At 42.0% G+C, this 72,089-nt stretch overlaps 1 long non-coding RNA gene across 1 annotated transcript; it reads right to left on the minus strand.

Annotated features, from left to right (window-relative positions):
- Nucleotides 1-19,671: 19,671 nt before the first annotated feature.
- Nucleotides 19,672-37,750, minus strand: LOC105007804. The gene is made up of 3 exons (XR_827582.4): nucleotides 37,638-37,750; nucleotides 30,932-31,010; nucleotides 19,672-19,845 (listed from the first exon to the last, which is right to left on the minus strand). It is a non-coding gene; the product is annotated as an uncharacterized LOC105007804 (long non-coding RNA).
- Between the last annotated feature and the right edge of the window lie 34,339 nt (nucleotides 37,751-72,089).

The following is a 72,089-nucleotide window of genomic DNA, read 5'->3' on the forward strand; positions in this document are numbered from 1 at the left end:
TCTTGTTCACGAGTGAGGGAAGGATGGAACGGGAGATTGACAGACGGATCAGTGCAGCTTTTGCAGTAATGCGGTCGGTGATTCTTTCTGTCGAAGAAAGAGCTGAGCCGCAAGGGGAAGCTCTTGATTTACCGGTCAATCTACGTTCCTACTCTCACCTATGGTCATGAGCTTCGGGTCATGACTGAAAGGACAAGATCCCGGATACAGGTGGCCGAAATGAGCTTTCTCCGCAGGGTGGCTGGGCGATCCCTTAGAGATAGGGTGAGAAGTTCGGTCACCCGGGAGGAGCTCAGAGTAGAGCCGCTGCTCCTCCACATCGAGAGGGGTCAGCTGAGGTGGCTTGGGCATCTGTTTCGGATGCCTCCGGAACGCCTTCCTGGGAAGGTGTTCCGGTCCCGTCCCACCGGGAGGAGTCCCCGGGGAAGACCTAGGACACGCTGGAGGGACTATGTCTCCCAGTTGGCCTGGGAACGCCACGGTGTCCCCCCGGAAGAGCTGGAGGAAGTGTCTAGGGAGAGGGAAGTCTGGGCATCTCTGCTTAGACTGCTGCCCCCGCGACCCAGCCCTGGATAAGCAGAAGAAAATGATGATGATGATGATGTCTTCACCGTTACAATTAAATAAAGAAGATAAAATCAGTAAATGTATGCACAATATAAGATAAGTTATCATATTGTGTAAATTGCAATAAAGGGTAAATGAAGCAAAATACAGAGAAGACCTGGATCCAGAGTGTGGATCCAATAGTGAAAGACTTGTAACACATTGAACTTCTGAGAGGAGACCTAAATACTGTAGCTCATTAATTCTCCCCATCCAATCTGACAGAGCTTGAGAGGATCTAGTAGCATGGGAAAAACTGCACAAATATAAATTAAGTGCATAAGAAAACATAATATGTAGAAAGTGACAGAGTTGGAATGTTTTCCAAAGGCACTCTACCCACATTCTTTGATAGGAAATTAGCTTACAAGGCAAGATAAGAATGTCATAATAATGCAAAATTAATGAGTACATTTTGTTTGTTATCCCCAAAATAGAAAAGGGAAAGTACATTATATAACTATACAGTATTCAGTATTGGCTGCATTTACAGTAATCCACAGATTTATTTCAGCTACCATCAAGGTGTTCTGGTTTAATGTCCTTTGACAACATTAGGGTTAATTTAACAAACTAAGCCTCTCCTCTCATTGTTGTCAAGTATCAATTAAATTATTATACATTGTCCTCCATAAGTATTGGTAGAAGTGAATATTTGTTTCTTCTCTTGGCTCTGTACCAATACCTACAGAGGGCCATTTCCTTTACAAGCCATTAACAATTGCCTGTCCCAGTGTAATATGGGTCTGATCTAAAGGTTTCTCAGTCTGATGAAGACTACGAGGACACAAAATGTATCTATAGACAAAGGCTAAAATTACATATCTACACTATCTGTCATAAGTTCCCGAACATGGCCATACAGTTTTTCATGATAAATCAGGGTTTTTACATGTAATGTCCAGTTGGCATATACACTGAGGGGTTGTTTGACAGACAGGTTAAGCCTAGTCCAGGACTAAAAAATTAAGCTCAATGAAGAATTCTAGTTTTTGTCTGAAAGAACCTAAAAATTACAATTCTATGTCTATTTACACATTCAATGATTCTTCATTATTTATTATGCATGTACACCTGTGTACTTCATTTCTATTCTAGTAGGCTGTCATTAGAATGTTTATGGTTAACAGATGTTTCTGTAAGGAGCGAATGAGGAGACAAAAGTGTTGTTTCTAATTGCCTAACTTGCGTGGTCCTTGAGATCCCCTGTGTCATAGGAAGAGCCCCAGGAATTTGATAAGGGGTCTATTCTACAGGACTTATTTTGTTTTTCCTTAGGTCAGTTAACCAACGCCCACTACTTGCGTTTTAGTTTATAACCAGAGTGAGGGTTCTCATGCATTTACCTTTCTTGCTGACTGCATCTTTGCTCCAATTCCACCATGTCCTAGACTAGGCATAGAGTAAATAAAAAATGCCCTATGCAGCATTTTCCATGCAAAATATCCAATAATAACCCTTAACCATTCCATCAGTTAACGTTAAAAACCAGTCTCTGTCAGCATGTCAGGACTGACACTATCCCCAGTGCCATGGTTGCAAGCAAAACATAGAAGGCCAGGACATTCGTAGGTGTGTACTTCCTTGAAGGTTTGTGATGTGAAGGCCAATGACAACCTTTGTTTGGGTTCATGTAGCCTACACTGAACGCTCCAGCAATGAAAATATATGGAAGCAACGCAAGCATAAGACAGACCACAGAGTAAATAAGACAAATTTACAAGGATAAATTTTACATTTGATGGCAAGAACTGAAGTTTCTGGCCACATGCAGCTCCATAGTGCTCAACCTTACAGCTGCAATGTTGATAATGATTGATGACATGAGCTGGAGCTGTTGGTCAACATGACCTCTGGCTGTAGCTTCAAGGATTCCATCCACATCCTCATCAAACTGGATCCACTCTCTCTCCTTGCTGACCGTTTATTTCAGGATTGTAGAAACCTTTTGGAAAACACAGAGGCTCATTTTGAAAAATGTTGTGGCTGATCTGTATAGGATAAATACCAACCTGGCAAAAATGAACAGCAGTGGCTGTTTTTCTGAGACATACCTCATCTCATTATTTTCATGGTAATGTAATTTACAAAGGTTTTGCTCCCTCTTATACCGCAGTTGCCAAAAAACAACAACATATAAGGTATTTACATGTTTATTAATGTACTTGTGTTTTCTCATGTTTTGATTGCTACAGGTGTGACCCTGTCATTCAATAGTTCTATTTATGGTTGTTAATGCAATCACTATGAAGGTGCCTGTAAATGTTAAACTAATCAAACAAATTATTGGGTTTTTATCTGTAGAAATGAATGGATGGTCTCACACATTTTCAAAGGATACACTGTATTTTTTTTTTTTTAACTTAAAACACTTTTACTCTCCGATTTAGGGTCAGTAGTAAAGTATGATAAGTCCTACTGGAGTAAATTCTCAGGTTAGCTGCTGACAAGGTGTGGAGAACTCTAGTCAGAACATGCCGACAAAGGCTTCCAAGCATGGTTTTAAGTTCTATACCTGGTTCTTTGTCATTCAGCTTTAAAATATCTCCAACTGATCCTCATGAAAATTGTCTGCTGGTACTTGGCTTGGGACATGCTTCAGCTGCCCTTGTCCATCCCAGTGATTTCTGTTGCCAGTTGCACCCAGTTACACTTGAGAAATGGATGGTTCCTGTAAAAGGCAGATGTCTGACAAAAATGTCCTTCCCTGACCCTCTGCAGTTGCTTAGGGTCAAGTGTTACAGGATTGTACCTTATAATTATCAGTGCACCCATTCAGTACTGAATTTGCTGCTGGCGATTCCAAAGTGACGCAGTGTGAGAAAGCAGCCTTTTCAATCTATGTCTTCCAGGACTTTTAGTCTGCTTGTTTTTTTCCATTACAGTTCTCCGTTATCATCCAAGGAACAATGTTCCATGTGGGTGCATCTACCACCAAGATGGGCCTGACCCAATGGTTCTAGCTATGTGACCAGCACTTTATCAGCAATGTTATCAGCAGAATCTATACGGCTGGATTGCTTGGCCAACCTCCTTGGTGTATGACAGCAAATAGTGTCTACACTCCAGCAGGGGCTTACTGAGGTTCTGTTGCTTCCTAGCCTAGCTCTTAGTTTGCTGTTGGCTAGGAGAGAGTAGCCTGCTCACACTGGGAACTCCTAGTCTGTGGCAAGATGATTTCCCTTGTGTAGGTTGTCAGAGTTCAGTGTTCTGCCGTGCCGGTATTTGTACCCATAATGCGTCATACCAAAATGACAGACTGAAAGGGAACATTATATCTATAACCTCTGTTCTCTGAAAGAGGTTATGTGGTACAACACCATTTAGAAATCAAGTAGACGTTCAGATCAAGCATGACATACAAATACATTCAGATTTTGATGACTGGATGACAGGGAAGGGATGAAGGCACCAACAAGCAATGATTAGGTGGCCATGATGATATGAGGGGCAGATTGGACAACATCCCATCGGAATTATAATTTTCTATTCAGGGCAATGTCTCAGTTATTAGATCAGAATAAAGAGGGTCCCTTAAAAGCCCTTTGACACCACTTCCAGCCGTATTTGGTCTCCCATTCCATCCTATCCTGCGTCTCTTCACTGGCATGCCAGGAATGGGATGCTGGGTGTTATAGACCCTGTCTAAACTCTCTACACAATCCCAATTAAGAGTGGACCAGAATCAGAGAGCAAGAGTCCTAATGATATTACCTGAAAGGCGTGGCTTCCAGTCAACCTTTTGGACAACACTACAACAATGGTTTTATGTAGTTATGGCCAAAAGAGGCTTCATTAGCATTATTTTTGCAGCAGGATATTATGCTGGCAGCACTCAGATTTTCTTTATCACAATGAAAGCCATCATAGAAATGTAGAAGGCAAAATAGTTAACAATCTAGTTAGCAAAAAAAAACAGACAAGAACAATATTGTAACAGACAATAAAGATAAAATGTACAAAATAAATTCTTAACTATATTGTCTTATATTGTTCAATGATGACTTTTAGTCGGAAAAAGAAAATCTGAGTTAGCACTGCTAGCATAATATCCTGCTGCTAGAAGAATGGTAATGAAGCCTTGTATGGCCATCACTAGTTTTATGTGGACACCCCTTCTAATTATTGAGTTCAGGTGTTTCAGCCACACAAATTGCTCACAGGTGCGTGCAATCTAGCACATAGCCATGAAATCTCCATAGACAAACATTGTAAGTGTAATGGGTCATACTGAAGAGCTCAGTGACTTCAAATGTGGCACTGTCATTGGATGCCACATTTGCCAGTTCATGAATTTTCTGACCTACTAGATCTACGCAGGTCTACTGTAAGTGCTATAGCTGTGAAGTGGAAGCGTGGAACCAGCCCAGCCACAAAGTGGCAGACCACACAAACTTACAGAATGGGTCCGCGAAGTGCGTAGCGTGCGTAGCGTGCGTAGCGTGCGTAGCGTGCGTAGCGTGCGTAGCGTGCGTAGCGTGCGTAGCGTGCGTAGCGTGCGTAGCGTGCGTAGCGTGCGTAGCGTGCGTAGCGTGCGTAGCGTGCGTAGCGTGCGTAGCGTGCGTAGCGTGCGTAGCGTGCGTAGCGTGTAAAAATTGTCTATCATCTGTTGCATCACTCACCATGGGGTTCCAAACTGCCTCTGGAAACAATATCTGCACAAGAACTGTGCATCGGAAGCTTCATGAAATGGGTTTCCATGGCCAAGCAGTTGTACGCATGCCTCACATAAACATGTGCAATGCCAAGCACCGGCTGGAGTGGTGTAAAGCACGCCGCCTCTGGACACTGCCTGATGGACGAATCAGGGTGTGACAGATGCCAGGAGAACACTACCTTCCAGAATGCATAGTGCCTACGATAAAAGATTGCTGGTGGAGAGATAATGGTCTGGGGCTATGTTTCATGGTTTAGGCTAGGCCCCTTAGTTCCAGTGATGGGTCATTTTAATGCTACAGGATACTAAGACATTTTAGACAATTGGGCTTTGTGGCAACAGTTTGAGGATCACACTTTTGCACTTTTGGAGCACTTTTGCAAAGAAGAGTGGATATTGCCATGTCAAGATGTGACATGCTAATAGACTCCTACCCAAAAAGACTGAGTGCTGTAATAAAATCAAAAGGTGCTTCAACAAAGTATTAGTTTAAGGGTGTGCACAATTACGCAACCAGGTTATTGTGAGTTTTTTACTTATGTATTTTTCCACCTCAAAGATTTTAGTTTGTTTTTCAATTGAATTGTTTAAGTCATAGGTCACATTAAAGATTGAAACATTTCTGACATGATGTATCTTTGTCTCATTCTTTTACATCACAAGAAGACTTTTTATATCCACTCTAGGCGTGATGGGTGGATATCCACATACATTAAATAGCTATGCCATAACAAGAACACAGTTACATTATCATTGGCCTCCACCTGTGAGCGATTCAAGTTGCAATTACATTTTGTGGATAATAACCCCACTGCTGAAGTTTCCTTGTTCAGGTTGTGAAGTAAAATGAAGACCAGGCAGCATTCTACCAACATTAGATTAGGGGTAATACAAATGCATAGATTGGGAAAAAGGGTACAAAATTAATATCCGTGTTTGGATATCCCTGTAGAGCTCTTCATTTGATATTGAAATGAATCTCTGAGCCAAACTGTATTAGTGAACTCTTATCCAACAGTCTTGAGATTTTTCAATCTTTCTAAAATCAATACCCGATCTGCATCAGTTTTGAGGTTGGCCATATCCAATCCAAAATTTGTCAGAGATAAGGGATGGTTGGATCAATATTGTATCCGACCCAAGTTTATCCGAATCACAGCAAATCCCTTCATTAGTCTGATGCAAGCCTGCCAATTTGTTGTCTTGCTTGACAGTGAATGTTAATGGTTTATATGTAATTTGTGTCATAGTTAGGACTGTCTAATACAAGGTTTATTCTGTATAATTAACTATTGTAATAAAAAAATCCCTCATTGCAAATGTTGATCTAAGAACTTGGGGTCTGTGTGGTAGGAACGCCCCATGCATTTCTCTTAAAAATGTAATCTCTGTCTTCCAATAAATGGTATGCTTTCATTTTAACAGGTTTTCTTTTGAGCACGCATTACCTAGCCTCTGTAAAAATGTCTGTGGAATGTCTGACAGAATGAATGGCCGTACAGAGCAGTGGAGCTTCTGAAAGTAGTTTTTGTCACTTTACAAACAAGTCAGCTGGGTTTAATATCCATATCTGTGTTTTATTTCCAAATTAAATATTTCCAAATCCTTTACAAAAGGCATATGTAAACTTATTGACCCCTTGCCTGGTATTGAAACATTTCTGATTGTATAAACAGTGAAATAAAATTAAATAAATAGGCTACCTGAAAACTCCACCTGAAAACTGCAAATAGCTGTCAGGAGATCTTTGTCATGGAACAACAAGTTGAGCTCAAGCAAGACAAGAGAAGAGAGATGAATGCTGATATAAGATGTCCTGAACCATCTGCAAAGCATGGCAAATGTGAACATTATGATGTGTATTATTACATCTCATCTCATCTTCATCCGCTTATCTGGTATCGGGTCGCAGGGGCAGCAGCTCCAGCAGGGAAACCCAAACTTCCCTTTCCTGAGCCACATTTGCCAGCTCTGACTAGGGGATCCCGAGGCGTTCCCAGGCCAGTGTCGAAATATAATCTCTCCACCTAGTCCTGGGCCTACCCCGAGGTCTCCTCCCAGCTGGACGTGTCTGGAACACTTCCCAAGGGAGACGTCCTGGGGGCATCCTTACCAGATGCCCGAACCACCTCAACTGGCTCCTTTCGATGCAAAGGAGCAGCGGCTCTACTCAGAGTTCCTCACGGATGGTTGAGCTTCTCACCCTATCCTTAAGGAAGAAGCCAGCCACCCTTCTGAGAAAACCCATTTCAGCCGCTTGTACTCACGATCTTGTTCTTTCGGTCATGACCCAGCCTTCATGACCATAGGTGAGGGTAGGAACAAAATTTGACCGGTATATCGAGAGCTTAATATTACCATCAGGGTATTTTCTTCCTGTAATATTATTTGGAACAGTGTCGGTACTTCACATATGATCACAGTGTTCCAAGATCAGTGGCTACCATACATGAACTGACTACCATACATGATCTGACTACCATACATGAACTGACTACCATACATGATCTGACTACCATACATGATCTGACTACCATACATGATCTGACTACCATACATGATCTAACTACCATACATGATCTGACTACCATACATGATCTTACTACCATACATGATCTAACTACCATACATGATCTAACTACCATACATGATCTGACTACCATACATGATCTGACTACCATACATGATCTGACTACCATACATGAACTGACTACCATACAGGATCTGACTACTGTACATGAACTGACTACCATACATGAACTGACTACCATACATGATCTAACTACCATACATGATCTAACTACCATACATGATCTAACTGCCATACATGATCTGACTACCATACATGATCTGACTACCATACATGAACTGACTACCATACATGATCTGACTACCGTACATGAACTGACTACCATACATGAACTGACTACCATACATGATCTAACTATCATACATGATCTGACTACCATACATGATCTGACTACCATACATGAACTGACTACCATACATGATCTGACTACTGTACATGAACTGACTACCATACATGAACTGACTACCATACATGAACTGACTACCATACATGATCTGACTACTGTACATGAACTGACTACCGTACATGAACTGACTACCATACATGATCTGACTACCATACATGATCTGACTACCATACATGAACTGACTACCATACATGAACTGACTGCCATACATCAATAGCACAGTCAGCATAAAGCACAATGACTAGACCAAGAACATGTGCTACTTACCATGTCCGGGAGGTTGTCAAGTGTCAATGAGAGAAATGCACTGGTTTTCCAACTGCACACATTGTTACATTCTCACTGGAGACTGGTGCACCAACCCGCATGCCGATTATTTTAGTGGTTTTCCTGGAGCTTGGGCCCTTACGTCTCCTGGATATAAAAGCAATGGACGATGCACCGCTTTTATAGTATTGTGTTTGTCTGTCTGTATTTTGTGTCTTTTTTTGTGTGAATGAGTGTGAAATTATGCATTTGGAGAGAAAAAAAAATAAGGGAAAAAAGAAGTGGTGCAGAAATGATGCTATTAATGACAGTATTCACCATTGCCTTGGTTGACCTTAATGACTGATCTGCCCCAAACAATGAATTAATTCATAAATAAAGTTGGAGTAAAGCCAATCACTATCTGAGAAGCACTTACACATTCCATCAGCAGGGGGCAGCAGAGCCTTGACTGTGCTTTGACACCTAGCCTTCTTAATGGCATGAAGTCTAGCTCTTATGGTTATCCAGAGTCATATTGGATCAATCCACTAATTACACAAATACGGAACAGGTTTGATGATAGGTTTGAATCTCACTGATGCTGTCATAATAAACAAAGTAAAAATGGGGTTTGCAAATGGAATCAAATGCATTCTGTTGTTGATTGGAGTTACAAAAAGCTCACTCAAAGCCAGCTTGTGGTGTAGTTGAGAGTAATCATAAAAAAATTCAGTGAATGTTCTGGGAAGCCTTGCAAAAATCTCCAAATAACCAACCTTTTTTGTTCTAAAATAATTATGACATCCCAGGTAAACTTCCACATTTAACATTGTCAAAACATTGTTTCATCAAGTTCCTCCAAAAAATATTAAATCAGGAACATACTTTCCAACAACTTCCAAGATGCACTCATTTATTCAAGTTACACACCATAGAGCTAGAACTAGTAAGCTGTTCAAAATAGTCATCTGGTTAATGGTTTTGTAACAGTAGTAAGAACCTTTTGTACAGTAGTAAAAACAGTTGTTTTCACCTTGATAAACTATAGCAGGGATATTCAAATCTGGCCCTTGAAGCCAGTTCCACTCCATTTTTCGTTGCAACCCCCTAATCAGAGACTTATTCAGACTTAAGACCCCAGGTGGGTCCAATTTATGATGAGGTAGAACTGAAAACAATCAGGCTCCGGCCTTGGTAGGGTAAGATTTGAATACCCCTGCACTATAGGGTTGAGGCATTGGAAAAAGTCCCCAGGACTATTGAAAGTGTAACTATAAAGTCCTTAAGAGCTGTGTTTGTGGTGGAATGGTTCTGGAGTCGCTCAGTGCCCTGCAGTATCCCCCGATCTGGGCACTGGGAGTGAGGAAGGGGATTATACTGTCCACACGGCATTCATTCCTCACAACTGGCATCAGGAAATGGATGGTTTATTTCCAAAATCCTTCGCTTTCTTTTCAGTTATGATAGATCTGAGACTCACAAAGTGAGACTGTATTGTTCAGTAAACGATGGGCCTAAGAACTGCTTGCAACGTCTGACTTGCTTGCTGTCGATGCAAATCCCCAAATCCTCACTGAAATAGCCGTCTTGGACTTTATCTTTTCTCATTCTCATCTCTAAAAGATGTGAGATAAATGCATCCAACCTCACCAACAGGGCATGTGTCCGACCATGGTAAACCTGTAGGGGTCACCAAAATACAAAGCATAATCTGCTTTTAATGGAGAGAGATTTTTTTTCTCACGCACACAATAGGGACATTTTCTCACGACCAGGAATAGACTGCTGCACAGACGTTTTTAATTAGATAGACCACGACGACAGGGTTCTTGGCAAAACCCAACTTTGTCTGCATGTCGTCAGTTTGAATTGTATTATTGTCCAGAAATGTGTTTCTGACCGGCTTGTTCACTCAAAATTGGTGCCATATGAGACTCTGAACAGATACCTGTGGGACCATACTGTGTAATCCTGCCTCATGTCTCACTGGGCTAATCCTGCATATTTGGTACCCGCATTTGGGGATTAACGACCTATCTCATTTGTCGGTGAAATTTGTTTTGTAGGCCGTAGTATAGTTTTGGCATTGTTTGTGTAATGGATCAAACAAAGATGAGACTTTGCTGTTCATGTAATGGATCGAACAAAGACTGTACTTTTCCCGTGGTTCTTTAGACAACAACTGAATCAGTTAGCATACAACAATATTGTGTCTGAACGTGGCTTTCGGAGGAGTACTTTAAGACCACAGCATTGACAGCTTAGACAGTGTAGCCTAGGACACATTTCTAGAACTCGATTTTGAAGACACCATAGAAATGTATAACAAACCATTATCTGGGCTAGGGGTTCCAGACCTTTTCAACCAGGGCCTCCTTTATCACATCAGAAAAATGTTAATTCAATGATTAACTCGATTTCAAGAAGCTGTGTTTACACAGCAGAAATAATTTAGGAAAACATCAGCATTTGTCATTTTGTTAGTTCAAGTATAATTTAAACAGATTCCCTCATACGGTCTAAAACAAACTGCGGTGAAGTTTGCTTTATATTCAAGATTCGGACTGAACGTCAATACCTCATCAACGAAAGCTACCAGAAAGACAGCAATTACATATTCTGAATCTGCTGGCGACAGTGAACAAGCAACACTCATTGTTTTTCCATTTCGGTTTCAATATTAATCTTTCAGAGTCGAAAAGAACATGAAAAACTGCTTTCCTATGATGCAAGGGTTAAGGCACAGTCTTAAAAGTGCACCATTATGTGGTCATGTTGATGAAAAACATCAGTTGCTTATGTAAATGTCAATAGCTCGTCTCAAAATTAACAACCAATATAGCTCCAGGGACAACTCTTTTACCATCAACCTCCTTTTGTTTTCCAGCAATTGAGTTGGGTCCAAGCAATTGAACAGAATTCATGAAAAATTGCTTTATAAACTAGTAAAAATTGAAAAATAGCCAATCTAAAGGATGTTGATGGTAGAGCCGGTCTCCCTGAAGCTTAATCAGTTGGTTATTTCAACAGACATTTTATTTGGTCAGAGCTCTTGAGATTTGATTGAATTAAAATGTTTTAATTAATAATAAATAATTTCCTTAATTATAAGACTGAATGATGTTCATGGTAGGGCACTTGTCCCTGATGGTCTATTATAAAAGTTACCTTGGGTCTCAAATAATCACCTTTATTTTAATAACAGCCAATCAAAGTATTTTTACCTTTACTTTTGTCTTATAATGCATAACAATAACCATGTAAATGTTAGGGCAAATAATTCTGAGCTCTTTATAGTTGTTTTGATTAGTTATTTTTTTATTGGTTGCAATGCAATTGGCGTTTGTCAGTAAAACTACATTCAATAGGCACTTTCAACACGCTCCCTTAACGGAGAACACACGGATAATCGGCCATAGATATGACTGTAATGTCGTCTTTTAAAAATTTTACGCAACAGAGAAAACAGGGTGTGTTGCTTGTTCGCTATCGACCAGCAGATTCAGGTGATGAGGTATTGACGATCAAATTCCGAATCTTGAATATAAAGCTAACTTCACCACAGTCTAAAACAATGTAGAATATCTCAATAGGCATTAATAGCAGAAACCTTTTCCCCTGCCCTAAATATTGATTATATGTGAATATCCTAAAAGGAACACCTCCATGGCCTTATAGAAATATGATGACGGATGCATACAGTTTTTATTATGAAAGTAAACTCAATCTTGCAACCCCATTTCCAAAATAGTTGACGCAGCGCAAAAACCTGAATGCAATGATGTGCAAATCATTGAAACCTTATATTCAATACAAAACAGCACAAAGACAACATATCAAATGTTGCAACTGAGAAATCTTATTCATTCTTGAAAAATTTAAGCCCACATTCAGTTTGATGCAAGCAACACATTTTGAACAAAGCTGGGACAGGAGACACAAAGGACTGAAAAAGTTCTGAAATGATTTTAAAAAAACATCTCACAACTAATTAGGTTAATTGGCATCAGGCCAGTAAAATGATTGGGTATAAAAAAAGCATCCCAGAGAGGATGAGTCTTTCAGAAGTAAAGATGAGGAGTGGTTCACCACTCTGTCAAAGACTACGCAGGCAAATAGTGCAGCATTTCAAGAGTAATGTTTCTCAATGTTAAATGGCATAGAGTTTGCAGGTTCTTATCATTTGCGGTACATAATATCATTAAACGATTAAGAGAATCAAAGACCCTCAGACAGCACTGCATTAAAAACAGATACGATTCTATAGACTCAGTACGTCGCTACATACACAAATGCAAGCAAAAACTCTAGCTTGCAAAGAAGAAACCATGTACTAACAAGGTCCAGAAACACTGTCACCTTCTCTAGGTTCAAGCTCATTTAAGGACTGAGGTGAAGTGCAAAACTGTCCTTTGATCTGATTAATTAATTAAAATGATAAATTATTTTTGTGATTCATTTTTGTGATTGAAACAGACACCTAAAATCAAAGTAAACAATTAAAATCACAGGCTGTTCCAAATTGCATGAATTTCATCCCAACAACTCATAATGTGACTCAATAGTGTGTATGACCCCCACGTGCCTGTATGTACTCCTGTCAATGCCTGGGCATGCCCTTGATGAAATGGAGGATGGAGTCCTGGGGGATCTCCTCCCTGACCTGGGTCAGGGCATCAGTGAGCTCCTGCACAGTCTGTGGGACTACTTGGCAGTGTCGGATGCACCGATACATAATGTAAATAACCATATGTATACAAAAATATAGTGATTGTCTTTTAATTTGAAACCTTTGTATTGAAACCGACTTCCGGTCAAAAGCTGCGCGCTTTCGTTTTGGAAGCGCGTGCGTCTGGCGAGCGCAGTTCATAGCAGGTAGCTTATTCCAAAAGAAACGGCATTAACTTCGGCACAGAGTGTTGACGAATTCATACTTGCAGTAAACGACAAATTCATACTTGCAGCCCTTCTGAAGAGGCAAAAGGTTTGTTTATTCAGTTGAGAATGAGCATTTTGTCTGTTAATGTTCGTTTTGCACAAATGTAAGACAGCATGTGATTGTGAACATTGTTAACTGATAGGTTACATGTTTTGTATACATTACAGCTCTTACGTTGGTGACATGGTGATCTGATTATGGTTCATAAAGAATTAAACATAAAACCATCAGTAAAAGTCTCATCCTTGTTCTGGGGGCATGCTAAAGTAAGAGCTTCACCTCAGTGTGCTAACGTTACATCGAGCTGACCGTGAATGTTAAGGACAACGGCAACAGCACAGGCAGCGAGCTACAACAACACGACAAATGGACGGCATCGAAGAGCAAACACGTAAGCTACAAACGAAATCAATGAAATTAGAGCTTTAAAGGAGTTAAAGGACGATATTGAATGCAAAGAAAAACAATTAGCTGAATTGCATAAAATGGAAGCTGCGACCGAGTTATCATTACCCAGGTGTTCAGAGCGGCCTAGTGTGTTAACGGAGAAAATGCTAGCCTACCAAAAAGACGAACTGATCAAAAAAGACAAAAAACTGCTGAGTCTTTATGAACAATTGAAAGGGCTAATCAGAACATCCAGAGAAAGTCTAAAGACTGACTTATCAGAGCACAAGTTGTGTGAAATGGCCGACGATATTGAAAAGGGTTTGAACAACATGATGAAGGTGTACAGTGAAATAAGGGAGCGTACTATGCCATCCCCTGACACAAGACGCAAAATGGACACTTGTGAAGCAGTAACTAAGGACATTATGAAAATCCTTAACGACCGTATAACAGCAATCAATGGTGATTTTGAAGCAGATCGAGAAAAGCAACGCCTTCATCAGCTACTGTCACACCAGTATGCCCACTCCATCTATGGTACCGCCTCTCAGTCTAGCGTTGGTAAGCGGTCTGACACGTCAAGCATCGTAGCCAAAAAGATTGATGTAGCTGCGGAGTTGGCTGCAAAGGAAGCAGAATATAAAATTGTGCAGGAGGAAATTAAACAAAGGGAAAAAATGAAAGATATAGAATCTGAACTTGAGCGTTTAAATGCAGAAAGGGAAATGCAAGCTGCTCACGCAAAACTTGAGATCTACGACAGAGAAATTAACATGGATATGGACCATCAGCAAATAAATCCGAACAATATGACTTTCTCTTTTGACCGCCAATCTGTTCATGAAGCACTAGCTCCCTGTAGTGGGTTACCTCCAATAATGCCACAAAACAATGTGTCTATCCATATGTCAAATCACACTGTGAACAATCCAAACCCTCAAATTGTCACTCCAGCACCTCCCACAGACATTTCCCAATTGGCCCAAGCAATTCAAAACAGTATAGCCATAAACAGAATCCCAGTACCAATGCCCATGGTGTTCAGCGGAGATCCAATTAACTATATTGAATGGAAAGCTTCATTCTCTTCACTTGTAGACTGCAAAGAGATCTCATCTGCTGATAAGCTTCACTTGCTCAAAAGGTATGTCACAGGCCTAGCACAAAAATGTCTTGAGGGCACGAAGTGACGAAGATGCATGGCAAAAGCTTGAGCAACGTTATGGACCGCCTTTTGTTGTGCAAAGAGCTTTCAGAGACAAACTGGCAAAATGGCCTAAAATAAGCTCAAAGGATGCAGAAGGATTAAGGACCTTTTCAGACTTTCTAAATGCATGTCTCCAAGCCACACCATATGTAAAAAGCCTAGAGATACTAAGTGACTGTGAGGAAAATCAAAAATTGCTGCAGAAAGTTCCCGATTGGCTGGCAGCCTGTTGGAATCGCCACGTCATAGTTACACTTATGGACGGCAAGGATTTTCCCTTGTTTAAGGACTTTTCACAATTTGTGGCAGTCGAGGCAGAGATCGCATGCAACCCGGTCACTTCTTCATATGCTCTTCACTTATGCAGCTCATCCTACGAGAAAAGGACCACAAAGGACTTTAAACCAAACAGATCCGAAGTCTTCAGACCACAGTAGAAAACAACAAGGCAAGGACGAGTAACACAAAATTAAAGGTACCCTGCATGTTTTGCAAAGATGAAAAACACCAGTTGTCAGTGTCCTAACTTATCAGATCTGCACTTAGAAGAGAAGCGCACATATGTTAAGGACAATAAACAGTGCTATGGATGCCTAAAGGTGGGCCATAACGCCAAATATTGTTGTCATCGCCACACTTGTGACATTTGCAAAGGAAGGCATCCCACTTGTCTGCACAATGACAATCACAAGACATATGAAAGGTCACAAAGCTCTGATAACACAGCTCTCAACGTTACTAAGGTGGGTCAGTCTAGTAGCACATCTTTGATTGTTCCTGTATGGGTGTCCACAGTTCAGAGCCCATCTAAAGAGAAATTAGTGTACGCACTATTAGACACCCAAAGTGACAGCACATTTGTCTGTGAAGAAGTAAGCAACCAGCTACAAGCGGACACTCACCCTTTAAAGTTAAAACTAACTACCATGCTGGGTGTTCACTCCATTGTTAAGAGTAACAGAGTATCTGGATTACGTGTGAGAGGATATGACTCAGACATTCGCATCGACTTACCCCCTTCATATACCAAGGACTTTATTCCAGTTAACTATGACAACATACCCACTAGTGACACAGCGAAACAATGGCCCCACCTGACAGAAATTGCTGATAATATACCACCTCTTCTGAGTTGTGATGTTACTCCCTATCGGATTTAACTGTCCCAGAACTTTAGCTCCAAGACAAGTTCTACTAGGAGAAGGTGAGGAACCATATGCCATCCGCACAGACCTAGGGTGGAGTATCGTTGGAGGCTCCACACTAGCGCTCAATGAAACTCAGTCTAGTTTGTGTCATAGAGTCACAATAAAGGAATTACCCCCTGTAACTCCCATGGACGTGATTAATGTACTAGTCAGATTTTAAGGACACAAAGGCAAGCGACAAAATAGTATCACAGGAGGATCTCATCTTTTTGGAGAAGCTTAAGGAGGGAATAAGGAAAAACGAACAAGGACACTGTGAGATGCCTCTGCCATTCAGACAAAGGCCACACTTACCCAATAACAGAAAGCTTGCTGAAATCAGACTCGAACACTTAAAGCAAAAGTTCAACAAAGATGAAAAGTACAAAGTAGACTATATAACTTACATGAAAGACATTATTGAGAGGGGTAACGTCGAAGAAATACACAGTGAAGGAAAATAAGGTGAACAATGGTACATTCCCCATCACAGGATTTATCACAAACTTTGTTGGGGCGAGAAATTAGTTTAAAGCTGCTCTATGTGAATTGGACACCCAAAAACTGAGTACTTATCTGTCCCAAAAACAATGTGACTTTGTGTTGAATGCACCTCACTCCAGTCACGCAGGTGGAGTGTGGGAACGCCAGATAAGGACGGTCAGAAGTGTATTGAATACTTCTCTGTCACTTGCGCATGATAAACTTAATTATGCTTCATTAAGGACTTTATTCTACGAAGCTATGGCCATAGTCAATAGTCGCCCATTGACTGTAGACAACCTTAACAACCCTGACAGCTTGGAACCAATTACCCCTAATCACTTGCTCCACATGAAATCCAGCACTACACTGCCCCCACCTGGTGCCTTCCCAAAGGAGGACCTCTATGGAGAAAAGAGATGGCGTCGTGTGCAGTTTTTGACTGAGCAGTTCTGGTGTAGGTGGAGGCGTGAGTATCTGCACAACATTATGGCCAGGCTCTGCACAACAACGCTGGCACTCACCAAAAAGGAATCTAAAAGTAGGTGATGTTGTGTTGGACATGGATGAACTGTCACCCAGAGGTGAATGGAAACTTGCCAAAGTCCTGGAGACTGTTAGCGGAAAGGACGGACTTGTGAGAAGAGTGAAAATCTCCTTTGGAGATAAGAGACTGAATAACAAAGGTCAACGCAGTAATAAGCTCTCTAGTGTAGAGCGTCCTGTGCAAAAGTTAATTCTAATATTAGAATGTTCATAAGCTAATTACGAGGAATGGTTCATTCATGTTGAAAATTCTTCGTTGTTGTTATACTGATATAACAAACACTCATAATTTGGTGGGAGTGTAAATAACCATATGTATATTTTGTTACAAAAATATAGTGATAATTTGAAACCTTTGTATTGAAACGGACTTCCGGTCTAAAGCTACGCGCTTTTGCTTTTGTTTGGGAAGTGTGCACGTCTGGCGACAAATTCATACTTGCAGCCCTTCCGAAGAGGCAAAAGGTTTGCTTATTCAGTTGAGAATTAGCATTTTGTCTGTTAATGTTAGTTTTGCACAAATGTAAGACAGCATGTGATTGTGAACAATTTTACCTGATCAGGTACATGTTTTGTATACATTTCAGCTCTTACATTGGTGACATGGTGAACGGATTATGGTAAATAAAGAATTAAACATCATAAAACCAGTAAAAGTCTCATCCTTGTTCGGGGGCCATGCTAAACATAACTTCCCGGAGGTTCTCAGTTGGATTCAGGTCTGGGGAACATGAGGGCCCGTCAATGGCATCACTGCCTTTGTCATCCAGGAACTGGCTACACACTCTGGCCACATGGGGCCGGGCATTGGAGGAACCCAGGGCCCACTGCACCAGCGTAAGTTCTGATGATGAGTCTGAGGATTTCATCCCGGTACCTAACAGCAGTCAGGATACCATTGGCTAGCACGTGAAGGTCTGTGCAACCCTCCAGGGATATGCCTCCCCAGACCATCACGGACTTACCACTAAACCACTCATGCTGGATGATATTGCAGCCAGCATTACATTCACCAAGGCGTCTCCAGACTCTTTCACCTCTGTCACATGTGCTCAGTGTGAACCTGCTCTAATCTATGAAGAAAACGGGGCACCAATGGCAGACCTGCCAATTCTGGTGTTCTCTGGCGATTGACAATCAAGTTGCATGGTGCTGTGAGCACAGGTCCCACTAGAGGACGTCTGGCCCTCATGCCACTCTCATGGAGATCTGTTTCTGACAGTTTGGTCAGAAACATGTGCACCAGTACCCAGCTGGAGGTCATTATGTAGAGCTCTGGCAGTGCTCTTCCTGTTCCTCCTTGCACAAAAAAGCAGATACCGGTTCTGTTGCTGGGTTGATGTCCAGCTCGCCTTGTGTAACGCTCAGTTTCCTGGTATCTCCTGCATGTTCTTGAGAATGTATTGGGAGACACAGCAAACCTTCTTGCTACAGCACGTTTTGATGTGCCATTCTTTAGATGCTGGACTGCAGTAGTGACAAGGACACTAGCAAAATGCAAAACTAGAGAAGAATCAGTCAGGAAGGAGTGAGCAATTGTCTGTGGGCACCACCTGCAAAACCATTCCCCTTTTGGGGGTTGTCTTGCCGTTGCCTCTCCAGTGCACCTGTAGTCACTTTAATTTGCACCAAAACAGGGGACATTGATTCACAATCACCTATGATTGATATCCCTGAAGTTTAATTGTCTTGGTGTTATAATGTGATGATTACGTGTTGCCTTAATTAGTTTGAGCAATGTATTTTAGCACCTTTCCTGCCAAATAATTCAGCAACCCATTGACACCACTAGAGGGGTATCTTCTCTGCTGATGCTCCGCCAGGCCTGACCTGCAGCCAGTTTGAGCTATTTTTGCCCTATATCACATAAACTGCAAATAAATAAAAGTTCCATAAGAATGAAATCTGGAAATTCAATAGACTAGTAAGTCACTTATCGACCCTTTTGCACCTTAAAACTCCCTGCTGTATGAAAATGTATGTTCCAATGAGTTGTACTTTGACTGACATGATGTTCCATACATTACAGATTTCAGTTCTAAATGTCAAAGCAATAACACCCCTTATTTTACAGATACACAATAAATAAAACATTCTATGAATGTTCTTTGTTGGCTTTGAGCATTCCAGATGAAAGAATGAAACAGATGAAACAGTTAACGAACCATTCAGGTAAATGGAATATTCTTGAAGTGATAACAATGATCTGGTGTGGTGGTTTGCGCAATTACCTTAAACACTGTTTACCTGGGTTTGAATCTCTCAACCCTACCAAGCTCAAAAATTGGGTGCTTTTGTAAAATGTAAATACAGTGCCTTTGGAAAGTATTCAGACCCCTTAACTATCTCCATATTTTGTGTTATAGACTTTATTTATTTGATATACAAGTTTTTGCCATCCATCATATACAATAACCCATAATGAAAAAGTGTTTGGGAAAATGTTTGCCAATTTAATGAAAATAAAAAACAGAAATGTCTTGTATACATAAATATTCACGCTATCACGCTTCAAACTGAGCTGATGTGCATCCTGGGTCCTTTGATCATCATTGAGACGTCTCAAGCACTTGATTAGAGTCCATCTGTGGCAAAATACATTGATTGGACATGATTTACAAAGGCAAACAAAGTCTCACACTTCACAGTGCATGTCAGAACAATAACCCAGCCATGAAGACCAAGAATCTCCATAGACCTCAGAGAATTTGTAATGCTCTTGCCAGGACCCAGATTTAAACGTTATATATACAGAGTCAGACTGACAACTACAGGGGATAGACAAAATAACGGAAAACCCTGACCTGACCCTTATTAGTAGGACCACCCTTTGCATTCAGAACAGCTCCAGTCCACCTTGGATTGCTGTCATAAAGTCCTGAACTGTGTCTAGTGGGATATTGCACCATTAATCATGAAGAAAATCCTCCAACGGAGGTGGAAATCTACTTTGCGCTCATAACATAACCTAAAGTTTCAGTGATATTCAGATGTCAAATGCAAGTCGTTTGACATCCTCCGGATGTTCATAAAACCCCTCTTGAATAAGTTTAGTAGTTTGTATCGGGGCATTATGAAAAACCAATTATATCCTTAGCTTCTTCAACGCAATGTATGTTTTGAAAGAGAGATTTTCATCTAATCAAATCCCAAAGTATTTGTAGGAGGGAACACATCAAGAGTAATAATGTTGAAATCATCAACATTTTGATGTTGAGACTTACAGAGCAGTACATTTGGTTTTACTTGCAATTTGCACCAACTGAAGCTTTATAAGAGATTTTGGTAGATTTTGGATTCAGAGTGAAGTAGTGATGTTCAGGTCAAATGTGTTTTCACCTGCACCTGCCTGCAATTCCTAATAACCCATCTGCAACCACTCCAACTATCTGGATACATATGGATATTTAAATTCTGCAACCCACACCCAAATACAGAAAAAAATGTAACAGAAAAGTTCACTCATGAATTGCTACTTTCCAGACAAACAAAACTATTCTCTCCTGATAAGTAGACTAGGTCAAGAAATGTGCAAAACTTTATTTGTCTCATCTTAATCTCTTGTAAACATGTCTGAAATAAACAAACTATGTTTTGGTTATAAAGAAAAAGAGGTAGCTATGCTGTGATTATTCAGTGACACAAAGAGAACCACCATATGGGTGGCAGTGAAGGCCAGCGGCCTCGACGGACGAGACCTTGGCGGCAGGGGCTGGCTCTGGGGATGTCACCTCTCTGTGGGGGAAGGAGCCGGAATTTGTGAGGGAGGTGGAGTGCTATCAGTTAGATCTGGTGGGGCTTACATCCACTCACAGTCTCGGTTCTGGAACCATACTCCTGGATAGGGGATGGACTTTATTCTTCTCTGGAGTTGCCCAGGGTGTGAGGCACCGGACGGGGGTTGGAATACTCACAAGCCCCCGGCTGAGTGCCGCTATGTTGAAGTTTACCCCAGTGGATGATGAGAGGGTCGCCTCCCTACGCCTACGGGTTGTGGGGGGGGGGGAATCTCTGACTGTTGTTTGTGCATATGCCCCGAACAGCAGTTCGGAGTATTTGGCCTTCTTGGAGACCCTGAATGGAGACCTGTATGGGGCTTTTCAGGAGAGACGTTTGTAAGAAGAAAAACATGTTCTAGGACATTTTGTCTTTTTTGCAGAAATGCGTTCTTGAAGATGTGAACTTTAATGTGACATAATAACAAACTAGTATGCGAAGTGTAATTGCGAATACATTGTTTAACTAAAACTCCTTGTTTAACCTGTGGGAAAATGCAGGACTTTTCCTTCCATTGGCTGAGATAATGAAGGGGCTGGACATGCTGACATGCAGAGTTCTGATTGGTCCCTCATGTAAACAGCTTTTGTCATAACACGAATGCTTGGTCAATAAATCATTGCGTTCCCGGGATTTTGCCCTGAATTGTGGTGTAATCAACAAAGTTGTGAGATACTACATTCTGGAAAACAATGATGTCATAAATCAGAAGATGAATCCGACAATGATGAGGAAATCCCAGACTTGGATACTGTTCAAAACTTTCAGGCAAAATTTTGACATTTCATTGCAGTGCCAATGGTGAGAAGAAAACGCTAGCTCCTCTTGTATAAAACAACTTTCCACAGATTACATTTACAAGAAAAGGACAGTCATGGAATTTATAATAGATAGCGACAATGAAAGATGCATAGATTGTTGGAGTATTGAATGCCTTGAGTGTGAATGGTAGCGAAAAACGCATTGTAAACAACGTCAACAGACTAAACGCAAACGACCAAGAAAGCATGTAATCAGAGGATATATAATTGTTTCAGTCTACCACGAAACATTCCTATGTGTATACGGGTAAATATAACGTTTGCTAAATAGCTACAGATAATTCCCTTTCAAAAAGTTGTCCAAGTCTTTTCTATTGCTTGTTATCTAGCTATAGCTACTGACGTTACTGTTTACTTTAGCTAACTGGGTAACAACACTGACTTACCAGCAAGTTAACATTTCCTGGTTTCTAGCTTGTGTATGATTATTGTGGATATACTGAATGTATAACCTGTTAAACTGTTGTGGGCATTAAGGCCAAAAGTAGAAAAACAGGAAATCTTATTTAGATGGTTGCTAGGAAGAGGAAGTAGATTTAGCTTGGGTGTCTCAGACACACAGGGAACAGGACACAGATTGACAACGCACACACACACAAGCTGAAGACGTAAAGCCCAAATATGACGCTTGTGCTGCATGTACACATATAAGGTATAGAACATAAATTGGACCAATGGCACACTGCTTGGCTACCTTAAAGGTCCCCTGACATGAAATTTTCATTTTGTGAGGTTTTTTAACATTAATATGAGCCTATAAATGGTCCCAAATTTTCTAAAAATTCCATTCGGTGTAAATTGAGCATTTTCTATCTTTCTCTGACTTGGAGAAAACGGAGAATCAAACAGGCTGATCTGGACCCGTCTCTTTGTGACGTCGCAAGGAGAAATTGTTAACTCCCATGGTAACTCCCCTTTTTCTGCTTTGCCCGCCCAGAGAAAGAATTTAAATAGAGCCAGGTGTGAGGCACACATGTGTGTGAGCGCGACTTCAATTTGTCCACGCGACGAGGAGGGCATCATGGCTTTTGAGCGAAGGAAACACAATAATTGCTCAGTAATAGGATGTAGAGATGAGCAACAAAGCCTTTTTTTACTTCCTTCGTACATGCCACAGAAGAACCAGTGGAATGATTTCATTTTCTCCGGAAAAGCGCCGACACAGCTTCCCAAAGTTTTGCATGTCTGTGGCAAACATTTCACCGACGACTATGTACATAATGTTACACAACAAAATGATTTACTCCTGCGCGCACATAAATATATAGGCTTTATATATCTTGTGTAACGTGACTTCATGATATGAAGGGAGAATTTTTACATTTAAAAAAACCCTCTTCTCTAAACTAGAATATTTACTGATATAGATGCTAACACAGCTTTAAAATCATCACAAATCAGAGAAACATGAAAAGGCAAAAGCAGATTAGCTTTAGCTTTAACTTACATGATAATCAGACATCCTAACAAAGTATCATATAGACATAATATTTTTAACTAACCATTCGGAAAACATCCTTCTGGAGGCGCTGAGTTGCAACTTCTTCATCCGTTGCTTCTCCATCTGGATCGGATTCTGGGTCAAACTGAAATGCTTCAATGTGTCTTCGTGCCATTGCAATATGATCCAGACATACCGGTAAACATGCACGTTACCTTTGCCGCAAGATAGTAAAGGCCACGCCCACCCACCACCTTGCCCCGTCTTTTTCATCCTCATTAAAATTTAAAGTCACAGACACCAATACGGGCCGTTTGAAGGAAGCTCATTCTGTGACTGTATTGTAGTGGCTATAATTCTGCAGCAAGGCTGAATTTTTGAAAAAAGATTTCAGATACAGTACTAGGGACCACTATGGCCTATATTAAAGCCTACAAAAAGTAGCATGTCATGGGACCTTTAACGCCCCCCATTATTAGGCGTGTTTGAAGTATAAATAATGCTGTTATGACGATACATGTTCAGACATTTGTCTCCAAAAGCTTTTGTAATAAACGGAATATGCGGTACGGTAATTGACCTGACTCCTGGTGTGTTATTCTCCTTTCCAACAAACCAACTCGGAAGTGTTAGACTTCAACATTATGCTTAGGTATTAAGTTTGCATAGTCTTCACAAAAGTGAACAAGTCACTTAGCGTGATAATAAGCTATCTGATTGACCTGTCATTCATCCAGGTGTCTGTGATTATGCCTAATCTATAGCCCTATAATGGCTCAGTGGCTGTCCTCCTGCACTATCCGAACTTACATTGCTGCTACTGTTTTTAATGAATCCTGCTGCTAAGCTACTTTACCTTTCACTGTACTGTTTATATGTGTTGTATCAAGTCAATATGAAAAACTATAATTACATTTTATTTTATTTGGTTAGATATAGTGTTTATTAGAGACCAATCAGACCAGTTTAGCACAAGGCCAAAGTGTCCACATTTAAATACTTAAATAGCTGGGTGGGGTTAAGGCGTTAAGGGTTTGAACTAAGCTGAATGGTCGTAAACAAAGACCAGCTCTCAGGAAAGTGTGAATCTTTCAAGCCTATTTTCTCCGAGGTATAGCAGATTATCACATTTTAAAGCAGCATGTCTGTCCCACAACTTTATCAATTATTGATTTATATACAATTTTAAATCTCTGAACCTGGACCTTTATAAAATGCAATAAAAAGCAAAACTCAAATTTTAAGCCCAGTTTCCTGAATTCTGTCACCATTTACGCGAGTCCAGGATTTTTGCAAGGCAAAACATTTTGAGATAGGACGATAGTCCTTGAGGTCACTGGCATCACTACATTTGGTACTTTTGGAATAACTCCAGTCACTAACCAGCATACCTGGGTAAAGTCTTTTAATATAGGATACCATTTATAGTAAATGGAGTCAGTAAAATACCTTGGTATATAACATCTGTTTGGTCCTGCACAAATGCTTGATCATCATCAATTCCTTTTTCATTTAAATTTGCCTAGTTAAGGTAATTTTATCATATAGAGAGTCTTCTGCAATTAAGTGGTGTTTGAAGGCAATGATTATTATTTTTTATCAGTAATGAGCCCAAAACAGTCTGTTTTGGCAAGGAGAATTTGGCCAGATTACAATCAGATAATGTGTTTATTTAGTATACAAATTTCCCCTTTGAACCACTAAATACATAGGTTTCTCAGTTGTTAAAAAGTCTGCCAGTGAGAACTTAAAACTGTGTTTTAAGCATTAGGCCACGCCAGATTTATTTCACAAGTAGCATCAGATACATTATGAGTGAACCAGGGGTGGGATCTGTTCATCTTCTTAACTCTTATATATGGAGCTTGCCTATCTGCAATGGAAGTAAAAACGTAGTGAAATGCTCTAGCCCTAGCTTGGCTTCTGGGATAGCAGAAATTTAGTCAAGCTTACTTAGGTAGAGATCTTGAAAGAAAGCTTGTGATGTGAGGTTTGGTCCTTTGAATTCTGACACTCTGACATATTAGATTCACCTTTATTGCCATTGAACAGCATGAGTTCAGTACAACGAAATACATTTAGTATTTAACCAGAAGTGCAAATAGAAGAGGGCAGAAAATATACAAGTATTAATTATGATAGGGCAAAGATGACTAATATCAAGTTGTAATACACCACTTGTCAAATATTTGTCTGGGACCTTTGTCAGTAGAAAGTGGATCAATGTTGACTTTGTAGGTTGCTTTAGGTTTGGCCATGTTGGCTTAGTGATTTGCTGGGGTTGATTTATCTCAACACTGAACTATTTCATACTATCTGAATCCTGTTTTTAACAGTTGTCTTTGTTTTTCCTTTTTTCAATCTCCAAGGATAATAACTTCCGGTGTTATAAAAGAGACTAGCAAGTTGGTTATCTGGTTTAATAAACCTTTCTTAGCAGATGGTGGCGGATATACACACACAGTTCTAACAAAACTGTTGTTTCCAAATTTTAGGTTGAGGGCTAATATTTCATATTGCTTAAGAATGGATGTAGACAGTAGCATAGATACTGAGGGGATTTTCTGTAAAAATTGCAACATCTCCTTTACCCACCCCATCTGCTCTAAAAACAGGCTGTTAATCTATCCGAGGTTTTCTTTCGTTCTTGTGTTCTTGTGAACCCGTTTGACGTCATCTTTCATGGTCCAAGTACTGTTCCAATCCAAAGAACACAAGACACCAAGAACACCTAAAAAACCCCCATGTGTTCTTGATTTGCCCGTTTTATCAAGGATGCTTGGGTTGGTGACTTGGCCAGCGAGAATGCATCTGATATCCCAGAAGTCATTTCAAGATGCCAGGAGCGCCACACAAACTTTGCAATTTGAAGTTTTTACTTTTCTTATTTCAGGTTAAACGGTACCTATAAATCAGCATCAGAAAAATAAATGTAACGAGAAATGGGTATTGTAGTCGCTGAATATTTGCTTATTTTATTAAAAAAAACTGCCAATTTGTACATTTACTCGATTCGCTAGCTAGCGTCATTCAGTTCAGTGCTGTGGAGACGCTAGTTAACGTTTGATAAGTTAAGTAATTACCAGCAGAGAGGGACAGCTTTTTTTAGCTTTGATTTTTCGAATTTAAAAAATATCATATCGATCATATGAAACTGGCTAGTCTCCATACAACCTTATACCAGTCATATTCACAGTAATATATTTTTTCAGGGATTCCTGAGGAGATTACAGCCCTCAGTGGAGGACCACTGACCCTTTTCACTGGGAAGAGGAATTCTTCCAAAACTGGATGGGAGTGAGTAGATTATGAATATTAGAATTTTGGCAAATATTACAGGTTCACTTAAATACAAATATTTAAGTGATAACCAGGTTATTAACCAGGTTATTGTGAGTTTTTGTTTTTTTCCCTCAAAGATTTCAATTTGTTTTTCAATTGAATTGTTCACGTTATAGGTCACATTAAAGGTGAAACATTTCTGACATGATTTATCTTTGTCTCATTCTTATACATCACAAGAACCTGGCATTTTAACATAGGTGTGTAGACTTTTTATATCCATGGTGTGTGTGTTTATGTGTATGTGTATATATGTATGTATATACAGTGGGGAGAACAAGTATTTGATAGACTGCCGATTCTGCAGGTTTTCCTACTTACAAAGCATGTAGAGGTCTGTAATTTTTATCATAGGTACACTTCAACTGTGAGAGACGGAATCTAAAAATCCAGAAAATCCCATTATATGCTTTTTTTTATAAATAATTTGCATTTTATTGCATGACATAAGTATTTGATCACCTACCAACCAGTAAGAATTCCGGCTCTCACAGACCTGTTCGTTTTTCTTTAAGAAGCCCTCATGTTCTCCACTCATTACCTGTATTAACTGCACCTGTTTGAACTCTTTACCTGTATAAAAGACGCCTGTCCACACACTCAATCAAACAGACTCCAACCTTACCACATTGGCCAAGTCCAGACTGCTGTGTAAGGACATCAGGAATAAAATTGTAGACCTGCACAAGGCTGGGATGGGCTAGAGGACAATAGGCAAGCAGCTTGGTGAGAAGGCAACAACTGTTGGCGCAATTATTAGAAAATGGAAGACGTTCAAGATGACGGCCAATGTCCCTCGGTCTGGGGCTCCATGCAAGATCTCACCTCGTGATCAGCCCAGAACTACATGGCAGGACCTGGTCAATGACCTGAAGAGAGCTAGGACCACAGTCTCAAAGAAAACCATTAGTAACACACTACGCCATCATGGATTAAAATCCTGCAAGGCACGCAAGGTCCCCCTGTTCAAGCCAGCGCATGTCCAGGCCCGTCTGAAGTTTGCCAATGACCATCTGGATGATCCAGAGGAGGAATGGAAGAAGGTCATGTGGTCTAATGAGACAAAAATAGAGCTTTTTGGTTTAAACTCCACTCCACGCCGTGTTTGGAGAAAGAAGAATGATGAGTACAACCCCAAGAACACCATCCCAACCGTGAAGCATGGAGGTGGAAACATCATTCTTTGGGGATGCTTTTCTGCAATGGGGACAGGACGACTGCACCGTTTTGAGGGGAGGATGGATGGGGCCATGTATCGTGAGTTCTTGGCCAACAACCTCCTTCCCTCAGTAAGAGCATTGAAGATGGGTTGTGGCTTGGTCTTCCAGCATAAGCATCTCAAGGTCCTGGAGTGGCCTAGTCAGTCTCCAGACCTGAACCCAATAGAACATCTTTGGAGGGAGCTGAAAGTCAGAATTGCCCAGTGAAAGCCCTGAAACCTGAAGGATCTGGAGAAGGTCTGTATGGAGGAGTGGGCCAAAATCCCTGCTGCAGTGTGTGCAAACTTGGTCAAGAACTACAGGAAATATATGATCTCTGTAATCGCAAAACAAAGGTTTATGTACCAAATATTAAGTTCTGCTTTTCTGATGTATCAAATACTTATGTAGAATTTATTATTTTAAAATCATGATTTTCTGGATTTTGGTTTTAGATTCTGTCACTCACAGTTGAAGTGTACCTATACAGACTTCTACATGCTTTGTAAGTGGGAAAACCTGCAAAATCGGCAGAGTATCAAATACTTGTTCTCCCCACTGTATATAGAGGTACAGACAAGGCAAATCACATGGGAGCAACATAACGCTTTAAATTATATTAAATGTATTAAATTCCATTTTTCTATGCATCCTATGAAATGGGTGAAAAGAGAAACACTTGTTTTTAATTTGTCTTTAACTTTATGAAGTAGTAGTAGCCTACATTAAACACGCACACAGAAAACAGAAAAAGTGTATCAAATGTTGCGCTGATAATGCCAGTGTTTTCATGTCGCTGCTTAAATGCGCCCAGCTGAGGCCAGGGTTTTGTGCAATAGCCAAGCACACATGCATTTCAATATAGATAGGTGCGTTCTCTGTCCTAGTGATCTTGCAAGACCGTTCTCTCAAAGAAACTTGCGAAGGACTTTCTTCTCAAGAACACAATTACGTTCTTAGTGTCCATTGAATTGATAAACAGACATAGTATCCATCCAGAGCAACATCTGGACCCTTTTTTGATTCAAATAGCATGAAAATCTCAGGATTTTACTGAGATACCCAGACCTTAATGAAGTCCAACATAGACAATAGACTCCATATATATTAAACAAAACATTTAATGTGACCAAATGAGTAACACAGCCGTCTTCAGTTTGGGAATCTGTTTCTTAATGGTTGGGAAAATTCCTAAGAAATGGTCTAGCAGATCTGGAGAAGTTAATGAACAATTATGAAGCATCAGGAGTGCAGTTCCAGGAGTGTGTGTGTGTTGTTGTTGATTTGGTTGCTACATTCCTAATCAAGGATGGTTCCATATCTCTCAATACTGTATATGTTTTAGAATACACACTACTCTACATCTACTCTTCATCTGTGACAAATTCAGTGATTTTTACATTTATTTCATGCTTTTCCAAATTAACAGACAAAAAAAATCTTGAAATGAATATTATGTAGGAAATATGCTATATAGTTTACATTTGGTGAATTTTATTATTATGACTGTAGGTAGCTGCTTGACAGTGCCATACAATTATTACCAAATTGTTTTTTTACAGTTCCATTATGATGTTTTCATTTGGTGTTTCATGGTTCTTTTTAATGTCTCAAGGTTAGAAGATCTGCAATAGTATATGAAACAACTGTATAGCACCTTTGTGGACTACAGTATACACTCACCTAAAGGATTATTAGGAACACCTGTTCAATTTCTCATTAATGCAATTATCTAATCAACCAATCACATGGCAGTTGATTCAATGCATTTAGAGGTGTGGTCCTGGTCAAGACAATCTCCTGAACTCCAAACTGAATGTCAGAATGGGAAAGAAAGGTGATTTAAGCAATTTTAAGCGTGGCATGGTTGTTGGTGCCAGACGGGCCGGTCTGAGTATTTCACAATCTGCTCAGTAACTGGGATTTTCACGCACAACCATTTCTAGGGTTTACAAAGAATGGTGTGGAAAAGGAAAAACATCGAGTATGCAGCAGTCGTGTGGGCGAAAATGCCTTGTTGATGCTAGAGGTCAGAGGAGAATGGGCCGACTGATTCAAGCTGATAGAAGAGCAACTTTGACTGAAATAACCACTCGTTACAACTGAGGTATGCAGCAAAGCATTTGTGAAGCCACAACACGCACAACCTTGAGGCAGATGGGCTACAACAGCAGAAGACCCCACCGAGTACCACTCATCTCCACTCCAAATGGGAAAAAGAGGCTACAATTTGCACGAGCTCACCAAAATTGGACAGTTGAAGACTGGAAGAATGTTGCCTGGTCTGATGAGTCTACCATCTGAATGTTGAGACATTCAGATGGTAGAGTCAGAATTTGGCGTGAACAGAATGAGAACATGGATCCATCATGCCTTGTTACCACTGTGCAGGCTGGTGCTGGTGGTGTAATGGTGTGGGGGATGTTTTCTTGGCACACTTTAGGCCCCTTAGTGCCAATTGGGCATCGTTTAAATGCCACGGCCTACCTGAGCATTGTTTCTGACCATGTCCAACACTTTATGACCACCATGTACCCATCCTCTGATTGCTACTTCCAGCAGGATAATACACCATGTCACAAAGCTCGAATCATTTCAAATTGGTTTCTTGAACATGACAATGAGTTCACTGTACTGAAATGGCCCCCACAGTCACCAGATCTCAACCCAATAGAGCATCTTTGAGATGTGGTGGAACGGGAGCTTCGTGCCCTGGATGTATCCCACAAATCTCCTTCAACTGCAAGATGCTATCCTATCAATATGGGCCAACATGTCTAATGAATGCTTTCAGCACCTTGTTGAATCAATGCCACGTAGAATTAAGGCAGTTCTGAAGGCGAAAGGGGGTCAAACACAGTATTAGTATGGTGTTCCTAATAATCCTTTAGGTGAGTGTACTGCTAATCAGTAAGGGAAGACATTTTTGAAATAATTAGCCAACATTGTATACCACAATATCTCTTAACTCAAATAGCATTTGCTTGTCAAAATGCAAAAAAGGCAAATTTGCTGGACCCAAAGGCAGAAAAACTGGAGCTTAAGAAAACAAGTGAATCAGCTGATAATTGTATGAAAGGTAAAACTGCACCTGCCATCCATCCTCCAGTATATCAATTTCAGCAATCTCCATTCTCCTACAAAGGCATTCACCAGCCAGCCAGTCCCACCTAAAAAAAAAAAAAAAAGAGTTATCTTGCTTGGCAGAGCTGTGTGTATCTGTCTGCCTGTCTGTCAATGTGAGAGGGATAGAAAAACCAGAAAAGGAACCAGGCCAGCCTAGTTCAGCCAGCCCACAATTAGAAGTGAAGAATGTTGTTGTATTCACTGGATCCAAACCTGGGTCTCCCACGTTAGAGGTTATGTCTTTAACCACTACACCATGGAGCTATATAATGGGCAACTGTCAATATATTGTCTTGACATTTGATCATTTTGTCACACATTAACATCACACCAAGTTTGAATATTTTGCTAGACACAATTAAGCATTGTGTTAAAGTGATTAACGTTTCTTATTAAGTTTACGTCCACCACAAATAGCATCTATGCTCTGTATGGCTTTTGCCACTGTCCGTTTTAACAGCTTATCAGCCAGTAATAAAGCTTACTAGAATGTACTAACTTACTACTTGGAATAGTCATAAGAACTGAGCAAGTGCTAGCGAGACTAAAGATGAACTATACACTGCCAAAGCTATTTCATTTCATTTCACATTACTAAACACTATGCTATTTAACAAGGGTGGTTAGGTCGGTCACTCACTCAGTAAGAGACATTCGCTCTTCCTGGCTAACTCTGCTTACGCGGTCTGGCAAAAATACTTTAAATCCTAAAAAAACATATACATATTACCAAACAGATGATTTACAGAAAATGAAGAAATATAATCTTAATGGGAATTCAGTAGCCACAGAGTGTTGTGTTTAAAGGGTATTCTTCAGTCTGACTAAATTAACTTTAATATATTTTCTGAAGCACTCATTATGGATTTGAAATGCTGAGGCTGAACTGTAAACAGTGACATGAAGCAGCAGGAACCAAGTACATGTTATTGAATTAAACAGACATAGGACAAGAAGGAGCATAGCATGCCTCCCTATCTTCCCATAATTGTATCAGGTTTTCAGTGTCAGCCATTGCTGCAGAGAAAAGCAAAGTTATCACTATTCCACTCAGCTTAACTTCATTATCAAAACACAATGTAGACTGACATTTAAGTGTTTTAATTAGCATGTTAACTAAAATTACCCTTGGCTTTGACCCAAGACAAAACAAGAATATAGTATATCCTGGCTACCTTATTTGAGGAGCAATTTCTTCAGCAACTCACATTCATTATCCTGCCTCTACGTAGCTCTCATTTCAACTGCACCTGACCAGTGCCTTTCATCAACCTGAACATAAAGGAACTGATAATTGATGTTGAGTAAACCATTGAATGTGAAGTAATGCCTTAATCGATACATTAAAAGTCACTATTTATCATGTGCTGCATACCCAAAGATTCAAACCATCATGTCAGACTGACCGCGGATTTGTAATAACTTATAACTTACTTGACAACACATTTAACCTCTAACATTCACACATTTACAAATAGGGCTTCAAATACTATTAATTGCTTCTGCATTTGCTAGCTACATAAATTACATTTCTTGCAGGCAACATTGTAACTTGCTAACTATCTTGCAGGCAACATTGTAACTTGCTAACTCTAGTTCTTTAGCTAGCAATAATTTTTTATTTAGTCCAGTTTTGATATTTTCTTATTTGCCCTCCCTTCCCAGCCCCATCAATGCCTACCTGTTCGCTACTTTGCTCGTGTTACTAGTAGACTAGGATCCGCTGGCCACTTCTGCTGGTGTTTGACGTGGGCCAGGTGCTGCACAGTACTAGCAGCATCACTAGTACAGCTGTAGAGTTGGCATTACTACAGAATAAAGTCATTTTCAAAATGTGGCTGCATCCGACTTTATGGCCTTATATGCCTGCAAATTCCCTGTGCCACCTCATCCATTGTTTCTTTGTGCAGCTTATTGCTCACATAAACCTTTCTTGTTGCTGTCAGCGTGGGTGGTATGTTATGGAAATGTCTTGAACTGATGCATTCTTATTGATTAAGGTTGAGTCCCCATGTTTAGATAAGAAAAGGAATGTCGACTGTGTTGAGAGAAAGGAAGTATGATGTGCTGAGGTAAACGTAAACCTATAGCAGGATGGGGGTAGATACATAACAATGGGTTTTAGGACAGGATAGAGGAAGATACACAACAGAAGGTAGGATGGATAAGGAACATGTGTTGTTTATGTGGTATGACCATGCAGATTCTTATCTCCACCCATTATTTGTATTTGATACACTGATGATTTTGCAGGTTTTCCCACTTACAAAGCATGTAGAAGTGTGTAATTTTTATCATAGGTACTCTTCAACTGTGAGTGACGGAATCTAAAACAAAAATCCAGAAAATCACATTGTATTATTTTAAAATAATAAATTTGCATTTTATTGCATGACATTAGTATTTGATACATCAGAAAAGCAGAACGTAATATTTGATACAGAAACCTTTGTTTGCAATTACAGAGATCATATGTTTCCTGTAGTTCTTGACCAGGTTTGCACACACTGCAGCAGGGATTTTGGCCCACTCCTCCATACAGACCTTCTCCAGATCCTTCAGGTTTCAGGGCTTTCACTGGGCAATACGGACTTTCAGCTCCCTCCAAAGATGTTCTATTGGGTTCAGGTCTGGAGACTGACTAGGCCACTCCAGGACCTTGAGATGCTTCTTACGGAGCCACTCCTTAGTTGCCCTGGCTGTGTGTTTCGGGTCATTGTCATGCTGGAAGACCCAGCCACGACCCATCTTCAATGCTCTTACTGAGGGAAGGAGGTTGTTGGCCAAGATCTCGCGATGCATGGCCCCATCCATCCTCCCCTCAATACGGTGCAGTCGTCTTGTCCCCATTGCAGAAAAGCATCCCCAAAGAATGATGTTTCCACCTCCATGCTTCACGGTTGGGATGGTGTTCTTGGGGTTGTACTCATCCTTCTTCTTCCTCCAAACACGGCGTGGAGTGGAGTTTAGACCAAAAAGCTCTATTTTTGTCTCATCAGACCACATGACATTCTCCCGTTCCTCCTCTGGATCATCCAGATGGTCATTGGCAAACTTCAGATGGGCCTGGACATGCACTGGCTTGAGCACATGGGACCTTGCGTGCACTGTAGGATTTTAGTCCATGACGGAGTAGTGTGTTACTAATGTTTTCTTTGAGACTGCGGTCCCAGCTCTCTTCAGGTTATTGACCAGGTCCTGCCGTGTAGTTCCGGGCTGATCCGTCACCTTCCTCATGATCACTGATGCCCCACGAGGTGAGATCTTGCATGGAGCCCCAGGCCGAGGGAGATTGACCGTCATCTTGAACTTCTTCCATTTTCTAATAATTGCACCAACAGTTGTTGCCTTCTCACCAAGCTGCTTGCCTATTGTCCTGTAGCCCATCCCAGCCTTGTGCAGGTCTACAATTTTATCCCTGATGTCCTTACACAGCTCTCTGGTCTTGGCCATTGTGGAGAGGTTGGAGTCTGTTTGATTGAGTGTGTGGACAGGTGTCTTTTATAAAGGTAACGAGTTCAAACAGGTGCAGTTAATACAGGTAATGAGTGGAGAACAGGAGAAATTCTTAAATAAAAACTAACAGGTCTGTGAGAGCCGGAATTCCTACTGGTTGGTAGGTGATCAAATACTTATGTCATGCAATAAAATGCAAATTAATTATTTAAAAATCATACAATGTAAAGAAAAAGTTGGTTACTGACCAAAAATGTTTAGGAACAACTGGGCAAGGGTTCTTCTATGTTGGGGCTCTGTGCACACATTTGCATGCCTTCAAGACATAGAGCAGACGCAGTAGCTTTTCAACACTGTCCCCTAGGAAAGCGACGTTTAGGTATGAATGTAACAACTGTTCCACATGGGAGAGAACAAAGTACAAAACTGATTGTACCCTCCACCGGCTATGTTCAATATAAAATGGTTGTGAATCAGGAAAATATAGGTCATGCTAGTATTGGTGAATGTTAATGAGCACAAAACACACATGGAGTTGTGCCTTGTTCATTCAGTAAACTGATGTTGTATCCAAATTTTGCTGTGTCGGTAGTCTCTGATACTCAGAATTATGTTTGAGGAATTTAGGAAAGTAATTTTTTACTTCTGGGGTTAGGGTTAGTGATATTACAATTGTGATTGTTGTAGTAAAAACAAGGAAGCACAAACGACTGCTGCTTGTATTAACTACTTTGTTTTATTATTTAAATTTTACATGCACAGAATTAAGCAATTTTCATTGCATGATAGAATTAAGCAATTAACATCCTGTCAAGCTCTGTGGCATGTATAAAAATGCAGAGCAGGCCCAGTTGACCTCAATTTTGGATCAACATGGCAAGAGCAAAGGATCAAAGTGATTTTGAGAGAGGCTTAATTATTGGGTCTCTTACTGGATGACAATGCTACCATCCACAGGGCATGAAGGGTCACTAAATGGATTAATGAGTAAGAAAATATTAATCATATGCTACGGCCTTCACAGACACCAGGTTTCAACTCAATTGAACACATTGAAGATTTTGAACCAGTGTTAGACAGTAATCTAAACCACCATCATCAAAACAACAAACTAGGAAATATATTTTGGGAGAATGTTGTTCCATTCCCTTACAGGAGCAAATAGAATCTATGCCAAGGTGCACTGAAGCTGTTCTGGTGGCTCGTGGCAGGCCAACACCTTACTGAGACACTAAGTAGATATTTAGAAACTTCTAGATGCTTTGTAAGTGAGAAAACCTGCAAAATCAGCAGTGTATCAAATACTTGTTCTCCCCACTGTATGTAAACCTCAAATTCTACTGATATCAGTACAAATAATTTTGTGAATTCATGTGACCCTGTTTGAATACAGTGTTGGAACCATACAAGTGTTACTTACTCCACTGTTGGTTTATTAGATCCCCGGCTCGAATCAAGCTGTGGCCAAGTGGGCATTCCTTTTATTTATATTTAGCTGCTAATTAAATCTTTGATCTGTCAATTAATCTATTGCTCACAGTTTATTAAGGCTTATATTTGACAGTGTATAATTATATGGAGTTATTTGCTACCCTCAAACATCAATTTCCTTTGTTATGTTACATATAGAGCAACGTTAATTTAATGCAGACTATTTATTTAATTTACAGTTGTTTTTGAAAACATACAGCGTATGTCTGTGAAGCAATATTGTCTCATGAATACCCTGTCAATTGTGTTGGTACATGTTTTATTGAACAATATTGAATAGAAACACACACTAGCACACAACTACACACACACCCTACATATCATTTGAAAGATTAACGTTATCCCAAAAATTTTACAGTGACCCTTTCGAAGTAAAGCAAGTGCTAGACCACATAATATGTGTAAAAGCATTTATTTTTTGGTGTTTCTCATTTGATAGTTTGTAGTGTTTCCCCTTTATGCTTGGTTGCAGTGTAGACCATACAATATTGAGTGTAGATTGCATAGTTGGTCATTTGCATGCCTCATTAACACATGGGAGGGTAGCCACATTTGGAAATCTCTGTTGTGCCCACATTGACCGGGGAATATAAAAGGAAGGCAGTTGTGGAAGGTGGAACATGGGTCCTATGAATTGTTGTACTGTTCTAGTCTAGGACCCTTTGGTAATACAATTAATTTTCCTTTCACTTGTCATGGTATTGGAGTTGTGTGCCTGGAATAAAGTAATTTGTGTGGTGAAGTCCAGGTTCATTTAAGGGAGTTTCTTTGATACATGTACATGTGATGTTGTGTGGTGAAGTCAAGGTTCATCTTAGGGAGTTATTTTGACACAGGTACATCTGATGTTGTTTGGTGAAGTCCAGGTTTATCTAAGGGAGTTATTTTGACATGTGTACATCTGATGTTGTGCAGCTCAAAAATAGCCAATGCAGCTGCATGGCCAGATGTATGAGCTTGGCAATTTAACACAAGATCCCAAACCTCTAATATGATCTGGTCATACAACACAAGCTAGATTCTTTAAAAAAAATATTTTCAGAATGTAAATACCAACAGCGTTAGAAATTATAATGGTGTCCAAGGCAGTATCCTGAATAATATGTTTATTGGTAATACATAGATTCTGTGTTGTTGTTTTTTCTTGTATCTTGTTAGCTACACTCACCAATCACTATTGCTGCACCTCTGTTAATGTCCACACTTGTAGTGGTCTTCTGCCCTTTCAATGTTCATCCATAAAAATTACATATGGTCTGAAATTGACAGTAACATGGACAAACTAAGCTAACTATTAGTCATATTTCTAAGTAAAACAAAACAATATATTTGTTACTGCACTTCTAGCTCGCTAATGGCAATGACTAGCGTTTTTCTAAGGTTAGAAATGACGTAGAAAAGTTTACATCAGGGAATTGTAGTCTTACATCAGGTATGCCATGTTGCTAATTACCATGTACACGTTTGTAGGAGTAATTATGTTGACATTTATCACCTTGTTCTGACGGGAATTTAACGGTTATCAAAACAACGAGGTGTTGTAAGTCTAAACGAAACACAGACCTTATTTGAAGCGTTTCTAAAATCCCTTTTGGGGAAAATGTTAAACGAACCGGAAACTAGCCAGTATAGCATTTTGCCGCTAGGTTTTATGGGATTATGATGCGTCGACTATTTCGGTCTACCTCGGAAGTTAGAACTTGGAACTGGGAATGACGTCTCACCTGAATTAACCCAAGTTGATCGCGTTCCAAATGTCCAATTTGGAAAACAAGACGGACGTCCCCAGGAATGCCTTTGTTGCGCTTGCCCAAGCGTGCCGCACAAGCCCTGAAAAGTGAAGCCAAAACGTCTCGATCGCCCCCTGGTGAGTGGTCCCAGTATAGGTCATAAACCCCGCCCTCCCCATGTTATTCAATGGGACGCGAGATCAACTAAACAATTAAATTACCCTTCAAATATATTTTTTCCGAAGCTGGTTTCTGTCATTTACTGTAGTTTGTATCACGCTAATGTAAATTCAAGAGTTTGTTTTTAAAATAAGTTTGTTTTTAGTTAGTTATTTAATGCTCTAAAAACGGTGGTGTGATGTCGTGATTCACAGCTGTGATTGACAGCTGTGATTGACAGCTATCTGAGCCGAGGAGCCACTGAATCTTCGGAGGACTGAGGAGATTGGAACTTTACATTTAATCTCTAAATTTCTATAATTGATATAATTTCACACGGACATAATGGGTTGTTCTGCAGTACATTGTGCTAACCGATCTGGCATTTCCAATCGATCTTTGAATTTTTTTCGGTAAGTTACATTTATAAGCTATTTAATTAGTAAATAAATGTAATGGGCTAACGTTAGCTAAAAGACAACAAGCCTCGTTAATAGCCATGTTAATAGCTAGCAGGTGATCGTTAGCTAGAAGTTACCAATTATTTTTGTATTAGGCCTATTCTAAATTAAGGTTAAACATGATGTAAGTTAGGCTATAACATATCGTCTAGGTTTAACAAGCAAAGGTTGTACTGTACTTGGACTTGCGATTGATTACGGTATGCGCATTCTGCGAGGGAGAGTGAGGGCAGGGCACAGGGGTGGCGCCGTTGATTTCGCGGCTTTACGGCTTTACTTCCTTCTCGCTACTGCGCATAACTACTGCGCAGAACTGGTCCCAAGATCGCTATCTGCGCAGACGCAAGTCCAAGATGTCCGCGCCGTATCAGGACACTGGTGGCTTCATTTTTCACCAATGGAAAAGAGCGAAAGGGCGTCGTCCATTATATATACAGTCTATGCGCTTGCCCTTTCTGTTGATAAAAACCAAGCGTGCCGCACAAGCCCTGAAAAGTGAAGCCAAAACGTCTCGATCGCCCCCTGGTGAGTGGTCCCAGTATAGGTCATAAACCCCGCCCTCCCCATGTTATTCAATGGGACGCGAGACCAACTAAACAATTAAATTACCCTTCAAATATATTTTTTCCGAAGCTGGTTTCTGTCATTTACTGTAGTTTGTATCACGCTAATGTAAATTCAAGAGTTTGTTTTTAAAATAAGTTTGTTTTTAGTTAGTTATTTAATGCTCTAAAAACGGTGGTGTGACGTCGTGATTCACAGCTGTGATTGACAGCTATCTGAGCCGAGGAGCCACTGAATCTTCGGAGGACTGAGGAGATTGGAACTTTACATTTAATCTCAAAATGTCTATAATTGATATAATTTCACACGGACATAATGGGTTGTTCTGCAGTACATTGTGCTAACCGATCTGGCATTTCCAATCGATCTTTGAATTTTTTTCGGTAAGTTAAATGTATAAGCTATTTAATTAGTAAATAAATGTAATGGGCTAGCTAACGTTAGCTAAAAGACAACAAGCCTCGTTAATAGCCATGTTAATAGCTAGCAGGTGATCGTTAGCTAGAAGTTACCAATTATTTTTGTATTAGGCCTATTCTAAATTAAGGTTAAACATGATGTAAGTTAGGCTATAACATATCGTCTAGGTTTAACAAGCAAAGGTTGTACTGTACTTGAACTTGCGATTGATTATGGTATGCGCATTCTGCGAGGGAGAGTGAGGGCGGGGCACAGGGGTGGGGCCGTTGATTTCGCGGCTTTACGGCTTTACTTCCTTCTCGCTACTGCGCATAACTACTGCGCAGAACTGGTCCCAAGATCGCTATCTGCGCAGACGCAAGTCCAAGATGTCAGCGCCGTATCAGGACACTGGTGGCTTCATTTTTCACCAATGGAAAAGAGCGAAAGGGCGTCGTCCATTATTTATACAGTCTATGATAAAAACGCATTTAGTTAGTATTTCACGCATATAACACCGTAGCAACAAGTCCACAGACAGCAGTTGGACAGTACTAAAAGTTTACAACAATTTTTATGAGAAACAAATAAACAGAATTGCTCAAATAAACTGTAAAACTACAGCTTTCACTTACTGTTGATACAATGTGCTGCTATCTTGGATTACAAACCCGGGGTTAGTGGGGTTGCTTCGACTTTCCGAGTTGGAATTCTGACTTGAGGGGGGGTTCCATTTGAAACTTCCGACTTGGAACTTGGATATTCCGACCTCAGAGTACAAATGGAAGGCGAAATTACACACTGATGTATTCAAGTGATTGTTTCAAGTGGTAGGCCTAAGTTTAATATCTCACACTTAATTAATTGCCTAGACCATAAATGCAACGTATCCAAATTGTTACATCTCATATACAGAGTTGGAATCATTATTTGAGAAGCTACATGTAGTTATATCATTTGCTGGTACTGAAACCCGGGAATTATGTCTGATGATGACGAAATGGCAAATCAATGCAAAAGAATGGAAAGAAATAGATTAAACTTGGGACTATTCTGGGATCTTCAATTAGACTTTTGAACCAGATAGACGCAGAGGTAATTAAGGAAAATACAGACATCGACCGTCTAAGGGAGCTGCTATCGATGTTATCAGCCAAGGAGGATACTCTACTTGAACTTGACCAGGGAATAGAAGCAGACACCCCGTTGGATGCAATGGCACTGGAGATTTAAGGCACAGAGGAATACAAGGACTGTGTCATCATGCTGAAAAGCTGTGCACAGAGTATCGTTAGAGCAAGCGAGAGCGTGTGTAGCCCAGCTCAGATGAGCAATGCTGACCATATACTCGGACAGATTTCAATATAGACAACCAGCGAAGTTACCTAAGTTGATTATTGAGAAATATAATGGAGATGTTAGTTTATGGCAAGGATTCTGGAGCCAATATGAGACTGCTATTCATAACCACAATACACTATGCAAAGGAGAAAGGTTTACCAATTTGAATACTTACCTCACTGGACAAGCTGCCAAAGCAGCAGATGAAAATTACGATGACGCCATTGCTCTGCTTCAGAACAGATTTGGGAGGAAGGATCTTGTAATTAGTGCTCAAAACTGCTGAATCTCACTCCTGTGAAAAAGCTTCTGACATAATTGCATTGAGGCAGTTATATGATGAATGTGAAATTCAGATCAGAAGTTTGGAGTTGTTAGGAGTGGTGTCAGAAACATATGGAAGTTTACTATGCCTAATATTACTACACATGATTCCAGAGGACATAGCTCTTGAATACAGTCATCAGAAGGGAGGAGATGATTATTGGAAGGACTCTGAAGTTGTCAGCTTCCTAAAGAAAGAGGTTAATTGCAGAGAGAGAGTGCTGCAGCTAACACGATCAGGTAGTCATCAGAAAGAAAGCACGTTTCCACAAAAATCAAGTAACAAATCATGGTCTTCCAGTGAAATGAAAGGCAAGTCAATTAATGTAATCTGCTGCAGCAATGCACGCTGCCAGCCAGAAAATACAGAACTGTCTATTCTGTGACTGTGAGGAACACAAATCGGCAGGTTGCCCAGACTATAAGGTGGATGCACTCAAGGACAAACTGAAACAGTTAGGGAAGTGCTTTGTGTGTTTAGGACCCATATAGCCAAATACTGTAAAGTCAAGGGTGTGTAATGTACTACCTGTGGATGAAGACATCACGTGGCTGTGTGTGATAAAGTTGAGTTGCCACCCTCCACCACCTCTGATAGTATTGAAGCTGTGGTTTCCTCAGTTATTCCCCATTTGGTGAAGATGTAGCTGAATGGTGAAAACACAGTGTTACTACAAACTGCAAAATCATGCGTGGAAGTCCCATCACGTAGGAAAGTGGTACTTGTTAGATGGTGGAAGTCAGAGAAGCTTTGAGCATGAAAACTTTGTGAAGTGTCTAAAGCTAATAGTAATTAGACAAGAGACAGTGAACCTCCCCACGTTTGGCTCTTCTGCTCCCGTGACAGCACAATGCAACACTGTGAAATTAATCATGGAGAATATTTGGAACAACAAACAGAGAATCGAAATTGAAGCAATAGAAAAAAGTGTGCAAGCTGTGATGAAGGTTCCTGGTGAACGTATTCAACAAGAGTTGAAGAAAAGGGGACTACAATTTGCAGTCTTCCCAGGAGACCATGGTGAACCAGAACTTTCTGTCCTTATAGGATCCTACTACTACTGGCAGATAGTATCAGGGAGAGTAGAGAGGCTGACAGACACTCGTTGCCATGGAAAGCAAATTTGGAAGGTCAGTGCAGTGACCAGCATCTATGTCAGTTGTAGCCAAAACAACAAGCATGCACATCCAACAAGATGCCCTAGTCTCCAAGCAGCTGCATGCATTTTGAGAGTTGGAGTCTTTGGTCATCACTAGTGATAAAAGGGAGGAACCAGATGATGCAGAAGCTCTACAAAATCGCACAGCGAGCAGCCTGGCGGGGGGGCGGATTTTGGGAGAGACTCCTCAGGTCAGTCAAGATGTGCCAAAGAAAGGTACTCGGAAGAGTATTGCTCAACTTTGAACAAATGTGTACTGTGCTTACAGAGGTGGAGGCCACGGTAAACTCTTGACTACTTACCTTTGTGCACAATGAAGTGGATGAACCACAACTATTAATGCCAGCCCATTTCCTGGTTGGTAAACAACTGACCGCAATACCACTTCATGTTCCTCGCAAAGTCAGCTAGGTAGAAATGTCACAACGATGGAAATACAGACAAAGCCTGTTAAATGGTGTCTGGAATATCTTGCATTAGACTACTGCTTGACTTGTTGTCTGCGCATCGCTGTGATACACCTAAGGTCGCCCTACTAAAGGTGGGGGACGTTGTACTTATTGGAGAAGACAATGCACCAAGACAGACTTGGAAATTAGGAAAGATATAGGAACTGTTCCCAGGCCAAGATGGTCATGTGAGGTCATGCACTACCACTACCTCAGGTAGGGCAACTGAACCCTGTTCAAAAGTCTGAATACTATTATAGAAATGTACACACAGATTGAAAGTGAGAATAAAAGATTGGAAGTGAGATGAAGAAGTTTGTGGGATATGGGAAGTACAGTCTGATAACGGATTTAGACAGGGTAGTGTAAAAGCTTTAGGGAGAATTGTGTTAAGTTTATTGATCTCTGTGTTCTAGCTTTTTGCGCTCAGTATGTTGCAGACCTGGACTGCCCCTCTGACTAGGCCCCCACCTTACCACGGTGTTCTGCCACAAGCAGCCTCGGCTTTCACCAGCAGCCCTGCCAGCCCTCAGCCTCGGTGGCACTTCGCCGACAGCGGACCTGGTCCCCACCTCAACAGTCAACTTTGGTGGCACTTCGCAGATTTCTGGGAGTCCTTGGAGTTTTGCATCGTCCCACCCCACCCAGCAACACAGCATCAATGGAGAACAGTTCCTTATAATTGATGTAGCCAACCCCGCTTGTGACCAAGATAACCCATGGGGTTTACTGTATTGGAAACCTGATCTTTGCTAGGTAGACACACCCTTCAATGTATATATCAGCTTGTAACCAAAATTTCAGTGAGATGAGATGAGATTGAGATTGTGTAAGGAAGACCTTATATAACTGGGATAATACTTGAGTTTTAAAACAGACGCCTGATACTCATTAATGGAGTTGAAATTCTAAAATGGTAAATTGACTAATGAAAAAATTGGGTATTGATGTAAGTGTTTAAGGCCTACATTGAGTGTCCTTTGGACTACTTATTGTACCTTGATTTTAGTGACGACAAACATCGGTTTTCTGTCTACATTGACATTCTTAGGAATTCTCTTCCACCCTAATGTTGTGTTGCTGTGTAGGTAATGATAAGCACATTTTTACAAACAGCAAAAATAATAGATGGTTTGGACACTAAATCTAAATCTTCAGTTAACAAACAATGTCGGCTAAATTGAAAGGAAAGTCTGAGGACCATATGTGGGAATTTAAATCTCAAACTTTAAACAAACAATTGGCCTATTTAATGGCACAGCATATGTGGTTGGAGCTCAGAACTTAAGGAAGTGGGGCAGACCCACTGGGATGGCCTCTACCAACCTTTCCCATTACATCAGAGTAGCCTTTAAGGGTTAAAATAAAGTGTTCAGACTGGTCTCATCTGTGGTCATTTTACCAACACAAGTATATTCAGTTTTGGGATAAACAAACATTAAGTGAAAGCTAAATATATTTTCCTCTCACTAGTGTTAGAAATCGGCCGTTTTGTATAGTGGTTGTAATAATTAGCATACCCGTTTGTCAAGGGAGAGAGAAAGTATATTATTTATTGCAGCATTAGAAAGTCTTGTTCATGAGGTTACGGACCTGGTCTTCCTTACACAACCTCAATCTCATCTCAGTCAATCTCTTCTCACTGTAATGTTGGTTACCAGCTAGCCTATACATTAAGGGCGTTTCTAACTTTTTAGGAGTCAACCCCCATGCCATATGGCCATCGTAAACATTCCTGTCATTAGAGCGCTCCCTACTGAGAGATAATCTAAACAGAGGTGTTTCTGTTGTTCTCATTATCTAGGCACATTCACTTCCAATGAAACGTACATTCATATTGTAATTGTTAATGCTCAGATTCTACACTAGCTTTAATGTTGAAATGTATGATTTTTAAAACAACTGAAGTGAGGGTAGAGATCTAAATTAATCCCCCATTGTTGATGATAGAACAAAGAAAATGAATAAAAGTTGTGATTTAGGGCTTGGCTGACCGCCACTATTTGGAATAAAAATTAATCTAAGTTTGTGAATTCCCTAAATTTAGGAGGTTAATCAAGACACTGCTTGTGTTTTTCATGAGGTAGTTTGGCCGTTGCCTGTAAACATGCTAAATGTATATGCTGTAGCTATTCTAATACAATCACCCTGGTGGTTGCAACAGGTAAACCACTGCAAACACGGGCTGGGGTTTTTCACTCCTATAATATAGTTGTGCAGCTGACCTTTTTTAGTCAGGCATGTGCCAAGAAACTACAGGATAATGTAAATGCATGATAGCCAATTTCACAGACCTGTGTGATGTTACTGTGGTAAAGTCAAATTTGAGAGCTGTTTAGCTATGTTAGACAAATTTGTTAATAGGTTATATGGTTTATAATTCCTTCGCACAAGCGACCGTGTTGCTTGATGTCTTTGATGGTGTTAGTGAATGTTTGTGTTTTTTAACATGTTCACTTTGTTTTGATGAATATACAGAATGCAACTCCTTATCAAATGGATTATAGATCCATCCCTATTACCAATTCTCTATTTTTCATGAATGTCCTGAAACGATGGCCATTGCGGGTTTAGGATTGCGCCTCCTGTGGCCGTATTTGTCATTGTTCTGCATTCACTCATGGTGTCACTTGCATTGACTAAATGAAGTGAAGGCAGCGGAATGTATGATATGATAATTGATTATGATTGGAAAGAGTTGAGCTTAGGGCTCAATGCAAATCAAATTGGTATTTATAAGGAGTTACATAAAAAAATTTAGTTTTCCTGTTTGCATAGTTATAACGGAGCATTGGCATCTGTTATGTTTTACATTTTCCATTTACAGGATGTTTTTATTTGGTTTATTTGGAAATTATTTTGTTTGATGTGAGGTCTAACATTTTAATGGTTGAATAGAATAGATCTAACCATCTCTTATTTGGCTAAGCAAAGTCAAGTCTGACAATCTTATTCCACTTCTTGTTTGCTATTGGGCATTAATATAGCACAAGGAACCAAACATCAACCAAGCCAGTTCTGGATGGAAAAGGAACTTTGACATAGACTTTTATGGAAACGTGTCTGAATAGGGTGTACGCTTCACTCTGATGATGGAACTTCTGAGATCCACAAGTTTTCAGGACTGATCTATTGTCTTCATTGTTGGGAGTTGACGGAACCATATCCAGTGGATGAAAGTCCGATGGACTGTTGAACCACACTAATCATTGTTTTGCAGTTATACTTTCAACAGATCAGGACATCACAACCCCTTTTCTGATGATACATCATGTCACTGACTGGACACAGACAACTGAGTGTGTGAGTACCAGCAACATGTTCAAGAAGGACTTTTACAACCACATTGGTTGAATCTGTTTCAAATTTTCCTTACCACTCACATGGCAGAACAATGCCAGGGACAGATCACTTGGCTTCACACTCCATTTCTAGATGAATCATCGACAGCGAGATGAAAGGAAAATCCACCTGAGACCTGAAGGAATCTACATTCTACAGGTCAGAGTACCATGGGTCAGTTGACTGGAAAGGTCACATGGTCCCAACACAGTGGAAGATACTGTTGTGGTGTTAATCTTGAATTAGTGAAGTGTTGGAAACTCACTGTTCCATTATACACCTACACTGACTTGTTAGGAGAACCAGGCATTTTGCTGGGTCCACATCACACTGACTACAATAACTGATATTGGAACTTTCATCACTGATACAAGACAGAGAAGAATGAAGACAAGAACTAAAGGACACTTGATTGGAAACTAACTTCTTTCCTTAAAATCTAAGATTTTCCTAAATTAACTGATATGGTGATTTCATATGTATGAAGGTTTGTTTCTCACAAGACAGAGGGGAAACTCTGTACGATGGCAATCCCAATATTGGACTTTGGCTTATTTTGTGTTGATGTTTAATGATCTACATTATGACGGCTATCATGGTATGTTTGGATAGTGAATTGTTCCCTATTATAGGTGGGCCCTGTCAAAGCTCGATGTTTTCCCTATTTTAAGGGTAGAATCATTCACAGGTACAACAGGATATGCATAAGTCTTTTGTATGATATTGTCGCATGGATCTTGATACGGACAAGGGGGATTTTCATTGTTCAGTGGACTTGGGGGGAAATGTTTTAATCATGATGTCATGTTTTCGTCTGATTTTCTGCTGAACACCATTAACACTGATAGTAGCCTATTGTTGTCAAAATGTTACTCGAACCTTATAATCTGAGGTGGGGGAGTGATGACTGTTATACGTTGAGTTATGTCGCAGTGTGGTGTGTCTATGTTCTTGTTTAAATTAATTTTCATTTGAGGAACAATAAGACCTGATTGGTCAGATACTCCTTTTATTGTTTCATCTTAGTCATTTGTAACATAAGTGTATGGGCCTTTTCTGTTCATTAGGAATTGAATTGTACTTGTAATGTTTTATCAAACATGTAATGTTTTTCTTAAAATGTTTGAAAGGGGGGAGTGTGGAATCTGAGCATTAACAATTACAATATGAATGTATGTTTTATTGTAAGTGAATGTGCCTAAATAATGAAAACAACAGAAACCTCTCTGTTTAGATTCTCTCTGTAGGTTCCGCTCTGATAACCACAGGAATGTTTACATTGACCATTTGGCATGGGGGTTACTGTCTTGGAAACCTAACCTCTTTGCTAGGTAGACACATCCTTCAATGTATATATCCGCTTGTAATCAACAATACAGTGAGAAGAGAGAGTGAGATGAGATTGAGGTTGTGTAAGGAAGACCAGGTCTGTAACCTCATGAACAAGACTATCTAATGCTGCAATAAATAATTGAATTACTCTCTCCCTTGACAACCGGTATTCGATAATATTTCAACCACTATACGAAACAGCCAATATCTAACTCGTCTGTCCTTTGTTCCTTTATGTTCTTTGTTCCGTAGGAATGTGGCCCTTGGGGGAAGTAGGGGCAATTGGCCCTTTTGGGTAAACACAATAGTAAACACCTAGGGCAGGATGGATAAGGTGGGGGGACAGCCCGCCCTTTGGGTAATACCTGGGTGACATAAGACAGCTTGGCAGCATCTTACCACACCCTGTTTAACTGTAATAAATGCTGACTGTTCATGTATTTACCTCAGAGATTCCTCAGAGGGTTATTCTCTAAGCTTTTGACGCGTCTCTCTATTTGCAAATAAACTGCTAATTATGCCAAGAGAATTTTGTCTCTGTACTTACTCCTTAAAGAGTTCCTATCGATGGAATTGTCATCACAGTGAAGACGGTCAGAATGCTGTGCTTTTATTTCTGATGCATTAGACAAGGTAATTAACTTGATGCATGAAATCAACAAAGGTATTGCAGAGCTTGACAAAGTCCATGGATTGGATCCGTTCTCAGGTTTGTTCTCTATTGTGTACTCTGCCTGCTGTTACCTACCTGGCTACCTGCCAAACTTTTTCGAATTTACTCGATATAAACTAATTGGTCAAAATTCTATTTTAGAGTTTTACCAACGCAATATTTATCTGTTGACCTCTTACCCAACTTTTCTACACCGGGACTCTTTTTGGACATAATTAACAGAACTACTCACCCCTGAACACCGGAGGCTAAGTATCATTACAATGCCTTTTCACTGTAATTGTTGTAGCAACAACACGGAGGAGAATGTTCGTCTTAAGTTAAAGATAGCAGAGTTAGAGGCTCGGCTTCTGACGCAAATGCCAGGCAAGGATTATGCTAGTGTAGAAATAGAAAAATCTGCGTCAGTGCCACCAGGTAGAAACGATAGTTTTGTTAGCCCCCCGGCACAGCTCCTGCAGCCGGGCAATAACTTTCTCTTGGTCACTGGGAAGAAATGCCGTCGACCAGTTAAACCTGAATCGTTGCTAAAACCAACTGAGACTTTGAACAGGTTTTCCCCACTGGAGTCGGAGTCAAGGCCCGAGCCGTCTTCGGAGGGGAATGGTCGGCAGGCATGTTCTACCGGTGGACTTGAAAAACTGAAAACTTTAGTCATTGGCGATTCCATCACACGCATTATTAGACTAAAGAATCAGCCGGCGATCGTACATTGTTTACCGGGGGGCAGAGCCACCGACGTAGCCGCAAATCTGGGGTTGGTGCTAGCGAAGTCTAAAACTGGCAAGTATAGAGAGTACAGAGATATTGTTATCCACGTTGGCACCAACGATGTTAGGATGAAACAGTCAGAGGTTACGAAGCAGAACATAGCATCAGCGTGTAAATTAGCTAGAAAGATGTGTCGGCATCGAGTAATTGTCTCTGGCCCCCTCCCAGCTAGGGGTGGTGACGAGCTCTACAGCAGACTTGCGCAACTCAATCGCTGGCTGAAAACGGAATTCTGCCCGTCGCAGGAGGTAGAGTTTGTAGATAACTGGCTCTCTTTTTGGGACTCTCCCAGAAATAGGGCCAGGCCTGATCTGCTGAGGAGCGACGGACTCCATCCTAGCTGGAGTGGTGCTCTTCTTTTGTCTAGGAACATTGACAGGAGTCTCACTCCTATAGCTTTAACATGAGATAGGGTGCAGGTCAGGCTGCAGGCTGTTAGCCAGCCTGCTAGCATAGTGGAGTCTGTCAATAGCATAGCCAGAGTAGTTAGTACAGCTTTACCTATTGTCACTGTGACTTGTTCCAGGCTGAGAAAAGTTAAACAAGGTAGTGCTAACAAAAACAACCTTATTAAGATAAAGCCTTCCTCCACCTCGGTCAAAAATAAAAATAATTGTATCACTTCGCATCTGAAAATGGGACTCCTAAATATTAGATCTCTTGCTCCAAAGGCAGTTGCGGTAAATGAATTAATCTCTGATCATAAACTAGATGCTATTGGTTTATGTGAAACGTGGCTAAAGCCTAATGAATTCACTGCCTTAAATGAGGCCTCTCCTCCTGGCTATACTAGTGATCATATCCCTCGTGCGTCCCGAAAAGGAGGGGGTGTCGCTAATATTTATGACAGTAAATATAAACTTACTCTCAAACATATCACAGAGTTTCATTCTTTCGAAGTTTTACTCATGAAAGTTAACCAGGCCGATAAATCATTTTACATAGCTACTATTTATAGGCCCCCCGGGCCATACACATTGTTCCTCAATGAGTTTCCAGAATTCTTGTCTAACCTTGTAGTCATGGCAGATATAATATTCTAATTTTTGGCGATTTCAATATCCATATGGAAAACCCCAATGATCCTCTTCAAAAAGCCTTTCAAGCCATAATCGACTCAATGGGTTTCATCCAACATGTCTCAGGTCCAACACATTGCCACAATCATACCTTAGATTTAGTCCTGTCACGAGAAATAGATATTGTAGATCTAATAATTTACCCCCAAAATCCTGGATTATCGGATCACTGTCTTATTACATTTACCGTTAAAACAAGAAATCCACTTGCCCCCCAAACAATGAGTTTCAAAAGCCGTACTATAAATTCTCGGATTACAAATAAATTCCTTGATATTCTTACTAGTTCGCTCATAAATGACAGAGTAAATAAATCTGTAAACGATCAAATCGAGGATCTAAACTCAATACTGCGAAATACATTAGACATAGTTGCACCACTAAAAACTAAAGAAATACGCAATAAGAAACTTGCTCCTTGGTACACCGACAATACTAGAGCACTTAAGCCTCCAGAAAATTGGAGCGAAAGTGGCGCTCCACCAAGTTGGAAGTATTTAGACTAGCCTGGATAGACAGTACAGTACAATACCGAAAATCACTCATGTCTGCTCGATCAGCTTATTTCTCCAACCTGATTGAGGCGAACAAAAACAATCCAAAATTTCTCTTTGATACAGTTGCAAAGTTAACAAAAAAGCAAAGCTTAGCAAGTGAAGTGGGTCTTCACTTTAGTTGTAATGAATACATGAACTACTTTGATGAAAAGATCGTCACCATTAGAAAACAAATAACTGAATCCTTAAATAGTTATGGTCCTAAAAATCTCAGTTGTCCAAAAAATTTCCGGAACCTCCCTGATCAGGTGTCAATGGGGACACTTGAGTTTTTTGATACCGTATCGCTCGACACATTTACAAAATTTGTAATGAGTTCTAAACCCACAAACTCTCAGCTAGACCCGATTCCTACAAAATTACTTAAGGAGTTATTTCCTGTGCTAGGTCAGCCAATGCTGAACATAATAAATTGCTCCCTTTCCTCCGGATGCGTACCAAACTCATTAAAAATTGCGGAAATTAAGCCTCTTCTAAAAAAATCTAATCTAGATCCCGACATATTAAACAATTATAGGCCAATATCGAACCTCCCGTTCCTCTCAAAAATCTTAGAAAAATGTGTTTCCCAACAATTGAATGCCTTCCTAAAGACAAAAAACATTTATGAAATATTCCAGTCTGGTTTTAGATCCCATCATAGTACTGAGACTGCACTCGTGAAGGTAACAAATGACCTTCTAATGGCCTCAGACAAAGGTTCCGCATCCGTCCTGTTGCTTCTTGATCTTAGTGCTGCTTTTGACACTATTGATCACTCCCTTTTCTTAGAGAGACTGGAAACCAATATTGGCCTACGTGGACATGTTCTAGCCTGGTTTAAATCTTATTTATCTGAAAGATATCAGTTCGTTAGTGTGGATGGCATATCCTCTGACAAGTCAAAGGTATGCTTTGGAGTTCCTCAAGGCTCGGTTCTGGGCCCATTACTTTTCTCACTATACATGCTCCCTCTGGGCGATGTAATCCGAAATCACAATATTAACTTTCACTGTTATGCTGATGACACACAGTTATATATTTCAATGAAGCATGGAGAAGCCCCTAAATTAGCTATTTTGGAAGCATGCGTTTCAGATATTAGGAAGTGGATGACAGAGAATTTCTTGCTCTTAAACTCAAATAAAACAGAAATGCTCCTTTTAGGACCCAAAAAACAAAGAGCGTTGTTAGCAGATCTCACTGTGAACCTCGACGGCTGCATGGTCGTATCCCAAAAAACTGTAAAAAACCTTGGCGTTACCCTTGACCCTGACCTCTCCTTTGAAGAACATATAAAATATGTCTCAAGAGTTGCTTATTTTCATCTTCGAAACATCGCAAAAATTAGAAACTTTCTATCAAAAACTGATGCAGAAAAATTAATTCATGCTTTCGTTACTTCTAGATTAGATTACTGCAATGCTCTTCTCTCTGGTTATCCAGACAAACTAATAAATAAACTTCAATTAGTGCTGCACACAGCTGCTAGAATCCTAACTAGAACAAAAAAATTTGAACACATTACTCCTGCCCTGGCATCCTTACATTGGCTGCCTGTTAGGGTTAGGGCTGATTTTAAGGTTTTACTCTTAACCTATAAATCAATACATGGACTTGCTCCTACTTACCTTGCTGAAATGATCCAGCCATACATACCTACACGTAACCTTAGATCGCAAGATGCAGGCCTTTTAATTGTACCTAGAATTTCTAAACAAACAGTTGGCGGCAGGGCCTTTTCTCATAGAGCTCCACTCCTGTGGAATGATCTGCCAATTAAGGTTAGAAATGCAAACTCAGTGCAAACTTTCAAGTGTCTACTAAAAACTCATCTCTACAGCACGGTTTATAATTAGGTGTAGCCTGGCCTTGATACTAGGCTTGATACTGTCCACCCTTGCTGTCTTGCCAGGTGGGCTCTCGTCGCCACTGGGATGCCCTCCCTCCAATGCCCTTCGGGGGAAGAGTCACTGGCTTGTTGTTGACTCTCTATTGCGCACTTGTGCAGTTGGGCTGTACGCTGCTAGCAATACTCGGCCCTCATTCAGGGGGGTTGCGGTTGGTGGGTGTCCCTTTGGTTGATGCCTGGCAATGTGGTTGGATTGATTTCCTGCCTGTTGGGCCCTGTCCGGGGCCTCCCCCGGTTAGGGCCACAGTGTCACCGGACCCCCCCCGTCTCAGTTTCCAAGGTGTTACGCTGCTATATTATTGTGCTGGGGGACATGAGGGATGTACTACTAACTTTTCTCCAATTTTAAATTTTAGAAGGAGATGAGGTCCTGGTCCACACCTGCGGATTACCTGGTTTGGGGGGACCGTTGCTGTTCCTGTCCTTGTCCACCTGGTCATACTTCTGACCTAGTCTAAAATCGAATATACTCTGGATTTAGCCAAGAGAAATGTATTTATTATTCCAATTGGACTCTTAATATCTCACCCGGCACAGCCAGAAGAGGACTGGTCACCCCTCTGAGCCTGGGTCCTCTCTAGGTTTCTTCCTAAAATTCGACCTTCTTAGGGAGTTTTTCCTAGCCACTGAAATTCAACACTAGTGTTGTTTGCTCCTTGGGGTTTAAGGCCGGGTGTCTCTGTAAAGCACTTTGTGACAATTGCTGTTGTAAAAAGCGCTTTATAAATACATTTTGATTGATTTGATTGATTGATATTGTTGGTCCCTGGGGAATGCCAATATTTAAGATGTTATTTGCTGTTATTGCCTTTTTACATTGTTTGTTGTATGTTATTATCATGTTTAATAAAAGCGTGTACTTCTAAGGTTACGGCACAGGTACATGTCCAGACACATGCCAATGGTGACAGAGGACCAGGACCTGTTTCTGAAATTATGATATAATTCTAAAATGAATAGGGTATTGATTGTAGCAGCCAAAATCTTAGTGATTCAATGGTTGATTATCAGTGAGTAATTTGTTTAAGAATTGACATTATGGGTTGCTTAAAGGTCAAAAGGGTGGATTATTATAGAAATGTACTGAGCTGATGTATTGAATAATTATACCATTGTATAGGAGATTGAAAAATCACTAGCTGCCTACTGTGTTGATAGTAAAGTACTGAGTTCCAGTATTTTGACTGTAGGAAAATGCAAGATGTGCTAATACAGAGCTAAACTAATCAAAGAAACAAGACTAGGCTGATTGAGACCATAGTCATGTGTTGCTCAAAGGTCAATTATTTTGTCAGATGTTCTCCCACCTTCTTGCTCATACAATAGGTGTTTCTGAACTGTACGTTAGGCAAACTGTCACTGATCTTGTGTTAGTGTCTTTCTGTCTCTATTTGCAAATATGAATTAACTGTATTTGTGTTAAATATTATTTTGATCTCTTCCTTACCTGGCTTAAAAGGTTGTGACATTAGATTTCTATGACAATACCCTTAGTTCTTAATACTGTGTATTGCCCCCTTTAGCATCAATGACAGTGTTCAATCTTTTGTGATAGCTGTCTATGAGGCCCTGAATTCTTGCAGGTGGTATAGTTGCCCATTCGTCTTGGCAAAATGCCTCCTGAACAATTCTTCTGGCAGTTTTGGCTGAAATCTTTCTTGGTCTACCTGACCTTGGCTTGGTATCAAGAGATCCTCAAATGTTCCACTTCTTAAGTGATTGAACAATACTGACTGGCATTTGCAAGGTTTTGGATATCTTTTTATATCCTTTTCCATCTTTATAAAGTTCAATTTCCTTGTTACCCAGTTTTGACAGTTATTTTCTGCTCCCCATGGCTCAGTATCTATCCCGCTCAGTGAATCCATGTGAGAGCTAACATACTTATTGACTATTTATACATAGACACTAATTGCAATTTAAAAAGCCACAGGGGTGGGAAATGTTATGGAACTTTTTAACTGAGGTGCATTTGAGAAATGTCTGTCTTTCCATTGGGTGGTATGTAGATCTTTACTTTGATTGTGAGACACATGTCTGTATAATATCAGAGGATTATTAGGTATTTGGGCCATGTCCTCCTGAATAGACAAAGAAGGGTGACAGTCCTCTCTGTTCCTTAGGAATGTGGTCCTTGGGGGGAAGTAAGATCAGTTGGCCCCTTTAGGTTAACACAACAGTAAACATTATGGCAGGAATGATAAGGTGGGGGGACAGCCCACCCTTTGGGTAAAGCCTTTGTGACATAAGACAGATGGGCAACAACTTACCACACCCCTTTTCACTGTAATAAATACGGATTGTGCATGTATGGAGTCAGAGACTCTTCGGATGATTATGTTGGTAAGCGTTTGACGCGTCTCTCTTATTTGCAAATAATTCTCCAGTCGGAAAAGAGTGGCTTGCCCACTTCAGGTTGGTGGAGAGTGCCTGCCTCAAGTGGAGGAGTTTAAGTATCTAGGGGTCTTGTTCACGAGTGAGGGAAGGATGGAACGGGAGATTGACAGACGGATCGGTGCAGCTTCTGCAGTAATGCGGTCAATGTATCGGTCTGTCGTGGTGAAGAAAGAGCTGAGCCGCAAGGCAAAGCTCTCGAAAAGCTCACGTTCCTACTCTCACCTATGGTCATGAGCTTTGGGTCACGACCGAAAGGACAAGATCGCGGATACAGGCGGCCAAAATGAGCTTTCTCCGCAGGGTGGCTGGGCGATCCCTTAGAGATAGGGTGAGAAGCTCGGTCACCCAGGAGGAGCTCAGAGGAGAGCCGCTTCTCCTCCACATCGAGAGGGGTCAGCTGAGGTGGCTTGGGCATCTGTTTCGGATGCCTCCAGAACGCCTTCCTCGGAAGGTGTTCCGGTCCCGTCCCACCGGGAGGAGACCCCGGGGAAGACCTAGGACACGCTGGAGGGACGATGTCTCCCGGCTGGCCTGGGAACGCCTCGGTGCCCCCCCGGAAGAGCTGGAGGAAGTGTCTGGGGAGAGGGAAGTCTGGGCATCCCTGCTTAGACTGCTGCCCCTGCGACCCGGTCCCGGATAAAGTGGAAGAAGATGATAATGATGATGATGTTAATTGTGCCTAGAGAATTTCGTCTCTGTACTTCCTTATTTAAGAGTGTCGATCGATGGAATTACCATCACAGAAATAACCTTTCATTGCCATTTTGACCTGTGTTTGTCACCTTGTGTGTCTGTAACAAGGCCAAACAATTAAGGGTATGTAAACTTTTGATCAGGGCCATTTGGGTGATTTCTGTTATCATTATGATTTAAAAAGGAGCCCAAAACTATGTGCTAATAAATGGCTTTATATCATCACAATCCTGGTGATGATATAAAGAGTTTTTTTGCATGATCAGTCATATTTTCAAAATCAATGCCAAAATGTCACAATTTCTGCCAGAGTATGCAAACCTATGAGCACAACTGTAACGTTTCATTGCAGACTTTATTTTGAATGCAAAATACAAAAACTGGACATCTTATTGCTACTACTGAATCTCTAATGTTGCCTCCATGTGACACTAATCTATTGTAGCTATCGAGTTGTGACAGTTAGCTAGCTAGCTTCTTCCCTTTGGTTGTCGCTCAGATGATGGCTACCTTATATCAATGTGACAGCAACTTACTGACAGTTCAACACAAACATGTGCATGCATAGACACAGCCAGTGAAGTTTATCTGACCGAAAGCCAGATGCAGGAATGTATTGCTCTGCTTTGATGCTTATGTGTTCGTAAACTGTTTGCAATGGTAAACTGCGCTCAGTTTGGTAAAAAAAATACAGTTTTTCTGTGGCAGCGCATCACAATTTAACAAAAGCAGAGCACCACTCTGATTAAATTAAGAGGGAAAAACTGACTTTCTTACTGTCTCTTGATATGTCAAACCTGCAACTCGAAATCTTCTCTTCATAGTTGAAACACACTTCCACCTGTATAAAGCTGTGATTGAAGCTGTTGTCCTGTGAGTCAACCAATCACACTGTAAACTGTACTCACTGAAATCTTGGCCTTCTTTGCCATCTCGCTAAAGGACAGACACTTTTAAGGGTTATTATGTGCTGTGTGTCTTTGCATATTGCCCTTTGCAATTATTAGATTAGATTAGCTTCAGCTTTATTGTCATTGAACAAGTACAAGTACATTACAACGAAATGCAGTTAGCATCTAACCAGAAGTTGCAGGGCCTTCTGATCCGCCATGCAGTTAGTCAGAATGCTCTCGTTTATGCCGGTAAAGTTCACAAGGATCCACCTTAGTGCCATCAATTAGAACTGGGGTGTGACTGCAGCCTTTAGACTACCTGTAATCCACAATGAGCTCCTTGGTGTTCTTTGCATTTAGGCCCAGATTGTTGTCAGCGCACCATGTTGCCAGGCACTTGTCATCCTCCCTGTAGGCTGACTCATCACTGTCACTGATCAGGCCTACCACCGTGGTGTCACCTGTGAACTTGATGATGATGTTGATGATGAACTGTGTACAGGAACACATTCATAGGTGAAGAGGGAGTACAGGAGGGACCTCAGCACACAGCCTTGTGGAACACGATTGTTCAGGATGAGGTTGGAGGAGGTGAAGTTGTCTAACCTGACCGACTGGGGTCTGTTGGTTTAGAGGTCCAAAGTCCAGCTGCAGAGAGAGGGGCTGATCCCTAGGTCATGGAGTTTGTTGACTAGCCTAGAGGCAATTCATGTATTGAATACTGAGCTAAAGTCTACTGGCCCTAATCATTTCATTGGTAGGCAGTGACAATACCTATGAGCCAACTAGTCCCTGGATAGACACGAGGGAACGAGGGAAGACGGAGACACGTCTAGTAAATAGAAACGCACAAACGCTGAAGGCGACGACCACGATGCCGCAGCGCAAATGTCATCCACTCTGACCCCGTGGAAAAGGGCAGAAGAGGCAGCAACACCCCTCGTGGAGTGTGCACGGAGACCCGCTGGAACAACAGAGCCCGACGCTCCATAGGCCAAAGTGATACATTCACAAAGCCAATGGGATTGACGCTGTTTGGAAAGCGGACGACCCAACAGGGAATCCGAATAGCAAACAAACTGCTGGGGAGTCAGTCTGATAGACCTGGTGCGTTCTACGTACAGGGCGAGAGCGTGCACCGGGCACAGACAGTGAAGCCTCTCGTCCTCCTCACGGACGTGTAGTGGAGGGAAGAAGGCATGTAAATCGATGGTTCTCGACCGAAAAGAACTTTCAGTACGAAGGACAGATTAGGTCTCAACGTAGCGCAACCCAAGTCCTCTCTGATGGCCAAGCACCCCGGGCGCACAGAGAGCACGCGGAGATCACTCACCCGTTTCGCAGAGCACAGAGCGATAAGCAGGGCCGTCTTAAGGAGAGCAACTTGAGAGAACATTGCTGTAAGGGCTCGAATGGGGGTTCACAGAGAGAGCCCAGCACCTTAGCAAGGTCCCATTGAGGAGCGCCCAGTCTGGCCGTCAGGCGCAGACGGCGCGTCCCTGAAAGAAAACGGCGAAGGAGAGGATGGCTGAAAACCGTGTTTCCAGCAAAACCTTCATGACACACAGAGATGGCAGATGCATAACCGCGGATGGTCGAAGGACACCTATCCATATCAAAGAGATACTGCAGAATTGACAGAATCTCCTCCACAGGACAACACGAAGGGTCCGAGGACCTCTGCGTGCACCACGACACAAACGTATTCCAGCGAGAGGAATATAATTTGTATGTAGACGATGCCCTAGCACCCTGGATGGTGCGCACAACGGCAGCGGACAAACCCCTGTTCAAAAGCCTAACCCACTCGGGGGCCAGACCTTGAGAGCTCCTGAGAGCAATGGAGGGTGTAGAATCAAGCCCTCCGCTTGGGACAGTGCGTCCTGCCTGGGCGGGATAGACCACAGACGGTCCACCAGCAACTGGATCATTTCCATCATTTCAGTCCTGATCCGAGCCAGCAGACGCGCTAAGCAGCGCTGCGGAGGGAACACGTACAAGAGTCTCTGAGGCCAGGGGTGGTGCGTGAACGTGTCCACCCCCAGAGGGGGGCGATCTGTCTGTGACAGGGAGAACCACAGACGACAGTGTGCGTTCCGTCTGGACGCGAACAGGTCCACCTGAGCTTCCCTAAACCTCCGCCAGATGAGGGACACGATATCTGGGTGGAGACGCCATTCGTCGTGATAGAGGCCGCTCCGAGACATCATGTCCGCGCCCACATTCAGATGGCCCAGAATGTGAGCCACAGTTAGGGAGCGGAGATGGGCACGAGCCCTTAGCCAGAGCTGCGTCGCCGCCCGGTGGAGAGCCCCCCTTGGCGATTGATGTAAGCGACTGTGGCCCGATTGTCTGAGCGAATCAGGACATCGCGGCCCTCGACTAGGTCTGAGAAATGCATCAGCACCAATAAGACCGTGTCTAGTTCCAGCAGGTTCATGTGGCGAGTGCCGGGAGGCCACACGCCCTCAACCGCTTGACCCAGGCACACACCGCCCCATCCGTGGAGAGAGGCGTCCGTGAAAACCTGGATGCACTCCAACACTCTGCCCAACAAGACGCCCTGAGAGAGAACCAGGGGGTCCCTCCAATAGCTCAGATCCCCTTGCAGGCGAGCCGGCAGAGACAAAGCCCGGTTCCGATGACGCACCGGGTCGACCCACTGGCGAGCAAACCAGGCCTGTAGGCTGCGCATGTGCAGCAGGCCCAGGGGAACCACTTTGTGTGCTGCGGCCATCATGCCAAGCAGGGACATGATGGCCCGAGCCGGGTGTCTGCAGGGCGGCCGGCACAGGTTGAGGGCAGAAAGCAGATCGAGAGCCCTCGAGTCCGAAATGCACGCTCTCATTGTGCGTGTGTCCATGACCAGACCCAGGTAAGAAACCTGCTGGACTGGTCTCGGCACACTCTTCTTCCAATTCACAGCAAGACCCAGTCGCGTGAGGAGGGACACCACACGGACAGTGTGTGACCTGGCCAATCCCAGGGATGACGCTAGAATTAGGAGGTCGTCTAGATAGGCCAGGATCCTGATGCCCTCTCTGCGTAGAGCCGAATGGGATCCTCGTATACTCGTAAGCTTTTCCCTGAAAGGCAAATCGGAAGAACTTCCTGTGCCTGCGAACGATCGGGACATGGAAGTAAGCATCCTTGAGGTCTATGCTCGAACAGAAATCCCCTGGCGGGATCGGTCTCACTCCTCCCGTCCTCTTGGGAAACAGGAAGTAACGGGAGTAAAAGTTGTTCTGCTTGAGATCTTCCGGGACCTCGGAGATCGCTCCTTTGTTCAACAATTCCGTCACCTCCGACAGTAGGGCGGACACTCTGTCGGGTGATGACATCACCGTCTCCAATATCCCCGAGAAGGGGGTGGAACAGAGCGGAACTGGATCAGATAACCCCGCTTGATCGTTCGATCGAGCCATGACGACATGGTACAATGCCAACGCCACTCCCAATAATGCTCTGAGAGAGGAAGAGCAAGTAGTTGGTGGGCGTTGGTGAGGAAAAGTTTAAATTTTCTCTCTGCCCTTACCGCCGCCGAGCTTGACCCGAGAGGAAGAGACACGGCCCAAGAAGGGGCAGGAGGAGAAAGGGACGAGAAAAAACAGGTGAAAAATTGGATGCCGCCTCGGGAGGCAAACCCAGGTCCACCGATCAAGAGGCCAGTGCGCTAACCACTGAGCCATTCCGCTGTACATGTGACTTTATGCTCTCACTCATAGGAACCTGAGTGGAGCCCGGCATTTGCATACGTGGACGTTGCACCCTAAAAGCGGGGACGCGTTGCCAAGGAGACGCCGGGTAGGGCAGGCAAGACTAGAACGATCAGGGAGGACAGGTAGCGAGACAGAGGCGAAAGCCGGCGGCGTTCCCTGACGTTTGATCTTGTCACCGCGAGCGGAATGAGACACCACCGCAGTTACATCTGTAACAACGGGTGAAGTCTCAGGACGCTCGATAACCTGCGAGTGGCGGGAGAGAGAGGAAACCGGCATTTGCATACGCAAACGTTTCCTTGCCGATCCTGCCGAGCAAAACTCTGAGAGCGAACACGCTCCTGACTGGCGGAATAGGAGACGTCTCCGAAACCGCTAACCGGCGCTTATGCCTATTAGAGCTGGCAGGTAGAGAGGGGCGAGAAGTTATACTTATAACTCCCCGAAAACACTCACTATCCTGAAAGTGACTAACCGAACTCTTATCCTTACACAGCGTAGGGAAAGGAATAGAACGTGCACAAGTAAACACATTAGAGGACCTATCAGCTGCAGGGCAAAAGCACAACTTACGCCCGAGTAACGTTTGGCTTGTTTATTAAAATATAACGATTGCCGGGCCGAGTCTGTGACGCCGTCAGACTCAGCCCATGCTCTGTTGATGGAGGAAGAGGTGGGGGCCGTGAGGGCAACGTTGCTACTCACAGCCCGCTCCACGCCTAGTCAGGATGGTCTGGGCTTCTTAGACGCCCACGGAACGTTGGGTCACCCAGGATCAGGGTTGAGAAACACTGTTGTAGGAATTCTTGGCATCAATTTCCAAGGCTTAATTGACTTCCATTGCTGTAGAACAGCTGTAAGTTGTTAACCCATAATGTTTTCCCTGAAAATTGCCTTTTTATAACTCTGAAATGTACATTATATTTCCGTTTTTGGTAACCTAAAGTTTTTTTGGACCTCTGGCAGTTTACCCCTTACCTTTGTACTTTTTCAGGTAAGTCACTGGACTGGAAAAATGGGGATGTTCTACTCCGGTACTTTATGTCCTCCAAAAGATGTCAGGTTAGTCTGGCCTGCTTTTCATCACACTACAGTAACCTACATGCTTAACCTGGAAATAAGTGTCAGGAAGCCACAAGGGATTATGCCCGCCTGAAGGCTCTCACTGGACATTTCACCTCATCCAATTTTCATTACCTGCAATGGGTCACTAGAGAGAAGGTCACCCACCCTCTCCCATCCCTGTTCACAATTTATTGTCATCATGCAGAAGTCAGGTAACTACTATGCTCTTCTTTGTGATATTAGTAGCAATAGTTTGTTGGAAAAGTCTAAGTAGCCAATCCGTACTGATTTTGTGACCTTGACTAACCTAGCAGTTGGGGAGTGGTCATCATGAAAAATCACAAGAATGATTTCTAAAGCTATGCTCAAGAATAATATTAATCTTCTGGATTTATCTAGTTCTAGTTGAGACTTTTTACCATGCCTTACAGAAAATTATTTGCTAAGAAATTAATCCTCAGATTAGAGTCTCGTCAGTAATAACCATCTGATTACATTTGCTAACTTCTAGTTGGACATCTACCTAGCTATTAAGTTTTAAGTCTAATGAAATATTACATTTTAATTAGACAACCCTATAAGATGTTTCTGTTAGCCATGTTTGATGAAGACCTAGTATTACAAATTAGAATTAAATCCTATCATAGGATAAGGAAATGAGCTACAATAAAACCTGAGCAAGAATTTAGAGTAATATGACAACTTGAAGACAAGGAACATTAGAAAATATACCCTTCGGTTAAGGAGGGAATCTTTTTTTGGCATGAAACCTATATATATATTGCTGATTCCCTTTAAGTTTCAAATGAAGGTGACTACGATGTATTTTGGTTTGTGTGTTTAAGCATTGTCAAATATCTGTTTTATTTCCATGCTGGAACTTTTGAAATAATTGAAACTATACCTCTAGTTTAGCATGAGCATAGGTAAAGGGTTGATATGGGAGTCACATTGCATGAGTACCACACTAGCACATTTCAGCAGCTGTAGTTCCTGCAGATGTCATGCTGGTTTGCCGTTGTTTTGTATTTTTCTAAATGAGACAGAAAACTAGAAGGCAGACGATGAGAGGAATATAAATAATAATTTCTGTTGATCTCCCTGGAAAGCTGCTGCAGACTGTTCATCCATAATGCATTGTCTTCAATGGTGGGAGGTATGTGTATAGATGCTGGCAGAGTCCCATCACCCAATTATCCTACCACTGCAATAGCTGCTGGGATCCCCAGTGGACGGGCCAGATTGACTCCTCTATTCAACCAGGAGTCTACTGCATTACTAGAAGTTTTTAGTCTCTCTCTCTCTCCCGCTCTCCCTTGCGCTGTCTCTGTTTTCTCTCCTTTTTTCTGTTTTAGCTTCCTTTCTTGCTTAACTATCTTTTGTATTCATCCACACAGCAGTCAGAGATCCCATTGTACTATAAAAAATGTAAGTGCTCTCCATACAGATAATATAGAATTTAACAGCTTTCTTTATCTCATTGCCAGTTATTTTCTTCCAAATCTGTAAAGGAAAGAAGTCTGGTGGGCCAATGTGTCAAACTTGTTATCTAGCTGATGAGAGAGCAGTGAGAAACTACCAATAGGCCTTGGTATGATCGGCTTAATCTTCCATCCAGTCATTTCCCTCAACCCCTTCCTCTTTTGGATCTCTATAGCCTTAGGGTTGGTGTTGGGAGGGAGGACGTCTTGATTCTTTCCTGAAATGAACACACATCTTGTCTTAAATGCTTTTCCGTTTTATATTGATCTTAACTATCAAACTATAACATTGCCTCATCCATTAATTTCATAGTCTACATTGCATTTTCTCATTATCCGGAAGTCCACCGGATAAATTTAGACAATTTATCCTATTTCGAGGTCTACACGAATACATGTAGGTACAAATCTGATAACCAGACATCCAATCTGATATCCGTTGAAGTAAAGGATGACATTGTACAGCTGACCCTTTCCAGGTTGACTCATGCTTGGTGGCCATGAATTTGGCCCAGACTATTTCATTGGTATTTTCTAGAAATACATTAAAATAATCTCAAGCAGTTGATTCTCCTTTACTTTGGATGATGTTAGTTTCAAGTGCGTACAATATGATAATCATTCAACCAGTTTGAATAGAGAAAAATACTCTTGTTTTATGACAGTGTACCACAATGAGCACAGAGAAAATAAAAAAGAACTGAATGGTCTGAGGTCACCAAACATGGACAATCCCAAGACTAAAAGTCCCTCTTCAGAAACATTGATGTTCCTGATTAATACTTATGCAGTGTTACCACAAAGTACAAGGCCCATGCCACTATAGCAAACCTGCTTGGAGGTGGCCACAAGAGAAAGTTGATGCAAGACTGAAGCAAAGGATTGTTTTAATGTTCGAGAAAATACCAAACAGATTCACGCCACCCTTTAGATGCATGAGACAATGTTATTTGAATGCTTGTACTCAGTTTGACCTTCCTACAGGTTTGCCCCTATCCTAATGGAACAAAAGAGACATTCACAAAGGTTGCATTTTATTTGTTGTGCGGCAATCATACTCCTTTAATATTGATATTATGTTTTTATTTTTATTGAATTTGACTGGATAGTGAGGGGGTTTGAGCAGAGCAAAATTCTGTTTGTGGTACAGTAACTGAAAAAGGTTTGAAACCACTGCTGCATAGGTCTGATATCTCTATTGAAGTTAATTGAAGCTACCTTGACTAAACTACTGTAACTCTATTGTTTAGCAATTCAGATGGGTCAAATGGATTATTAATTTAAGAGACCATAGTCATCCTACAAGATCCCTACACACTCAAAAATGGAAGTACGAAACAAGAACACTTCTGTACTTATAGGTACACTTTTGAAGAATGTTCCCTCCAAGGTACAATTTTGGTAATAGGTAACTGAACTGTGTTTGCCGGACCGCATAAGCAGAGCCGGTCAAATAGAGTGAATGTCTTTTACTGAGTGAGTGGCATTTTTGCCCCCAAGTTACCCTATTTTCAATCATTTAATTTATATTGTGTATTCATAAGTTGCATGGAATTTTTTTTATCTGGTACAAAAGGAAACATGGTCCTTGTTTCATTTTTACCGGATTGACAATTTTCCATTCAGTATTTAAAGCTGTAAGACTTATATAATGTAAAATTTTAATTGTCAGGTGTATCTGCTTTCCTATGATTTAATTCTGTCACAATTTTGCATTCAAGTCACTGATTAATACTGCTTGATTGAATATTTTCATGTCAGCCTTTGGAGTAAGGAATTAATTGAAAAACATGGTTAACTCATTTGCATTGTCTTTTCCATTTCAAATACTGCATGCCTACAGATTATATACACTTAAATATAATATCAATCTACTACATATTGAATACTGATGTTCAGCACTCCAAACAATATTTTTTTTAAGAAGCATACAACTAAGGATTCAATTTTATATGCTGATGTATTTAATCTTCAAAATCAAGTTTCCATTGTGAGGTTCAGTGAAGTACTGTAATTGTGTTTTCATCGAATTGTTTAACACTTTTATATTCCGTTTAGCTGAAAATAAAGCTGAAGAAGATGGGAAGAAGTCAGAATGGCAAATGTCCTTTCTTATTGGTTGGTATGCCTATGTGTCTGACTAGATGGACTTTTGTTGTTTTCAGAACATCGCAATGCATGTGATTAAATTACTGCAGCTCTGTAAAGAGCTGTTTTGATCAATTAATCAAATGTATTTATAAAGCCCTTTTTAAATCAGCATTTGTCACAAAGTGCTTTCATAAAGCACACAGCCTGAAACCCTCAAAGTGCAAGCAAAAACGGTGTTTAAGTACAGTGGCTAGGAAAACCTCCCTAAAATGGGCTGAAATTCAGGAAGAAACCTACAAAGGAACCTGGCTCAGAGGGTCCTTTTCTGGCTGTGCCTGGTGAACATTTTAAGTTTAGGAAGTCAATCCACCCACATTGCCAAGCATCAACACAAACCATCCACAACCATCCTGAATGATCACATCTTACACATCCACTTTGAGAGAGAAATTACAGAGCAGTGGAAACTTGTTGATTTTTATTTTTTTTTATTTTTAAGAGTGCCAATAATTGTGACACCAATGTTTTCATCCAAATAAGATTACTATACAAACACATGCACAGAATGGATGAAAGAACAGGATGATTTTTACATATTATTGTGATTTCTTTCTTAGGCAATATATGCTAATTTAGGTAGTCTAATCTGAGAATGGTAAATATTCCCTGTTTCAATCAACGTTAATTAAGATAGGATGCGTTTAGTCCTTGAGTTAATGTGGACACTTGTATCACTCATGTAACCAACCCCAAAATTTAAATGTATAAACCCCCAACCTCAGTCGGAAAAGGGTGGCTTGCCCACTTCAGGTTGGTGGAGAGTGCCTGCCTCAAGTGGAGGAGTTTAAGTATCTAGGGGTCTTGTTCACGAGTGAGGGAAGGATGGAACGGGAGATTGACAGACGGATCGGTGCAGCTTCTGCAGTAATGCAGTCGATGTATCGGTCTGTCGTGGTGAAGAAAGAGCTGAGCCGCAAGGCGAAGCTCTCGATTTACCAGTCAATCTACGTTCCTACTCTCACCTATGGTCATGAGCTTTGGGTCATGACCGAAAGGACAAGATCCCAGATACAGGCGGCCGAAATGAGCTTTCTCCGCAGGGTGGCCGGGCGATCCCTTAGAGATAGGGTGAGAAGCTCGGTCACCCGGGAGGAGCTCAGAGTAGAGCCGCTGCTCCTCCACATCGAGAGGGGTCAGCTGAGGTGGCTTGGGCATCTTTTTCGGATGCCTCCGGAACGCCTTCCTGGGAAGGTGTTCCGGTCCCGTCCACCGGGAGGAGACCCCGGGGAAGACCTAGGACACGCTGGAGGGACTATGTCTCCCGGCTGGCCTGGGAACGCCTCGGTGTCCCCCCGGAAGAGCTAGAGGAAGTGTCTGGGGAGAGGGAAGTCTGGGCATCCCTGCTTAGACTGCTGCCCCCGCGACCCGGCCCCGGATAAGCGGAAGAAGATGGTATGGTATGGTATGGTATGGTAACCCCCAACTTTTCACTTGAATGCATTATTTGCTTTAAATGAAATCAAGGGGAAATTCTGAAATTAAGTTGAAAGTTATCCTTCAGATAGAAAAATAAAACCTACCCTCTTCTTATGGTTCGCTGTATGTGAAAATGAGGTAAAACGGAGAGGTAATGAGTAAAATAAATGTTTCAAGACTTGGCAGATTCTAATCTTAGCATGACGGCTACAGAGTAAATCTGTACTACTACACCAGATGGTGCTTTTATTGCTGTAGACCTGTTCAACCCGATTGATCAGGTCGCTGAACTGTTGAACCATTTGAACAGGTCTGCCAAGGATGCCACCTCCACAGCGGTAGACTGCCCTGATCCACCTGTGCAAAACAAATACCTATGTGAGAATGCTGTTCATAGACTTTAGCTCAGCATTCGATACGGTCATCCCCTCTAGGCTTGTCAACCAACTCCAGTGAAAATAACAAGTCAGCCTACAGGAAGGAGGTCAAGTGCCTGGCGGCATGGTGCGCTAACAACAACCTGGCCCTAAATGCAAAGAAAACAAAGGAACTCATTGTGGATTACAGGAAGTCTAAAGACTGCAGTCACTCCCCAGTTCTCATCAACGGCCTTGAGGTGGAGCTTGTGCCCAGCTTCAAATTCCTGGGTATCCACATCTCCGAGGACCTCTCCTGGACATCTCAACCCTGGTCAAAAGGCGCAGCAGTGCCTGTACTTTTTGAGGAGGCTGATGAAGGCCTGCCTGTCTCCCAAGATCCTTGAGAACTTTTACCGCCACAATGTTGTTTGGAGGATGCTCTGTGGCTGACCAGAAGGCCCTGCAACGGGTGGTCTCTTCGGTCCCGCACCAGCAGGCTAAGGAACAGTTTCTTTCCAGCTACTGTAACCCTGCTGAACTGTGACCCAACACTAACCGTACCCACCGCTTAGTACTGCCTCTCAAGGACTGTCTAATAAGGACTTTTTCAGTTGTTTAATGTACATATCAGGAACCTCATTGCTGCTATAGCAGAACTAGAGAAGAGTTAGTCAAGAAGGATAAGGAGAGAACAATTGTCTGTGGCCACCACCTGCAAAACCATTCCCTTTTTAGTGTTGTTGCTCTTGCCTCTCCAGTGCACCTGTTGTTGTTTTCATTTGCACCAAAACGGGTAACACTGAGTCACAATCGCTTACGCATCCTAACTGGACAGATTGATTTATCTAAAGTTTAATTGACTTGATGTTATACTGTGATGGTTACATGTTCCTTAAAAATGTTTGAGCAGTGTATTATATAAAGTATTATCGTACAAATTGTCAGTTACCATTGAACAGGTTTTGGATAAACCTAGAGCAATCACAGGTACTTATGCACTGTTACTTCCTCGCCCATGACATTCTAATCTATCTCCTAGAGTGTAGAATGTAGGGAGAATATCTGGGAGTGGACATGAAAGGTCATTTGTAATAGTTAGTGCTGTTCTGAGTTCTTTGTCATGTAACTCCTGTTTTGTTTGCTTTTTATTATATACTAACCTCACAGAATTTATTGCATGGCATACTGTATCATAGTCCCACTCAATCAAGGAACACTAAATATTTCTAAATATTTCTTCCTGTTGTTTGGTGCCCAATTTGCAGTAATGGCCATACTCTGTTATAGCAACTACACAGCAGCTGAAGTTTGAGACGGGTATCCATGTGTGTGGCGACCAGGAATTTAAAACATGTACAGTCGCCTCTGAAGTACTAGGCACCCTTGGTAACAACGAGCAGAATACGCTGTAAAATAAACAACACAGGCAATTAGCTATATTGACTTTCCAACCTAATCACAACACAGCTCATTGCGCTCGAGCAACTCCTTGTGTTAGATCTGGCACATTCAGTTGGCCAGGCAACGCGTTCTCCTCCAGCTCATACATCCCAGAAACGACTTTGGGGTTCCGCCAAGAGGAATGAGAACCAGAAAGGCTTGGTGGGCATTAGACGACACGTCTCAATGTACAACTCTCACAAACTATGAGACATAGCCATAATTGTGAATTAGACATCACAATTTTTTTAACACTTTATCTTAGTGTTCCTCACTTAACCATTTATAAACAGTATTATTATTTTGTAAATGTAAATACGTATAACAATGTAAATAAGTTAATTTATAAACTATATTTTATATAATTTATTAATAATTTTAAAGGCCAATAATAAGGTGGTTATTCATTTTGGTTATTCTAACGTTATTTGCTAACAGTTCACTACTGGTTTGATTAACCATTAATACAAATATGTGTAAAGTAAGTGCACTTATAAATGTATTAACAGACATGGATTTGCTATGTATTAACAGTTAATTAGCTCATGTATACAGTGGGGAGAACAAGTATTTGATACACTGCCGATTTTGCAGGTTTTCCTACCTACAAAGCATGTAGAGGTCTGTAGTTTTTATCATAGGTACACTTCAACTGTGAGAGACGGAATCAAAAAATCCACAAAATCACATTGTATGATTTTTTAAATAATTAATTTGCATTTTATTGCATGACATAAGTCAGTCAATCAATCAAATTTATTTATAAAGCCCTTTTTACAACAGCAGTTGTCACAAAGTGCTTTACAGAGACACCCGGCCTTAAACCCCAAGGAGCAAACAACAGTAGTGTTGAATTTCAGTGGCTAGGAAAAACTCCCTAAGAAGGTCGAATTTTAGGAAGAAACCTAGAGAGGACCCAGGCTCAGAGGGGTGACCAGTCCTCTTCTGGCTGTGCCGGGTGAGATATTAAGAGTCCAATTGGAATAATAAATACATTTCTCTGGGCTAAATCCAGAGTCTATTTGATTTTAGACTAGGTCAGAAGTATGACCAGGTGGACAAGGACAGGGACAGCAACGGGCCCCCCAAACCAGGTAATCCGCAGGTGTGGACCAGGACCTCATCTCCTTCTAAAATGTAAAACTGGAGAAAACTGAGAAAAGTTAGTAGTACATCCCTCATATCCCCCAGCACAATAATATAGCAGCGTAACACCTTGCAACTGAGACGGGGGGGTCCGGTGACACTGTGGCCCTACCCGGGGGAGGCCCCGGACAGGGCCCAACAGGCAGGAAATCAATCCAACCACATTGCCAGGCATCAACCAAAGGGACACCCACCAACCGCAACCCCCCTGAATGAGGGCCGAGTATTGCTAGCGGCGTACAGCCCAATTGCACAAGTGCGCAACAGAGAGTCAACAACAAGCCAGGGACTCTTCCCCCGAAAGGCATTGGAGGGAGGGCATCCCAGTGGCGACGAGAGCCCACCTGGCAAGACAGCAAGGGTGGACAGTATCAAGCCTACTGGTCACCTTCACGCCCCCGGGCCAGGCTACACCTAATTATAAACCGTGCTGTAGAGATGAGTTTTTAGTAGACACTTGAAAGTTTGCACTGAGTTTGCATTTCTAACCTTAATTGGCAGATCATTCCACAGGAGTGGAGCTCTATGAGAAAAGGCCCTGCCGCCAACTGTTTCTTTAGAATTTCTAGGTACAATTAAAAGGCCTGCATCTTGCGATCTAAGGTTAGGTGTAGGTATGTATGGCTGGATCATTTCAGTAAGGTAAGTAGGAGCAAGTCCATCCATCCATCCATCTTCTTCCGCTTATCCGGTGTCACGGTCGTGGGGTGAGAAGGACACAGGCGCAGAGTAGAGTTGGTGAAGATAATCCATGTTTAATGCAAAATAAAGAAGGACTCCAACAAAACAAAAGGCAGCAACCAGTGAAGTGGGTATTCCTTACACAGGATAAACAAAACCAAAATGAACCACGCCTTGGGGCCTACAAACTAAACTTAAATAGGGTCCCCAATTGGAGGCAATAACTAACACCTGCCTCCAATTGGGGAAACCAAAAAAAGGAGTAGAGGTGGCTAAAGGCCACCTCCTGTCCTGTCCTGGCTATGCCCCGAGCCCAGCGCAGAGATGGCTAGGGGCACAGCCAGGACGTGACATCCGGGGCCGGGTCGCGGGGGCAGCAGTCTAAGCAGGGATGCCCAGACTTCCCTCTCCCCAGACACTTCCTCTAGCTCTTCCGGGGGGACACCGAGGCGTTCCCAGGCCAGCCGGGAGACATAGTCCCTCCAGCGTGTCCTAGGTCTTCCCGGGGTCTCCTCCCGGTGGGACGGGACCGGAACACCTTCCCAGGAAGGCGTTCCGGAGGCATCCGAAACAGATGCCCAAGCCACCTCAGCTGACCCCTCTCGATGTGGAGGAGCAGCGGCTCTACTCTGAGCTCCTCCCGGGTGACCGAGCTTCTCACCCTATCTCTAAGGGATCGCCCGGCCACCCTGCGGAGAAAGCTAATTTCAGCCGCCTGTATCCGGGATCTTGTCCTTTCGGTCATGACCCAAAGCTCATGACCATAGGTGAGAGTAGGAACGTAGATTGACTGGTAAATCAAGAGCTTCGCCTTGCGGCTCAGCTCTTTCTTCATCGACTGCATTACTGCAGAAGCTGCACCGATCCGTCTGTCAATCTCCCGTTCCATCCTTCCCTCACTCGTGAACAAGACCCCTAGATACTTGAACTCCTCCACTTGAGGCAGGCACTCTCCACCAACCTGAAGTGGGCAAGCCACCCTTTTCCGACTGAGGACCATGGCCTCGGATTTGGAGGTACTGATTTTCATCCCCACACTTCACACTCGGCTGCAAACCGTCCCAGTGCATGCTGAAGGTCCTGGTTAGAAGGGGCCAACACGACAACATCATCTGCAAAGAGCAGAGACGAAATTGTGCAGTCCCCAAACCTGACACCCTCCGGCCCCTGGCTGCGCCTAGAAATTCTGTCCATAAAAATTACGAACAGAACCGGTGACAAAGGGCAGCCCTGCCGGAGTCCAACATGCACTGGGAACAAGTCTGACTTACTGCCGGCAATGCGGACCAAGCTCCTGCTTCGGTTGTACAGGGACCTGACAGCCCTTAGCAAAGGACCCAAGACCCCATATTCCCGAAGCACCCTCCACAAGATGCCGCGAGGGACACAGTCGAATGCCTTCTCCAAATCCACAAAACACATGTGGATTGGTTGGGCAAACTCCCATGAACCCTCCAACACCCCGTAGAGGGTATAGAGCTGGTCCAGTGTTCCACGGCCCGGACGAAAACCACACTGTTCCTCCTGAATCCGAGGTTCTACTATCGGCCGTATTCTCCTCTCCAGAACCCTGGCATAGACTTTCCCGGGGAGGCTGAGAAGTGTGATCCCCCTATAGTTGGAACACACCCTCCGGTCCCCCTTCTTAAAAAGAGGGACCACCACCCCGGTCTGCCATCCCAGAGGCACTGTCCCCGACCGCCACGCGATGTTGCACAGGCGTGTCAACCAAGACAGCCCCACAACATCCAGAGACTTGAGGTACTCAGGGCAGATCTCATCCACCCCCGGTGCCTTGCCACAGAGGAGTTTCTTGACCACCTCTGTGACTTCAGCCCGGGTGATGGACGAGTCCACCTCTGAGCCCTCATCCTCTGCTTCCTCAATGGAAGACGTGACAGCGGGATTGAGGAGATCCTCGAAGTACTCCTTCCACCGCCCGACGACATCCTCAGTTGAGGTCAACAGCTGCCCACCTCTACTGTAAACAGCGTTGGTAGGGCACTGTTTCCCTCTCCTGAGGCGCCGGATGGTTTGCCAGAATCTCTTCGAGGCCAGCCGATAGTCCTTCTCCATGGCCTCACCGAACTCCTCCCAGGCCCGAGTTTTTTCCTCCACAACCACCCGGGCTGCAGCCCGCTTGGCCTGTCGGTACCTGTCAGCTGCCTCAGGAGTCCCACAAGCCAACCAGGCCTGATAGGACTCCTTCTTCAGCTTGACGGCATCCCTTACTTCCGGTGTCCACCACCGGGTTCGGGGATTGCTGCCTCGACAGGCACCGGAGACCTTACGGCCACAGCTCCGAGCGGCCGCTTCGACAATGGCGGTGGAGAACATGGTCCACTCGGACTCAATATCTCCAGCCTCCCTCGGGATCCAGTCAAAGCTCTGCCGGAGGTGGGAGTTAAAGATCTCTCTGACATGAGACTCGGCCAGACGTTCCCAGCAGACCCTTACAGTACGCTTGGGCTTGCCGAGTCTGTCCAGCTTCCTCCCCCGCCAT

Source organism: Esox lucius, chromosome 20, assembly GCF_011004845.1.
Source record: "Esox lucius isolate fEsoLuc1 chromosome 20, fEsoLuc1.pri, whole genome shotgun sequence".
Lineage (NCBI taxonomy): Eukaryota > Metazoa > Chordata > Actinopteri > Esociformes > Esocidae > Esox > Esox lucius.